This window comes from Pyxicephalus adspersus, chromosome 6 (genome assembly GCF_032062135.1).
Source record: "Pyxicephalus adspersus chromosome 6, UCB_Pads_2.0, whole genome shotgun sequence".
NCBI lineage: Eukaryota > Metazoa > Chordata > Amphibia > Anura > Pyxicephalidae > Pyxicephalus > Pyxicephalus adspersus.
The window spans coordinates 35,209,608-35,281,696 of NC_092863.1; the positions used below are offsets into that span (position 1 = coordinate 35,209,608).

General features: G+C 35.8%; 7 protein-coding genes across 7 annotated transcripts; 5 read left to right on the forward strand and 2 right to left on the reverse strand.

Annotated features, from left to right (window-relative positions):
• The first annotated feature begins 1,526 nt into the window (after positions 1–1,526).
• On the forward strand, positions 1,527–2,456 carry LOC140332702 (olfactory receptor 6B9-like). The gene has a single exon (XM_072413894.1). It carries the CDS (start codon positions 1,527–1,529, stop codon positions 2,454–2,456), a length of 930 nt encoding a protein of 309 aa, XP_072269995.1.
• A 5,195-nt stretch (positions 2,457–7,651) lies between these two features.
• Positions 7,652–8,581, forward strand: LOC140332703 (olfactory receptor 226-like). The gene has a single exon (XM_072413895.1). It carries the CDS (start codon positions 7,652–7,654, stop codon positions 8,579–8,581), a length of 930 nt encoding a protein of 309 aa, XP_072269996.1.
• Positions 8,582–14,982: 6,401 nt separating this feature from the next.
• On the forward strand, positions 14,983–15,918 carry LOC140332704 (olfactory receptor 6B1-like). Its single transcript, XM_072413897.1, has one exon. The coding sequence runs from the start codon at positions 14,983–14,985 to the stop codon at positions 15,916–15,918; it is 936 nt and encodes a 311-aa protein (XP_072269998.1).
• A 3,507-nt stretch (positions 15,919–19,425) lies between these two features.
• Positions 19,426–20,355, reverse strand: LOC140332705 (olfactory receptor 10A7-like). Its single transcript, XM_072413898.1, has one exon. It carries the CDS (start codon positions 20,353–20,355, stop codon positions 19,426–19,428), a length of 930 nt encoding a protein of 309 aa, XP_072269999.1.
• Positions 20,356–27,903: 7,548 nt separating this feature from the next.
• LOC140332706 (olfactory receptor 10A7-like) lies at positions 27,904–30,754 on the reverse strand. Its single transcript, XM_072413899.1, has 2 exons — positions 30,744–30,754; positions 27,904–28,864 (listed from the first exon to the last, which is right to left on the reverse strand). Exons 1-2 carry the CDS (start codon positions 30,752–30,754, stop codon positions 27,904–27,906), a joined length of 972 nt encoding a protein of 323 aa, XP_072270000.1.
• An 11,040-nt stretch (positions 30,755–41,794) lies between these two features.
• Positions 41,795–42,718, forward strand: LOC140332707 (olfactory receptor 13G1-like). The gene has a single exon (XM_072413900.1). The coding sequence runs from the start codon at positions 41,795–41,797 to the stop codon at positions 42,716–42,718; it is 924 nt and encodes a 307-aa protein (XP_072270001.1).
• Positions 42,719–68,975: 26,257 nt separating this feature from the next.
• Positions 68,976–69,902, forward strand: LOC140332708 (olfactory receptor 13G1-like). The gene has a single exon (XM_072413901.1). It carries the CDS (start codon positions 68,976–68,978, stop codon positions 69,900–69,902), a length of 927 nt encoding a protein of 308 aa, XP_072270002.1.
• Positions 69,903–72,089: the final 2,187 nt, after the last annotated feature.

Consider the following 72,089-nt stretch of genomic DNA (forward strand, 5'->3'; position numbering starts at 1 on the left):
GCTTGATCATTGTTGTATTACTGATAACAAGAAATGTTAGTAAATAGGCAAAACATTAACTTTTTCTTTGTATTGTTTGTAAATCAGAAAGGCCATGGCCCAATTTATATTTATTTGGATTGAATCTAGATTTAGAACAAAACCTTAATGGAGCTCAAAGTGGTTACATTACAAATAATATTCCACGTGAATCAGTTGGACATATGATATATAAACAGAAAGACAAACCCTTTTTTGATCCACTGCTATATGCAATGCTTTTCATTCTTGTCGTTATGTGTAAGAAAATTTCTGAAATTCTAAAAGCCCTCCTATCAGCAGTCTGCATGGATGAATTTAGCCAAATCAATATTGTTTTTATCAAGGTGCATCAGTACTTTGAGTGCTAAATTGTATACCCATTTGATGTCTGTATTTGTATTAAATGCTCCCTAGGACAGTCACTGCATGTAAGTTTATTGTAAGATCTTAAAAAGAAAATCAGCACCCAATTTGGGTTCATATGTTCAAATGCTCTGTGATAATTACTTTCATGTGTGGCAGTAATCAAAGGGAGGAGATGACAAAATTGTATACAGCGGTAAGACAAATAATGCACATAATGTACAGTAATTGCAATTGTTAACAATCAACAATCATACATAGACATAATATTGTGCATTATTATTATTTTATCACAAACTTTTTTTTAAATTACACAATCTCATGATCAATAAGGTTTACCAAACATTTCTGTATGTATTTTATAATTATAAACATATCTTAAAAAGTTATTAAACTATTGTACATTATATTGTACTTGGATAGGGTCATATTTATTGATTACTGTTAGATAGTGCTTTCTAACTGCATTACTACTCCTCTCTCCCTAATGTAAAATCTGAAGCTAATGCTCCCTAAATAAAATTACTTACCTAACCCAAAATGAAAAAAAAAAACTTGCTACTAGTTAACAGTATTTTAAATAGTAGCACTCAACAGCTACAAGTAGCACTCAACAGCTACAAAAACAACTTGGGATATACATAAAGAAATTCAATCATTAAATGGAAGACTACTATTTCTGCTTTACTTCCAAGATCAGATCAGTATAAGATTAGTATATTATAAAAGCATACCTAAATTCAGAGATTAGACAACCTTTTGAAAGGTTTAGGGCAGTTTTTCTGCCGATATATTTATTGCAGTTTGTTTCATTTGTCCATGGCCATTAAGCTATTGAAATAATAACTTTGGCTACCAGACCAATATCTCTGGAAAAAGTGAGATTTTTAGTTTTTGTTTTCCTGTAAAAATAAACATAATACCACTGCATATGGTTTTAGTAATGTTAGTAATAATACTTTCTATTTATAAATAATTATTAGTAGCACATATTACTTTCCTTTTTCTACTCTAAAAAATTAAATACTATTCAATGTAATGTTGAATAATAATTATAATGCAGATTGATACTTATTTTATCGGTTTATGTGTTGCCTTCTTTATTGCTTGTTGTACTTTTTACAATTACAGATTACAGCAGAATGAAACCTCATCAGGTTAATAACGTCAGTGAATTCTTTCTTGTTGGATTTCCAACACGTCCAGAGATGCAGTTTTTTCTATTTACTATACTTCTACTAATTTATCTTTTAACTGTGACAGAAAACTTGGTGATTATTTTAACTGTCAAACTCAACATAAAGCTCCACAAGCCAATGTACTATTTTCTATGCAGTCTTTCTTTCCTGGAAATCTGGTATGTCACTGTCACAGTGCCCATTCTTCTTGGCCACTTCCTGACCCAACACAAAATGATAGCGTTTGCCTCTTGCATGACACAATTGTATATCTTTATATCGTTGGCCTGCACTGAATGTGTGCTTTTAGCAGTTATGGCTTTTGACAGATTTGTAGCAATATGTATTCCCCTGCGTTACACAGTCATCATGAACAACAATTGTTGCATTTTGCTGGCAGCAGGTTCTTGGGTGTTGGGATTTTCCATTGCTATGCTTAAAGCTACTTTTATTTTCAGGTTAACATTCTGTGGCCCCAATACAATCAATCATTTTTTCTGTGACATTTCCCCAGTCCTTAATTTGGCTTGCACAGATGTATCACTTGCTGAACTGGTGGATTTTGTCCTGGGCATGATAGTTAGTCTTGGGCCTCTTTCTTTGATCATCTTTACATATATCTCTATCATACGGACCATTATAAGGATTCCAAACACCCAGGGGCAGAGGAAGGCTTTTTCTACTTGTGCTTCACATTTCACAGTTGTTGCAATTTTTTACTCAACAACATTTTTTATTTACGCAAGACCCAAAAAGATCAGCACATTTGACAAAACTAAATATATCTCCATTTTCTATTCAATTGTAACACCTGTTTTGAATCCAATTATCTATTGCCTTAGGAATGCAGAAGTAAAAGAAGCATTGAAAAAGACGCTCCAATTAAGTAACTGATAAATCAGATATTTTTTCCACCCATTATAGAGATTTTGTAGTAAATTTATTTGTAAAGTTTATTTTATGGTACCTACCTGTGACATTCTTGCTTGTCTATTTAGCAATAAAGGGATTTATTATAGCCAGAAACAAATGCTTTTTACAACACATACTTGTGAAAAAATGCTTTTAACAAATAAACAGTATATAGAACATTAACCACTATATACTTCAGTGTTGTCATGATCAAGGGTTCTGAGTTCTTCCAGTCTAATGAGCTTGTTGACCCAAGCAACCCAGATGAAAAAGGGAGGAGGGCAGGTCTGCTGCCATTAAAGCTGCCAGGGACCCAAGGAGTAGTGATAATAGTGCAATCTTAGGAGAGGGGGTTAAATGCTGATCATATAATTCTGAGCATACAGAGAAGATCTCATTCCAATAGGGCTCAATAACTAGGCAGGACCACCAAATGTGCAGGTTTATCATGTGTTTAACCATGCATTACTGATGATCTGGTTTTAGAAACCCCATCAATAGCCAACTCTCAATTTGGCAATTATCTGGTCTCACAAAAGTTCAAGATACTTTATTTTTTAAAGTCTATTTTTAAAGAGTCTTTGACCCTGATTTAATAAACTCTCCAATGATCCAATGATACAATTTCATCAGTGAAGATGAAAGATCCAGCAAACCTGGAATGGATCTGGTCTAGAATTGTAAACATTTGCTAACAAATACCAAATGACTTTTAGGAAATCAATTTTAGGTTTGCTGGATCACCCAGCTTCACTAATGAAAGTATATCCTCATGGGCTCTCCATGATACTTTTTATTAATATTACACTTTATTGCATAACAGGAATAAGATCCAAGTTCATACTTACCATAAATGACAATTTAGGTGTTAGCTTATCCCTAGATCCTTAAGCTTTTATTGAATTTCACTAGGACTAACTTAATTTGACCATCAAACTAGACTATATTCACCAATACCAGTTTACCTGCACTGTGGTTCAACAGCTTGAAATCTTGGATAAAACTCAAGGCTGAATTTGACAGAGAGTTTTGACAACACAAGATTTTATGTGCTCTCATTCACAGTGAAGAAAATGCGCGGGGGGGGGGGGGGGGAGCATAGTATTGTTTACCTATTACCAGAAATAGATTGTATATTACAATTCCTAAACAATGGTCGTAACTATTACAAAAAAAATGGTTTGGCAAAGTATTACTATAGCTTTTGCAATGAGGGAGTAAGAGGGGAAGAAAGAGAAACATGAAGAAAGAGAAAAGGAAAAAGGGGAAGTTGGCCCACACAAGGGAGGCATGGTTGGTAGGAAGAGGCAAGGGGGGAAGGGGAGGATTAGGGTAGATCCAAGGGTAGATTGAACAAGAAGGGAGGTATACGTTAGTAAAGGAGTGAGGCAGGGGTCTCACTAAATGGAGAGAGACTTAGTTAAAAGATGACACAAGAAAGTTATTGGGATACTGCCATAATACACCAACACACATATACAGTATATATTGCACTAAGTTGTGAACCTAGTCATGTGCATATCCACCTGAGCGTTACACTGATTTCTAGATTTCTGTTCCAAAAGCGTCACAGGTTTTCATGAAATTTTTTTTTTTAAATTGTAGACCTGTAACTTACAGAAATATGTCCGAATAGGGTTCTAGTAGATATCATGAATATAAAAAATGTTTGAAACACACAATCATGTAAAAAAAAAAAAAAACTTTTAATAAAATTAAAGGAAAAACACAAAAATCAGCTTAAACAAGAACACATAAATTGATGAAAAATACTGAAAATGCGATAATTCGGTATAATGTATAGTAATATATTTTTCTAAAACACCTCCCTAGTGTCCGTCACATACCTATAGACAAAACCACATAAATATATTTTCTATTATTTTGTATTGGATTGGATGCAGGACTTTGTATTAAATCCAATACAAAAAATTTGAATTTTCCGCTACGACCCTCATCGACGGGCGCACGCACGTGCATCATCAGGAATCGCCGAGGGACGCGTACGCAAATGCCGGGTATTCTAATTCTTTCCAAACTTCCATGCAAAAAGTGTTACATTTTTTGCATGGAAATTTATTTTGGATTGTAGGCTCTAATTCACCGAATTACCGCATAACTCACCAAAATATGTCCAAAATTTTATAAATTTAATAATTAAATTTTTTTTTTATAAAACATAAAAAAAACATAAAAAAAAAAAATCTTTAAAAAAAACTAAAAAAAGTTAAAAAAAAAAAAAAGTGTAAAATGTAATGTACAGTAGCTTATATAATATATATATATAATACAATTATATATATATTATATAAGGATTTCTTTGTATTGAACTCAATACAGCTTTTTTGTATTGAGTTCAATACAAAGGAACTCAATGCAAAATTTTGAATTTGCCGCCCCGCCTCCCTCCCGCGCCGACGCACGCAGCGACGTCACCGGGAAACCCCGGTGATCGTCTCTGCACTCGCCGGCTGAACACAGAAGACACAAGACGTGTCCGGAGGAGCGGAGGAAGAAGGTGAGTATTTTTTTTTTTTTTGTCCAGCGATCGACGCTGGACAGGGAGAGGCACAGGGATAGGGACAGGGAGAGGGAGAGGAGGGAGAGGAAGCCGGCTGGCTTAGAAAAGAAAGCCAGCGGGCTTTCTCCTCTAAGCCGGCCGGCTTTTTCTTTTAAGGAGAGGGACACCGAACGCTGGAGGACGACGCTGGAACATGGACCCGACGCTGGAACACGGAACCGACGCTGGATTAGCACAGCGGGACCAGGTAAGTGGGGATTTTAGTGTAGGCGAAAAAATACGGGCTTAACCAAAACAGCAAAAATATTTAGTGCGAGAAATTACGGGCTTAGCGGTTAGGGGGATATTCATGCTACATGATTGTTTCCCACATGAATGTTCATGGAAAATCACAGAATAGTCACAAGGAGGTCAGTGTAAGGCTCAGAGTGAGAACTGTAAGGTAATCTTATATATTGCTGACCTGGTTTGTCTTCTGAACATGGTTTGTTCCTGTTCAATTGTTGCTGACTTACCTACTGATACACCTGCTTTGCTTTTCATTGAGTCGATTTTTGGACTACATCACTTGTCCAAAACTGTTGACACCCAACTCAGCACCCAACATCCTCTGTCCCCTCTCCAGGGACATGCAGGCATGAGGTGCAAGGGAGACTATCTAGATAGGGATGTATATTGAGGTAGGTATATCTTGATAAATGTGTATCTTGGCTTCTTTGATAAAAATACATTTATAACAGATAAAAATGTAATAACGTTTTCTAGGGGGAGGGAAAAGAAGAGGGTAAAGGGAGGGGTCATAAATATATATGAAAAAATATGTTTGCCTAGCCTGGATTGTAAATATTGTAAATATTGAAAGAAGAAGGGAGGGGGCCTGTATCTTCCCATACCCCCTCCCTTCTTCTTTCAATAGATAAAAATATATATTTTTTAACAAATATTATATACTGAATTTTAAAATGTTATCTTTTCAAATGCAGACAGCAGGAGGATCTTTTAGTCACTTTTAACAATTTAGGTCTTGTTTACAAAGCCCAGTATTTCAAGGCCAAATCACCTTTCCTGTCCCCTCTCTCCTTTTATTGATGGGAAAATATATATATTTATATAGAGTTTAGAGTATGTTATAACACATGAAAAGTAGGCAAAGCTTTCTTGGCATCCTTTAAACAGAAAAAGGGTCCCTTGTGTCTAGAAGAAAAAACTCAAGAACCTTTTTCTCTCTGGATAAAACTTTAAACTGTTTATAAAAAAGAATCACTTTCAATTGTCTAATATTATTGTAAAGGTTTAATAACCTAACATATACTTGACATGCTGAAGAACTTTTTTGACATCCCTTCATATAGCAGAAATGTATTTTATTACTCTACTTCAGACATTTTCCTTTCCTCAATTTGTACTTACTGTAGACTGAGTTATTTCAAAACAGTGTAAGTTTGGAGTTTTTTATTAAACTAATTACACAGCATTTTTATGGTATGTAGTAATCAAATAAATGACAGCCCCACCTGTTCAAATGGTTATTGTATGAAATAGAAAGTTTATGAAATGTTTTTCTGTTTAATCACTATGGCTTCAGCTAAAATTTGTGTTTATTTTATGCTTATATTATTATAATAATTTGTCTTTAATCATGAATTAATTTTTAATAAAGACAGTGCTTACGTTTTCCAGCAACAGTTATATAATGTTTTAGAATATGAAGACAGTATGACAATGTGAACTAAGGGCTCATTCACACCTGAGCTTTTTCTTGTTAAAAAAAGACACTGCAGATCACAATGGGAAAGGTTTATGCAACAAAGGCAGTCTGCAGCAGTGGAATTTGTGATGCTGTGAAATTGTCATACTTACAGAAATGTGTCTGATTGACTTAAGACAAAAACCTATTGTATCTACAAGCACTGGTGGGCTAATGAATACCATTCTGGTGCTAATTAACCCCTTGGTTGCTATATAAATATGTTTTGTCTCCTGCATCTAATTTTTTTTTTTCACTTGAGAAATTCTTCCATAGATCCCCTATACCTACTCCCACCACTTTTGATGACAATGTTGTGATTAGGGGCTTTGCAATAGCCTTAAAAATGGCTATTTTTACCTAGACATAATATTATTAATACCTAATACCTAGACATAATATATTATTATTATTATTGTAATATTTAGAAACATTACATGCTTTTTGATTTATTTTGCAATTTAGCCATATGAATCCCCCAGATATCCCCAACAATTTTGCTGACAATAGTATGTTCAAGTGCTTTGCAGGCTGCAGGCGATAGCCAGCATTTATAAAAAAGCTATTGACATCTATATTATAACAATTATATTTTACAAAATCTAATGTAATTCAGCCTAAAGTGGTTAATTACACCTAGTACTTAACCCAATTATTGCACTTGGCCCAAAAATCTAATCAAATTTTAGGCAAATTGTATTTAGGGTGAATATTCATTGAGCCTAATTTAGTAATTCAACCAAAGGATTTAGGAAAAGAGGACTGGAGTTAAAATGTAATGTCTCATGTACCTGCTACAATTCCAGGTTATATCATGATGAAAACACATCAAGTGAATAAATTCTACCTTGACAATACAGCTTATAGGATGTCCTTTGCTCTTTAAAAGTAGTTTTAGGCTGTGCAGGGATGAAACTGCATCAAGTTAATAACATTAGCGAATTTTTCCCTGTTGGATTTCCAGCACGTACACATGTCCAGTTTTTTCTCTTTTTTGTCTTTTTAACAATATATGTTTTAACTGTGACAGAAAACTTGGTGATTATTTTAACTATTAAACTAAACATAAAGCTCCACAAGCCAATGTACTTCTTTCTTTGTAGTCTTTCTTTTCTGGAAATCTGGTATGTCACTGTCACAATGCCAGTTCTTCTTGGCTACTTCCTGACTCAACACAAAATTTTGCATTTTGCCTCTTGCATGGCTCAATTGTATATCTTTATATCGCTGGCCTGCACTGAAAGTGTGCTTTTAGCAGTTATGGCTTTTGACAGATATATAGCAATATGCATCCCTCTGCGTTACACAGTCATCATTAATAACACTTGTTGCGTTCTGATGGTAGTGGGCTCTTGGGTTTTGGGATTTTCCATCGCTATGCTTAAAGCTACTTTCATTGTCAGGTTAACATTCTGTGGCTCCAATACAATCAACCATTTTTTCTGTGACATTTCCCCAGTCCTTAATTTGGCTTGCACAGATATATCACTTGCTGAACTGGTGGATTTCATCTTGAGTATATTAATTAGCCTTGCACCACTATCCATAATCATCTTCACATATATCTCTATCATATGGACCATCATAAGAATTCCAAAAACCCTGAGGAAGGGGAAGGCTTTTTCTACATGTGCATCACACCTCACAGTGGTTTCTATTTTTTATTCAACAACATATTTTATTTATGCAAGACCAAAAAAGATCAGTTCATTTGACAGAGCTAAATATGTGTCTGTTTTCTATTCTATTGTAACACCGCTTTTGAATCCAATGGTTTATTGCCTTAGAAATGCAGAAGTAAAAGAAGCATTGAGAAAAACACTCCAACTTTGTTTTTAACAAATAAGATGTTTGTGCCAACATATTTTGGTATTTTCCTTTTTTTTATGTAAAATGTTTTACATTTATATTATTACCCAAATTTTAGGATATATTTTTTTGTGATTCCCTCTACTTACTTCAAAAACTTCTTTCAAGTGACAGCGATCTTTGAGCTTCTCTTTTTAATCCAGCTTCTCCTTATGGGCAAAGCATATTATCTGGTAACAATAGCTTTCAAAGTCAAGTTGTTGATGGATGAATAGTGTTTTTTTCCTTGATAACACTATTCGGCCTACTGTGAAATTCTTCTTATTTTGCACTGCACTTAGGCTAAGTCATTTTAATATATTTGCAGTCAGATAGTCATTATACTAATCCATTTTTCTGTTGCAGTAGTTGTTTATGGGTTCTAGATATGAATGTGTTATCAAATGAGCACAAGGAGTTTGATCTAGTGCACTATTTGTTCCCTCTGATATAAGCTGGTGTGAGAATGTGTGTGCTCATCACTGGGCCATGGCTGTATAAAGCACCAAAGAGTTGGAATAGCAGGCATTAGAACTTAGAGAGTGAAAAAAGTTTTTTTTTTTACTATAATATAGTACAGGAATCCCTAAAGAAGATGGCAACTCAATGCAACCCTCTGCACATACTAATTACAATATACAGTCAGAAGAAAAATAAAGTACAAGACATTTCATTTCAAACATTTTGTGTTTTGGAACTTAAGGGAAAGAAAATCATCCAATCCTTCACAGGTAAATACAACCTCATGTCAACAACAAAATATGATATATGACATGCCAACTGAACACTCAGCATCCCAAACCCAGAGTGCCTGTGGTACAGCCTCTGTCCTACAAGCATAGAGAAGCCAGATCCTTCAAAAAACTTTGTGAAGTGTGCTAAACCAAACTGCATACCAAGATATCAAGCTTCCATTTTTTTTTCAAACTCCGTAACAAAGTCTACACCTGAAGCAGTGCTACTGGCAAGGAAAGTACATGTCCTTCATGGCCCAGTGGGTGAATTTCTTGTGCAGCACTGACCTGTCCACACACAGTGGGATTACCCAGTAGGGTGGTCAGGAGAGTTAGCTCTATGGCTGGCTTCTCTTTTAATTGTTCTTTTACTTTTTTTTTTACAAAACTACCACTCTCCACTGACAGCATCGTGGCAAAGATGTTCCATTCCTCAATAGGCATGTGTAAACTCGAAAGCCATTCAATCGTCCAACTAGTTCATGTGCATGAGAGTTGCTTTCTTCTACGTAAAAACAAATTGTGAACCAGCTTTTTCCCTGCTACCTCCAAATAAGCAATGTGGTAGCTAAGAATGGTAAAGATATTGTGACTGCACTGCTCCGAATATGGTGGTAAAAACATTTCTGAAGAACCACCCTTGCATTAAAAAAGTCCCGGCCACAGCTAGAAAGGTCTGTACCTAATTTAGCAAATCATGAAGTGCAAAAAATGAACTTTTGACTTTGCAGTGACAGAATGGTATACCATTCAACAAAATTATTTTTGACCTACCCACTAAGTGGGATTTATTACATATGCTGTGCAAGCTTAGAAAAAGAGGCTGTGAAATTTTCCAGTGGTAACAAATATGTAAACCAGCTCATTTTCATGATGAATTTGATAAAGCAGGATGAAGGATCATTTTTTGCCTTGCAACAGTGGAAGTGTTAGTGGGAAGTGAAACTATTATAAGAAGCATCCACTACACCTTGTGGAGAGAGGAAGCCAACATAAGGAGAAGATCTAGCAGACATCTATGAAGTTTCTTTGATGATAAAGACCTACAGTGGCAGGCAGAGCAAGTAGATTACCAACCTCACCTTGGCTTGTTTTCTCATTGATATGTTACTGGATAGCCACACTCTTAGACCCTCATTATGACAGCAGATTTGGGGATTTTTTTTTCAAGCCTTTTGTAAGGGAAACAAAGCTGCACTATTATGAATAAACATTGTGCAGCCACAGAATATTTTTTGTAAGGGCTATACTAGTGCCTCAATGTATCAGCAGGCATCTCTCCATTCTCCATTGGTACATAAGTCATCAGCCCCCTTTGGCTTAGCCAGCCAACCCAGATTCAGCAGCAACAGTCCAAATATACCCAACTACAGCCTTTTGGACATGATAGCCAACTAATTGCAGCTATACTGGTAGCATGAGGGTGGTGAGTTAGAAAATAAGGTAGTCAGAATGGTTGAATTGTATCTGGCATGTCTTGAAGTGCCTGTTTACTTAACTCAGCACCCTATGGATTACTGGGCCAAGAAAGTGGACATTTGGCCTGAATTGTCAAAGGATTCCATCTAGTTGTTATCTTGACCTTGTGTCGTGTCTGAGTTTCCATTATGGCAAGTTGCTTCCAAACCAACTATGCTATCTACCACTAATGTGGAGTGCGGCTCAAAAAAAAAATGAACCAATCCTTGATTGGAGGCATGTTTTAGCTGTTTTGTATGTAGAATTAGAGGTGAACAGATCAGAAAATGGATTTTGCCCCATACTCCCTTAGATTTCAAAAATTGGTTAAATGAACCATTTATGATTTTTTCCCCAAAATAAACAAAACTTTGAACATAAAAAACTGCATTGTGACTTGGATATTTTTAACATAGGAACTGGACAAGCAGGATCACGTGACCTGATTTAAGAAAATATGTTATAGTACATATAGGGCTTTGATCAGTTATATTTATATATTGGTGTCATAACCCATTTTAAGACATTTATAAAAGTCTAATCAAATTTGATAAAGCTGTAAATGCTATTCATATTCAATCTGTTTCTTGTAAAGTCAGTTGCATAATGGTAAAAATACCTGTTTAATATTGCTGTTTAAAATACCAAGTCCTTACTACCTGTATGCTCAGTTCTCTTTGCTGGTCCACAGATTACCTCTAAATTTCTTTTTCATTTCCTGGCATATTGGTAAATTGCTCTTTAATCCGCAGCAGAGACATTAGGAAGGATTCAAAAAAATACTTGGATTTCTATGAAAGTCTTGCAGGATCAACAAGTATTTTTCACTGCTTGGTGTCTGTTTAAAGAGACATGTAGACCTGTATTGCAGACATATACTTCATTTTCCCCCTGGCATAAAAAAAAAGGGAGAAAGTAAAAAACTAAAGTTTTTATCTGGCAACTTTAAAGTTATTTAAAAACTGTTTAACGAGAAATGGGGCAATATGTTTGTATTGCAGATAAATACTTCATATTTTTCCCCAAAATACACTCTAACTAAAAAGAGGAGAATTCAAACATTGAAGTTTTTATCTGGCAACTTTAAAGTTAATACACAGTGATATCCCATGTGATGAGAAGGAAATCTCAAGAAATTTGTTCTCTCTTGATAAAATGCTATGTTTATAAAAAAAAGAATCAACAGCAAAGGTTTCTTATCAGTCTGCAGATTTTACATCTCAAAAGAGACCTGACATGCTAAAGAATACACATGGCATCTTCACAAATAGCAGCAATGTGTTTTATTGTTGTTCTTCTAATATATTTTTTCCTCAATTTTGTATATACTGTAGACTGACAGAACTGCAATTGTGAGTATTCTTGCAGTGTCTTATTTTATGAAAAAAGAAATGATGATGAATTTCATGTTTTGTGGGTTTATAAAAATAAAATAATGTGTTATTTGCAAAGAGTTTTGTTCATAAAGAAGTTGCAAATTAATAAAAAAAGAATAATAAGTTTTGTTTGTGGATTGCACTGATGCTAAAATGTATCTACTCTGCAGGCAAACCATAAAATTGCCACTAAACTTTTTTTGCTAAATTTTCATTTGATGTGAGTACAACATCATGAATGTTTTAAGGGCATCAAACCTATATGAAGCCTATATACGTTACTAATATATCAGGCTCTTCACATTCAAGAAACAAGGCATTTTTGTAAAGTGTATATTAAAAATTGTTATGATATGTTCACTAAATCATGCCCTAAAGAGATTTTAAAATAACAGGCTGAATAGCTTCTTCCTTTTCACAAAGGTTTTCACCAACTATTTATGTTAGGTAAGTTGAGTTTTTTTTTTTGTAGTGAATTTGAATGATCAAAGCCTAAAACACCTATAGATGGGATAAAACATTTTCTTACAGTTTTAATGTGGGAGGCAGAATACTGCTTAAAGGTAAACGTAGAGCAGGAGAGTTACAATTTAATTATTGACTTTTAACTATGTTGACAGAGAGGTAAAGACAGAGGTCTGCTTATATTTGTGCCTGCAGCCCAATACTTTTAATATACCCACAACCCAAGATCTCTCAATTTACTTGTAACAGCATACTGATCAAGCTCACAAAGTTTATACCTTCAGTACTACTTAAAGATCTCTTTCACCATTGCCATAGCATAAGAAAGTTGCCTAAACATACTGTAAAAACACTAAAAACTGGTAAAAAAAAACTTACAAGAAACTATTGCAGGCTTCTATTTCTAAATTTTGTAAGAAGCAGTTGCAAACCTACATGTGAGGAGAGGAGAGACTGTTAAGCACTACAAGTTTAATAGTAAACACTATATACAAAACATTTAGACAATATGGGTTGGCATGCAATGCCAATTAAAACAACTGTATAGATCTATTTCCTTTATCTGTATCACTATAAAATATGCATCTTCATTAGTGGTGAGGTTCAGGTGAGGCTCTGCTACCCTAGTTTTACAGCAACTCCTTGAATTTCACAGTTTGAAAACAATGCAGGATTGACACAGCAAATATTAACTAAACTGGAGTGTATATCCTTTGCCCTAGGGTGGTTTGATGATGATAAGTAGAGCTGACAAATCTGTCTAGGCAGAGTTAGTTTTTTTTAACTATATATTTATTTAAATGTAACAATTCAACCAATACAATGTCGGGCTTCCTATGCCTTTGCTACAATAGTACACATTTATTTATCTAACATATTCCCTGCTTATACTGATGCACTTGGTACAGCGTAGTTCAGCTTTTCTAGACCGTTCAAATAAAAGTCCTTTGGTTGGGCCACAAACCAGCTCTCAGCAGCATCTTTGACGTCAGAAATGTCCTCAAAACGTTGCCCCTTCAGGTGTTTCTTCAAATTCGGGAACAGATAATAGTCTGAAGGGGCCATATCACTATACCCATATAACTCAGGGTGTTTAATTTGGCAGCCACAACATTGAACGTGTGCACAGATGCATTGTCCTGCAAAAAAAGGATCCCTTTGGTCAACTTTCTGCGGCGTTTCTTCTTAATTGTGTCCTTCAGCTGTTCCAGGAGGTTTGTATAGTACTGTCCGGTGATACTAGAGCCCTGAGGTAGGTAGTCCACCAACAGAATACCGTCTTTGTCACAGAAAACGGAGGCCATTACTTTTTTGGCCGATTTCTGGGTTCAGAACTTCTTCGGCTGTGGGGACCTGCTGTGGCGCCATCCCTTTGACTGTTCCTTGGTTTCAGGATCATAGATGTGGAGCAAGGTTTCATCTTCAATCATTAACCTAGCCAAAAAGTCCTGTGCAGCTTCAAAATGGGCCAAAACGGCTTTGAATGTTTCAACTCGTTCCTTCTTCTGATCACTATTTAAAAATTTCGGCACCCACTTGGCTGAAAGCTTGGGCATGTCTTGGATAGTGGTGGTAACAAAACCCAACACGCTTCTGTGAGATGTCAAGTATCTGGGCTATCTTTTTTGCAGATATGCGCCGGTCCTCAATAATCAGCTCATGGACAGCATCGCAGGTTGCCGGGTCAGTTGAGGTTGGGGGGCGCCCACTGCGGGGCTCATCTTCAATAGTGAAATGCCCAGTCTTGAAACAAGATATCCAGGTTTTGACAGTGCTATAGGAAGGACACTTCTCCCCCAGTGTTTGTGACATCTCAGTGTGAATGTCTTTTGCTGACTTTCCCTGGAGAAACAAAAACTTCATGACGGCCCGTAACTCCAACGACGTGAAACTTGCATGTGCCTCTCCTATCACAGCTTCTCACTGAAAGAAAAAAAGTTTTAAGAATCACAAAGACCTGATATTTGCACAGTTACATACTAAGATATTAGGTTGTCATATGCCCCCATACTCATTTTTGTATTTCACCTGGAAGGGGGCAAAGACAGGAACTTCTCAGCACTCCTTCGTAATTTAAAAGATTCTCGCCCCATAGTCTTCAAAGAGGTTTGCCACAACATTTGCAAGTTATGAGCTGTTTATGATCCAAACCAAGGCAGATTCAGTTATCCCTAATGATATCCTTTTAGCATTTTTAGAGAGTTTTAATCAGTTATAAATGCTACAGAAGGTGACAGTTTGGAATCACACTAACACTAACATTTATAAAAAGTATGTGCTTTTACATTCTGTGACATTGATCTGTTTTTTTACTTTTTTCTTTATCCCAGGTTCTGTGTAGTGTCTATGTGATCAAAAAATGGAAATGATTCGTGGTAATAATATAACAGTTTTCATGCTCATTGGATTTCCAACTCATCCAAAGCTTCAGCCTGTACTGTTTACAGTGTTCCTTATAATTTATATTTTAACTATAGCAGAAAATGTTATTGTTATTCTAACAGTGAAGTTTAACATTAAGCTCCACAAACCAATGTACTACCTTATGTGTAGTTTATCTTTCTTGGAAATATGGTATGTCACAGTTACTGTTCCCAATCTACTAAACAACTTCCTTACACAAAATAAAAAAATCTCTTTTATAGGTTGTATGACACAACTGTATATATTTATATCTTTAGCCTGCACTGAATGTGTTCTATTAGCAGTCATGGCCTTTGATAGATGTGTTGCTATATGTTTACCCCTACGCTATACAGTTATCATGAACCACACATTTTGCATTCAGTTGGCTGTTGGGTCTTGGGTGCTGGGCTTTTCAGTTGCACTTGTTAAAGCAACTCTTATTTTTAGGCTTCATTTCTGCGGTCCAAATGTGATCAACCATTTCTTCTGTGACATTTCTCCAGTATTGAATTTAGCTTGTGTGGACATGTCTTTTACTGAGCTGATGGATTTCATTTTAGCTATGGTGATCATTATGATTCCTCTGATAGTGATCATTTTTATATATGTTTGTATTCTTTGGACAGTGCTAAGAATACCAAACAATGTAGGACGTCAGAAGGCTTTCTCCACATGTGCTTCTCATCTTACCATTGTCATAATATTTTACACAACTACCTTGTTTATTTATGCAAGACCAAAAAAGGCTAATCCATTTGATAGGAATAAATTGGTAACCATTCTGTATTCAGTTTTGACCCCCTTGATAAATCCAATCATTTACTGCCTAAGGAATAGAGAAGTACAAGAAGCATTAAGAAAATCAATTACTAAAGGTATTGTTTATTAAATAAATAGGAAGTGTATGTTAACATTGAATCTATCTATCTATCTATCTATCTATCTATCTATCTATCTATCTACATATATATATATATATATATATATATATATATATATATATATAATAAATAGATTTAAGGATTCAGAGTGAGTCCTCACCATGGTGCATTTACAACTTACAAACAAAGATCTACCCTAGTGGGGTTATTTCAGAATAACACAAAAAAGAAAGATTTTATAGTCTCTCAAGTTTAAGCTTTCTTGATAGTCTCAGCCTCAGAACCTTAAGATGTGAGGATCTAGTGTATGTACAGTGGTTCCTGACTGCTGTCAGTACCTACAGGGAGGATGCTTCAGAGAGGCTTTTTCTAATATTGCTTTGTTATTCAAATTGCAGGTTTGGTGGATATATTAAAATGGTATGTGGAGGATGGAACAGGGAAATCTTTACAGAGATTGTCAAATAAATTGAGCCTGATTTATCAAAGCTCTCTGAGACTGGAGAAGATAGACTATCATGGGTAAATCTAGGCAACCTGCAATGGATTTCCTAAAATCATTTTCTATTATTTGACAAATATTTTCAATCCTGGATCTAGTCCAGGGTTTGATTATTCACACCTTTTGTATTCTTCCTGTATACATTTGACTGTGGAGTTCAATTTTTTTTTCAATGTATCTTTTATGCATAGCAACACTGATTAATTTTAGAATCAAAAATCCTTGTTTTACAGACAGTTTTATCAGCAACACATATGTTACAAAGGACAACAGCATCCTCCAGCTGCTCACCAGAAGTATAATGCCTAGCTTTTCTTAAGGTTAAAAAGACCTCTAGAAGCAAATCTGCTGCTTTTTTCCTTCTGAGCTTTCTCCACTATTGCCAGTTGGCATCTGGCCATATTGGATCATATGTAGAATTCAAGGCTTCCCTAAAGCTGGCCATTCACTGGCTGATTTTTCGAATCGATTAGGCATTAGATTTGATAATAAATAATTAAATCTAACAGAACATAGAGCATTACTAATCAATATTTTAACAATATATCCATTAAACATTGATTAGGAATGCCTGATTTTTTCCCACTCATACCACAAATAATGTAACTCAGGAGGAGGAGCTCTCTCCACTATAAATGGGCAGGAGCTGAATCAACCAGGGAAAAATGTAACTAGTTGATAGGTGTATGGTGATCACCAGGTAAATAATCAATATCTGGGATATATAGATTATTCTTGTGGTCATCTACCAACTGGTATATTGCCAGCATAAACTGTGTCAACATAGCACACTACTTTTCACTGTTTCCGCTGCCAACAGTTTCCTTGTGATCAGCAGTTTCATGTTTTTAATTTTCTTAATGGACCCATGGGACATGCTAACAGTTGTTACATTTCAGTTGGATCAGGAACATTACCCATTTACAGTCATCTAAGAGGGGTTTTCATTATGCATTAGGTGGCCATTACAGGCCCCTTGTACATTGTTACTTCTTTAGCTATGTCCTCTCTACAAAAAATCAAATTTACCTGCTCTTTCAAAATCTTCTGTTGAAGCTCAGCTCAGTGTACGATCCTGGTATAGCTGAGTGCTAGGAATTTACAGTTTTATACATATGTCATTCAAGCCTGACCTATCAAGATGGCCAAAGACCTGAACCTGGAAGAAGAGTAGTTGAAGATGTTGGCATCGGTAATATAGCACCCAATTGATAGATTTTTTTTCCACATACTTTATAACACAATATAACTTTGCACCTTTTAGTAAAATACACAGAAATGAAAATGTATTCCAAGTAGTAATCGAATTTTCCTGTTTGGGTGATTTAAATCTATGTGCTGCAGTTTAGCATGTTTTTTAGCAAAAAATATATGAACCAATTCACACTTACTTTTCATGTATTATATCATAAGCTGCAACGTGTGTGAATGGTCCCTTATTCAAAAAGTACTGTATGTTGATGAGCAATGAGCAAACAATTAACATCCCCTGTGTTTTGTGGAAAGATGAGTACAGCAGGAATACAAATTCTATCTTATTAAATAAATCTAGAAAATAAAACTGCACCAAATTCACTCCTAATGATGCCACAATCTAATTTTACATGAAATGCACATCCTAGTCACTGGCATATAAATCCACAGCCTTTTTATATACTTAGGCAATATTATGTTTCCTGCTTTAATCAGAATCCTGTATTAAATTACTTCATAACAATATATTGTTAACCAGATGGTCTACCTCAGAAAATACAGAAAGCTTGAGAAAATTAGTAGACATCATCTGATGTGGCAGACAGAGCAGCTACAGAAGTACATAGTGAATTCCTAACCTAGAACAGGTGATTAAATAGAAAATAATATCTTGTAGTAGGTGTGGAAAGGGCTCCGTAATCTTGGCTGAATATTTAAAAGGCTCAATGCTAAAAATGTTATAAGAAAGGATATATTCTGCAGTATGGGTAAAAAATACAGTTACATACATTAAACTACATAGTGCTGGCTGTTAATTTTGTCATATATACAACAGAGCTTGTCATGATTGATGTCACTGAATGTTTTAAATTGAAGTATTTAAACAATGGGTAATAGGCATTGTGTGTTTTTTCTTAAAAATTAAAAATAATAGTAAAATAAACTTGAACTTGTTCAAAGTTTGTATGTGAAAAATTGGATAAAGGTCTGGTATTTATTTTTTGTTAGGCTGAGCTGTATTAGAATGTTTGGGGGCCCAGGGCAAAGTTACATTGGGTGGACTCCCATGCCCCCCTAGTCTCAATCATGCCCTTCCCCCCGCCATATCTATTACCACCCCCCAACCACATCTCAAACACATCATTATCAGTGTATGCTACCATTCCCTATTAGACAAAACCATAAGGGCCTGGAGTTGTGATCTTGAGATTGTTCTGAATTTTTAAAAAATTACAGCGATTTATACTGATATTAACGCTCATTTCTACACTTAAATTTGACCCCCCCCCCCCCCCATACACATGCTTATAAAATAAAACTTCAAAGACTACCAATTGATGAAATATGCTTCTGCAACAGCCTTTTATAATAAAAGTAAAATTCCCAACAATTTCACCTTCCCATTGATTTCAATACATTTTACTGAAAGTTTTGTGAGGAAAATATGTCATTTTTACAAAAAAATTCACTGGTTGTAGCAAAGGGGGGACATGCCTGATATCTTCATTGTAAGCCCATGTAGCAAGGAGACAAAAATGCAATAGAACACACTGACACTGTCACTGCATAATAAAACATTTAGGAACATTAACATTCACTAAAGAACATTCTTTTCATGAAAGCTGCAAAATTCAAAAGAATTAAACATGAATTTTACATTACATTAACATGTCAAGTATTATTTGAAATGTAAGTCACTGGGTAGTGTTTTATGTACCTTTTCAACATTTAGAGATACTTTAGCACAACCCCTTCATTGGTTTAGTTTCCTTTAAAATATTTAGAAAATATGGGTATACATATATAGGTATAAATCACTTTATGAACCCTTTTTATATTTTATTAGTCTTTTCATGGCACTTTTAATTATAGAATTTCTTAAGCTATATATTAGAGGATTGAGCATTGGAATAAATACAATATAGAGAAGTGAAATCATTTTGGAACCTCCATATGTTTTGGTAGATTTCGTCTTGAGATAAGTTATTGTAGCAGTACCATAAAATAAAGTTACAGATGTTAGGTGAGACCCACATGTTGAAAATACTTTCTTTCTTCCGACACCTGAAGGCATTCTTAATATAGACATAATAATATGTATATAGGACACCAAAATGAGCAGGAATGGCAGAGGTATGACTAGCGAGCTGTATATTAAAATTGCTATCTCATTTGCAAAAGTCTCACCACATGCTAGTTTCACCACTGGAAGAATATCACAGAAAAAATGGTCAATGATATTTGAGGCACAAAAAGGAAGGCTAAAAACATAGGAAATCTGGATAAATGACAATATAATCCCAGAAAACCATGAGCTGAGTGAAAACTCTAAACATCTAGCTTTGGTCATTATGGTCATGTAATGAAGAGGATGACAAATTGCCACATATCGATCATATGCCATAACTGCAAGCAGAAAGCACTCTGTGGTACCAAGAAAACAGAAAAAGTAAAGCTGGGCAGCACAACCCCAAAAAGATATTGTTTTATTTAAATTTAAGAAGTCTCTGAGCATTCGAGGGACTGTCACTGATATGTAGAAAATTTCAGTAAGAGATAAATTCTTCAGGAAAAAATACATAGGAGAGTGAAGCTGAGCATCGATAGCCACTGTCACAATGACCATTGTATTGCCAATCAAAGTTAAAAGGTAAATTAGCAGAAATATTCCGAAAAGCAATGGTTGGCGATGTGATGACAATCCCAAAAGAATGAATTCATTTAGCTGTGTTTCATTTCCTTCACCCATAATGCAAAAACTATGAAAAAGAAATTGTGTTTGATAGGAATATAATAAGAAAATACATTTATTTTATTATGTTTTAAAGCTCAACTCCTGACACATATAAAAAAGCCATTATTTAACCTCCCTAGCGGTACATTTCTTTCTAGATTTATATGTCTAAAAGCGGTACATTGTTTTTCATTAAAAATTTTTTTTACAGTATAATATAATAGTATGAGTATAATAAAGTTTGAAACACAAAATCATGTAATAAGTATAAATTAAATAAATTAAATAAAAGATATATATATATATATATATATATATATATTATTATTTTTTAAATTTTTTAAAATGTGTTTAAAAAAATAAATAATATACTCATAGTATTATATTATATTATAAAATAAATGTTCAAGAAAACAATGTACTGCTTTTACACATATAAATCCATTGTGTTGCATTCAATACAGTTATTTTGTGTTGAATGCAACAGCGGCAACGTACACACGCACCAACTTCACTGGGAACTCCCAGGTGACTCATCGTGTGCAGAAGACGTTGGAGGAAGAAGACAGGTATCACCGCGATGGACGACGCAGGATGCCGGTGGATCAGGTTAGGCTGTATTTACTATTACTTCTCAAAGGTTTACCTACCCTGAATGTGACTCGGGGTTACCGCTAGGGAGGTAAACCCAGCAAACCTATTAATATATATATATATATATATATATATATATATATATATATATATATGTATATATAATATCATTATTACTGTGATTACAAATGTAGCCTTACAGTAAAAGATGAATTGATCTTCTTAGATTTTACTCTTTACACTATTTAGTAACTAAACTTCATGTACACTAACCGAAAATATTTTTTAACGATTATTTTAGATTTTTTTATATATATACACATACTTAAACGTATGAATATAAGTAATAAAATGGCAAAGGGCTCACTGCTATTCCCACAGTTTCCTTGTGATTTGATATTTAACCTCCCTAGCGGTTCATTTCTTTCCGGTTTTATATGTCTAAAAGCGGTACATTGTTTTTCATGAAAATTTGATTTACAGTATAATATAATAGTATGAGTATAATAAAGTTTGAAACACAAATGTAAAAACAATAAATTGAATAAATTAAAAAAATCCATATATTTAAAAAAAATATACTCATACTATTATATATACTGTAAAATAAATGTTCTTGAAAACAATGTACTGCTTTTGCACATAATAATCCAATGTATTGCATTCAATAGTTATTTTGTATTGAATGCAATACAAATGGATTTTGAATTTCCCGCCCCACCTGGCCGGGACGTACACACGCACTGACTTCACCGGGAACTCCCCCGGTGACTCATCGGATGCAGAAGCAGGAAGAAGAAAGAAGACAGAGATCGCGGCGCTGAACAGCGCGGGACCCCAGGTAAACGCTCAATTTACTAACCTTCCATAGGTGTTTCAACCCCGAGTGTGACTGGGGGTTACCACTTTTAGCAACTTTTTTCTACCCCGAGTCACGCTCTGGGTTACCGCTAGGGAGGTTAAGCAAGTTGTGTTGAAGCAGCAAAAAAAAGTCTTTCTAATAAAATGCTGGGGAATGCATTTTTTGTTGAGTTAGATCTTACACTTGTTTTTTAATAATTTTTGGGTGGTGAATCCAGAAATGATCCCAGTTTTTACGATACAGGGTACCCTCCATTTTTGTAAAAATACATACACATTTTTCCAACAATGAAAAAATAATGAAATAATAACTTAAATGTACTGTTTATTTAAATTTCTTTTGTTCATACGAAGGATTTATTTTTACTCTATGACATTTTTTTACAGTAAAAATTTGAAAATGAATCGGGTGAGCCGGTAAAACATAAAAATTTATGCTTATAGCTTTCCTGGAGTGTTCAGTGCTAGGACAATCCCATTGGATGCTCCAACAATAGTCAGCCATTATAGGTACATCCCATCTACCCTGATACCTGATACTTTTCGACTTCTGACATTGTCCTGATTAAATGCTCATCTTTGATGAGCTGCTGAATCAGTGGACCTTCAAACACATCAGCCTTTATTTTTTTCAAATGACAGTCTAGGAAATGCCAAAACTAGGTACTTGAAACAGTCTCCTTTAGTTGGCAAAGCTGGAACGAACTGCTTCATCAGACCCAGTTTTATGTGCAGAGGCGGAAATATAATATTCTTTCTATCAACAAGTGGCTCATGTAGAATGTTTGGATCACCTGGTTTTAGGGCAGATCTTGGTGGCCAATGTTTTCCACCCAATCCCTCTCACAAGCTCTGCTGTCCCACATGCACAGATAACAGGGATAGTTGGTGTATCCAAGTTGCTGACCAAGAAAGAAGCATACCATTTTAAGGTCAACACAGATGACCCAATTGTCTTGGTGATATTGCAACAACTCAATGTCTGCATATTCTTCACAAAGAGAAACTGAATGGCCAATTGGGACTGACCCAAATATTTTGCCATTGTGAAGGAGGACACACTTTAAGCTCCACTTTGAGCTATTATTATTATTATTATTATTATTAATAATAATAATAAACAGGATTTATATAGCGCCAACATATTACGCAGCGCTGTACATTAAATAGGGATTGCAAATGACAGACTATCGATGAATAGTCACCATTCAGTTATAGAATGAAATTCCCAATTCCTCCAAAAAAACAGGTATGTTATGGCAATACACAAAGCCAATGTCAGTTCCCTGGTTTGAAAGTACCATACCTCTCTCGCCAAACCATAGGTAGACCAAATAGCATCTTATTACATCTTTATTCACATCTGTAAACCCTACACACACTGTTTGCATACCTTATGAGGGGCCCAAGACTTATCTTGATCACCAAGCTTAACTTTGAAATATGCCAAATAGGCTTGGTCTACAAATGTTCTGATGTTCACTCTATGACTGGGAATGGTGAAACTGCCACAGATATAACAAAATTAATCAGGATTGTTTAGCCACTTACGATGAGAAACAGCAGAGCCAGACATGATCTGAAAGAAAGGAAATATGTGTGTAAGTAGAAAAATTTTTTTTCTTATTTACCACGTCGAGCAGCGCACAACCTCTGACCACACTGTCTTGCTTGTAAATCAATAACCTATACAAATCCATGCTGCAGTAATTGCATTATTATAAGCGGCAGAGAAAAAAACTGACGTGATAGAAGATAACTATCTTTTAGAATCAGCATACCTATTTAAGTGTGAATAAGCTTAAAAATTTAAGTCAACAAAAAATGTGTTCAAAATTGTTCCCCGGTGTAATTAGTACAATGTCTATTTTTATGTTTATGTATGGTAAGAAATAGCTACATGCACCCTAACCCTGTAGCCTTCCATTTTAAGAATACCAACCAGAAGCAGACAATGTGCAATCACATGCATATTAAGCAAAACATTAGAGGTTAATCGCTCATGTCAGAAAGTTGCATTTATAATATGTTGTGTCAGTATTATTACAAGGTTTATCATGACTTTACAATCAGGCAAAAGAATTGATGTTCATCGCCAACGTGCAAAGAAATCATTTCAATTTAAAACGGACAGTAACCATGTTAATTATAAATCACTTTTTTCTCCATATATGAATTAGCAAAGATTTCAATAAATACATAATAGAAACAGTATATTCAACATTGGTTAGAAGAATGTTGTTTTTTGAAAAAATGCTCACTAAAGAAACATTTAAAATTACCACTATGATAGATAACAGCATTCTTGTTCATAATCTCTCCCTTTTATAATTAAATATCTTCTGCCAGGAGAATCCAGTTTATATATAGAAAGAATACCAACGAGATTTTGGCTGATAGCTCAGGGAATGTAGCTGGAGTTCAAGAAGTTGAAAATAACATTGTTAGATAAATTAAAAGTAAGATTTAGTTTTATTGTTCAAGTTTTAACAAATATTACAAGAGTTTTGGGAGACATTTCTAGTGAAAAGTGAAACTGAAGAAACTTATATAAGTCCTTTATTTTTGTAGGTTTTTCAGGTCAAGGATCAGAAGTATGTAATAAATGCCACACTTTTATAAACTTTGCAGATCAGACACTCTTGACCCTTTTACCTCGGAGGAACCCCTGAAATGTTATATTAGGTCTTAGAGAATCCCTGCTGGGATTACTATATCCACATCTCACAGTTCATTAGTGTGGTGGTCAATTGGAAGAATGTCACACTTACAGAGAGACAAAAAGTTCAAATGACCTGAGAGTTAAAAATTGCTCATTGCTGGCAACCTCTGGAGAAACCTTAGGGTTTCACAGAACCCTGGTCAAAAAACACTGCCGTGGATAACAAAAATAACAAATGATATGGACAGAATTTTTTTTTTGTAAATAATAGATTACACTGACAGTAGAGAATGCAAATGGCAACAATACAGCCATAAACAATCTAAAAATTTGACAATAGTAGTACAATACAAAAACTGACTTAGTGCAATTAAAATAAGCAAAATGTGTATGCTTGCAAATTAATTGTTGCTAACAAAAGCATACATTTCTACCCCAAGCCAGTCCTCACAAACACCATAAATACAGGTTGTCTCCGAGTTAAGGACAACCGACATACAAATGAGTCCTAGATACGAACAGGGCTTTCCTGCTCGCTCGTGTGCAGGACGAAGGCTTAATGGGCGGAGGAGGGTGTTTTGCATGACTTGCAGAAGAAACCTTTTGCTAAACACAGCTAAGGTTGTGGGTGATCATAAGGACTGAGCTCTTCTGCAACCTTTTGTAACCCTTTAATGATGAAGTCAAACTCTGCAGTTGTTTCTTTTATCAATGCAAAGCTTGCTCCAGAAGCTAATAAATGTTTAGGCTCCATAAAGTTTTTATTTTTTTGCTTTGTTTGTGATTAATTCACAGTGAGGATTTTATACAATAACTGACAGCACACTGTGCATGCACAGTAAAGTGAAAATAAATAATATGTTTAGACAAACATCTGTCCTAATTGCATTTATTAAAATAATGTACCTGTTCCAACTTACATACAAATTTAACTTAAGAACAAACCTACATTCCCTATCTCGTATGTATCCCAGGGACTACCAGTAAATATTACGAACTCTGTAGCTTGACTGTCTCTAAAAAAAAAATAAAATAAACAAAATACTGTTTCAAGTGCAACTTAGCAGTCTGGGCAGTTCAGGAAGGTTATGAGAAAAACACGTAACCAATTTCTAGTTCTTCAACTACAATGAAGCCTCTAAGTTAATATTTACTTTAAGCTACAGTTCTCTATTTAATGAAATGATTGCCCTCTAGAAACAGGTCATTGATTACAACTTGTTTATTTGAAAGAAACCAGGGAGAATTAACCTCCCAACCGCTAACCCCGTACTTTTTCGTCCAAAAAATTTTTGCTACTTTCGATAACCCCGTACTTTTTCGTCTATAATAAAATCTCACTTACCTGGTCCCGCTGTGCTCATCCAGCGTCGGGTCCGTGTTCCAGCGTCGGGTCCATGTTCCAGCGTCGGGTGTCCTCTCCTTAGAAGAAAAAGCCGGCCGGCTTTCTCTTCTAAGCCAGCTGGCTTCCTCTCCCTCCGTTCTGTCCAGTGGGACAGATCACTGGACAGAAAAAAAAAAATACTCACCTTCTCCCTCCGCTCCTCCGGACACGTCCTTCCTCTTCTGTGTTCAGCCGGCGAGTGCAGTGACGATCACCGGGGTTTCCCGGTGACGTCTCTGCATGCGTCGGCGCGGGAGGGAGGCGGGGCGGGAAATTCAAAATTTTGTATTGAGTTCCTTTGTATTGAACTCAATACAAAAAAGCTGTATTGAGTCCAATACAAAGAAATCCTTATATAATATATATATAATTGTAATATACATATATTATATAAGCTACTGTACATTACATTACATTATACACTATTTTTTTTTTTTAAACTTTTTTTAGTTTTTTTTAAAGATTTTTTTTTAAAGGTTTTTTTTATGTTTTATAAAAAAAAATTTATTAATAAATTTATAAAATTTTGGACATATTTCGGTAAATTATGCGGTAATTCGGTGAATTAGAGCCTACAATCCAAAATAAATTTCCATGCAAAAAATGTAACACTTTTTGCATGGAAGTTTGGAAAGAATTAGAATACCCGGCATTTGCGTACGCGTCCCTCGGCGATTCCTGATGATGTCCGTGCATGCGCCTGTCGATGGGGGTCGTAGCAGAATATTCAAATATTTTGTATTGGATTCAATACGAAGTCCTGTATCCAATACAAAATAATACAAAATATATTTATGTGGTTTTGTCTATAGGTATGTGACGTTGGACACTAGGGAGGTGTTTTAGAAAAATATATTATTATACAGTATACCGAATTATCGCATTTTCAGTACTTTTCATTTATTTATGTATTCTTGTTTAAGCTGATTTTTGTGTATTTTAATTTTATTAAAAGTATTTTTTTTTTTACATGATTGTGTGTTTCAAACATTTTTTATATTCATGATATCTACTAGAACCCTGTTCGAACATATTTCTGTAAGTTACAGGTCTACAATTTAAAAAAAAAAATTCATTAAAACCTGTGACGCTTTTGGTACAGAAATTTAGACATCAGTGTAACGCCCAGGTGGTTAAAATACGTATTTATTTATTTATTATTTTATTTATTTATCATACATATTATTAGTTTCATAAGCTGTTTGATATTTACAACTAGAACTATTAAATATAGTATGGTATATGAATATATATGTCTATAATTATATTATACAAACTGACACACATAGTTAGTTAGAGATTAAATAAATTAAGCTACACACTAATTGTTTCAACTGCCAGGTCTTTAAAGACCAATTTTAGGTTATATAATTCACTTTGTCCACTTTAGGAAAATTTACATTTCCTATTTTGGTGGCAGTGTCAAAAACATATGCTATCATCTATGATGGAGATGGGCAATAAATGAACAGATACAATATTTAACAGTATGCAAAGGTTTCCATAGGTTTCCATTGCTTTGTGTGTCTTCCAATTCTGGTGACACTTAGGGCCTGATTTATTAAAGCTCTCCAAGATGGGAGAAGATACACTGGAGACCTAACATGCTAATGACACCTGACATGTTAAAGAATTCGCATGGCATCTTCACAGATAGCAGCAATTTGTTTTATCGTTCTACTACTAATATATTTATCCCTCAATTTTGTACTTACTGTAGACTGACAGAACTGCAATTGTGAGATTGCCATCTGAATTGTCAGATGCCGGGCGATCAGAAGTACTTAATCAATTCTACACTTTTATAAACATCGCTGGAGGACGCCGTGGACTTGCTGTGGTCACGTCAGGACCAGGTAAATCCTTTACAATGCCACCCCAAACGTGGCTCGAGGGTACCGCTTTTGGTACTGACAATAAACCCTGAGCAATACTCAGAAATACCACCAGGAAGGATAATAAATCAGGCACTTATTGCTTTCTTCCATGTCGTGGTTTTCCTACGGCATAAAGCAAGGGGAAATCTCCCCACTAGGAACTGCAATAAATCATATTACAATCATTATGTCCTATTCTTTGAAGAGTTTCTTCTTTTAAAAGAAGAAAAGTAGGTTATTGCGTTAATAATAATTTTTTTCATGGCATTCTTAATCATTGTGTTCCGTAAACTGTATATTAAAGGATTTAGCATAGGAATAAATACAATGTAAAGAAGAGCTATTCTTTTTGTCCCTACATATGTGTGAGCAGACTTTGTTTTTAGGTAAACTATTGTGGCTGTTCCATAGAATAAAGTTACAGATGTCAGATGTGACCCACATGTTGAAAATGCCTTCATTCTTCCAATAGCTGACGGTATTTTTACTATAGTGGCAATAATATGTATGTATGAGACCAAAATAAGGAGGAAAGGTAAAAGTATAACCAAGGAGCCATACATTAAAATTGCAATTTCATTGGCAAAGGTATCGGCACAAGCTAACTTTACCACTGGAAGAATATCACAGAAGACATGGTCAATGATGTTTGAGGAACAAAAAGGCAAACTAAAAACATATGAAATTTGGATAATTGATAACAAAATGCCAGAAAGCCATGATCCAAGTGACAATTCTAAACACTTAGCTTTGGTCATTACAGTCATATAGTGAAGAGGGTGACATATAGCTACAAATCTATCATATGCCATGCATGCAAGCAGAAAGCACTCTGTGGTACCAAGAAAACAGAAGAAGTAAAGCTGGGTAGCACAACCAATGAAAGATATTCCTTTAGCTAGCAGAAGAAAGTCTTTAAGCATACGTGGGACTGTTACAGATATGTAAAATATCTCTGTAAGAGATAGGCTTCTTAGGAAAAGATACATAGGAGAGTGAAGCTGAGCTTCCAAAGTTATTGTCAAAATTATAATCAGATTGCCCATCAAAGTAAAAATATAAATGATTAAAAACAGTATAAAAAGCAATGGTTGGCGATTTGAAGACAATCCCAAAAGAATAAATTCAGTCAATTGTGAGTCATTTCTTTTTCCCATAACCTGAAAAGAAAATGTACAGTATGTTTGTATCCAGAGCATATGACAAAGAAAAGTGATATATTGACAATATGTTTAAATAGCTGTTGCAAATATACACCTTCTTTTCCTAATATGATCAAGTTCATTTTCGTTAAATGAAGTGCTTCTTATTTTCCAGTATTACTTTTTATGCATAGCAAATTTGTAAGTGAATAGCCAAGTCTGTAATCTTTCTTATTACCTCTTGGACACTGAATTATTCAGAATGGAAGATGTATTTACCAGCATCCTCTGACTGAAAGTCTAGATTTTTTGTTCTGTCTGAGTGGCAAGATAGTAGTAAAAAGTTGGGTCCAAGGAGGTAGGTCAGAGAAGATTTTGTTTACTGTAAATTTACTTTTAGTAAAATCACTTTGTGTTATACATAAATATTCAAAAACTAATTAACTTGAATGAACAAAATCCAATAGATTACTAATCACATGACTTATTATTTTACATTAATATATAATTACAGGAAATAATATTATAATACATAAAGTGCAATAAATCTAGTAAACCAAACATGCACCATTTTACATGAAGAGGAAATGTAACTTCATGTATAACTAGCATGTAAAAGTAATTTTTTATTAAATTTTAAAGAGAATACAACTAATTCCACTATTCCTTTAATAGGGTGTGTACATTGTATGTAGGATACAAGATCAATGTAAGATGTTTCCAGATCTTGCAGGGAAATGATTAATACGATTTTTCTAAATATGCTTAAAATACAGCTGTATATATTTTTTTCCTAAAGTATTTTTTTAATTACCTTTTTTTTAGTGTTTTCAAAGCAGACATTTATCTTTTCTGTTACTAGCAAGCACTAATAAAGCCAGAAAAGGATGCGTAGAATCTTTAAAGTGTCTGGCCTATAACAAATTATTAGCAAATTGCAAGATTCCAGAAGATGATGTATTTAAAAATCTACTTTCAGCAAACTTAAAAAAATTGTAATGGGTTATTGCAGGACTCCCAGGATGCAGAATAAGCATTTTGAAGGCTGTCATTTAGGCTAACATTCAAACAACAGAAATTAGTTTAATATGTTCCCTATTACCACAATAAAAGTTTAAATTATCCATATATTAATATCCAAATATTCATGATGCATTTATGATGCTCGGCCTGGAAAATAATGTTACGTTTCTCGGCAAACTCAGTTTTATAAACAGAAAGTCTCTCTAGGCTGAAGGTTTTGGGAATTCAAAGGCACTGTGAAATATGCAAAAGTTTTCTTTGGTTTATACACAAAGTTTTCTTTGTTTTTTTTTTCTTTGCATATCTTAAAGTTATAAAAAAAGATGATACCAGATTTCAAAATATTTTAAGAAGCCTTATAAGAGAACAAAATGGAATCATTGACCATAGTAACCAACCAGTTTTCACCTTTAATTCTCTGGAAACAAAGAAACTGATTGATCACTATAAGAAACACTTATTTTCAATTGTTTTGATCTTTATATTTACTGATTCATACTTTGGGAAATCTCACCAATGTACCAATTTGACAATTTAATACAAAAAAAAAACAGTTTTGAGTATTTTATGCAGCCTGTTATTTTTCTGCAAAATTACATGAGTTACATGAATCACAAAGCTGTGCAGCCATATATCAGTGACAGGGTTTGTGCATAAAAATCTAACAATTCCAACAAAATTCATCATTTTACGTATTACTTTATGTTGCTTTAAAGCAAATATATTATCAGATTCCAGGTGTCAAATGCATGTAGCAGTGCATCCAGATGCAAAATGTAGTGGTAGTTACATAGGTTGAAAAAAAGACATAAGTCCATCAAGTTCACCTACTAGGGAAATAAACATATCCCAAATAATACCCTATAGACATAGTTTATCCAGAGTAAAGGGAAGGCAAAAAAACTTCTATTAAAGTAGAAAGGTGAAACCCTGTTTTTATACATGTATGTTTATGTGTCTTCTCTATATTGTATGTATAAGTAACCATAGTGCCTTGCTGCAGTACTGCTACGTTATCTTTTTTTCATAAAACATCATAAAACATTTTTCATTCAACATTGTAGAATAAAATTCTATATATCAGAAATATCAAAAATAAGGGTCTTCTGAGGGGGAAAGATGGGCAGAGGGATAGGTTCTAAGAGGGACAGTTCCTGCAAATTAGGAATAGTTGAGACCTACGATACTTTGGCCACATGTATAGAAATTAGAGTGCAACAGTATAGTTTGTTACAGATTACACTCAAGTGACATAAAATATACACAACAACAATTTATTAAAAAAAACAGATGAAACACACATGGAAATGAAAAAAAAAAGTTAAATTAACTATTTGACATTAGTAAAACTATAAGTAAGCAACATCCTGAAAACTAGGTGAATGAGGATCTGGTAAGTATACAAGGTAACAGGGAGGAACAATAAAGACATGGTGAATGATGTTTGAGGAACAAAAAGGCAAACTAAAAACATATGAAATTTGGATTATTGATAGTAAAATGCCAGTAAGCCATGATCCAAGTGACAATTCTAAACACTTAGCTTTTGTCATTACAGTCATATAGTGAAGTGGGTGACATATAGCTACAAATCTATCATATGCCATGCATGCAAGCAGAAAGCACTCTGTGGTACCAAGAAAATAAAAGAAGTAAAGCTGGGTAGCACAACCAATGAAAGATTTTCTTTAGCTAGCAGAAGAAAGTCTTCAAGCATACGTGGGACTGTTACAGATATGTAAAATATCTCTGTAAGAGACAAGTGTAGCAGGAAAATATACATAGGGGAGGGATATACACAAAAAATAATATTTTTTTAACATTGGTTGAATTAGCTTCAGCTGGAATAATGTAGATACTTATGAGTGTGCCATAGTAAATAGTAGCCAATAAAAGATGAGAACTGCAGACTGAGAAGGAAATCTGTCTTCATTTTAATCCAATTCTACATCATAGACCCGGGGATGATTGCCTAATGAATGCATGTGTAGAATACAAAAATCAGAATAAATGGAAAGAGGGTTACCATTACAGAATCTTAACCTTTCCAATGAAATGGACCTTTTAACATGAAAGATATGAACAAACAGGCAATGACTAAACAAAGAAAAAAACAGCTTTTATGGTGGCAGCGTATCTGATTAATGGTAATGGTTTATAAATGGCAACATATCTATCATACAACATCAATACAAAGACAAAGCACTCCACAACTCCTATTGTTCTATATACTGTAAGTTTAGCTGTGCAATGTATCCAAAGATAATAATGGTTCCTCTGTATGATGTCATGACTCCTCCTTGGGAACAATGTTTGTAAAATAGAATTTCTCAAAAGAACAACAGGCTTATTAGGACATCCTTAGATATTTAAACACCAGTGCTAGTAACTACCAATATGACAATAAGTGTATTTTCTAAGTATATCACAAAGTAAGTCAAAAACCAACAAACAGACAAAAAGAATTGGCAATTCAGAATGTGAAATCTTGCAATTACTAAGTCATTAACAGCTATACAGTTGTTATTATTAGCCAGTGATTATATAGCACCAACGTATTAGGCAGCACTTGTTGTCCTTTAAAGGGGTTTACAATCTCATAGTCATATGTTATCATTGTAGTCTAAAGTTAGTATTGTAGTCTACAATTTTTTTTTTGGGATGTGGGAGAAAACTGAAAGAAACCCAGGCAGACATAGGGACAACATATAAACCCTTTGTAGATAGAGTCCTGGCAAGGATTTGAATCTGTCACCTAGTGCTGCAAAGAACAGAGTGCTAACCTCTGAGCCAACTGTGCTGTCCTGCAGTCCCTGGTTTGTGTGATATATAAAATAATGTTTAAAAATGATAAGGTATCTACTATACATATAAAAAAATTACAAATGTTCTTTTACAAGATTGAAATAAACTTTGGATGTAGTCCCAAAATGGGATGAAGATTTTTTGGGGGTTATTCATGGAAACCCAATAGATTTGTATGTTGCATCCTTACTCTCACTTGTATCAGGCAAATATTTTGTATTTTAATGCTATATATGTGGAAATTCAGGGTAATATATACTCTAATTGTTTCCTTTACATGTTATTTTTTTTATCTCAATTGAGTAGGTGAGTTGGGTGGGGGCCCAGCCAGCAAAGCAGACATTTCATGTTAGTGGAAGGACCATTTGAATTTGTAGTATACCTAAAGTACATTTGACTTATTTCTGCTTAATATTTTTTGAGTGTGTTTACCCATATCTAATTAATGTCTTTTCAGTAAGTTCACTCATCTCCATTTAATACTTTTAAGTACATTTTCTTATCTCCAATGAATATCTTTTAAGTACTAGACATCACAGTGGCTCAGTGGTTAGCACTGAAGTAAATTGGTTTCCTCCAAAAAATTGACCTTAGACTGTATTGAAAGACATTTGACTATGGTAGGGACATTAGATTGTGAGCTCCTATGAAGGACAGCTAGTGATATGGTTATGCACCTTGTACAGCACTGTGTAATATGTTGGTGCTTTAAAAATACTGTGTAGTAGTGCTCATAGTATAGGTATAATGGGAAGAGGGGGAAAGAAAGAGGTTTCAGTCTCAGGAGGTTTTTGTGCAAAAAAAAATCAAGTGTGTATTTTTCAAGTTACAATTAGTACATACATCAAAGGTACATATTATTTATTTTAAGCTTAATATCCAAATGCCTGTTATTGTCACAGGGTTTGGATACTTTAATCTTGACATAAGACTCCTTCCAATGTCATACAAAGTACATATGAAGATTGAAAACAAGGTAAGAAGGGGAACTGTTACGGTCGTATGATTCCCAACGCGTTTCGCCTATTATATGCTTCTTCTTCTACATACCCTTTCCTGGTAGTATGGACTAACTACAAGTCTTAGCACAATAGCAGCCCTCTTTGCTGCATAAGATAAGATATATTTATTCTTCTCTTCTCTTCCCTCCCCATTCTCTTTAGGATAAATAGATCTATACCTACTTGGTAAGTAGGGAGCTAACTACTTTGATTTGAATCTAAAATCTCCTCTTTAACAATGATTATTATTATTTTTTGAAACCTCTAACCTTAAAACTGGACCTAATCTACTAGGACAACATTTAAACAATCTTTTTGCTTTGGGCTTAGACATATCAAACTGGTAGGTACCCTAAATAGTATTTGTAACATCCATACTTTTATCTATATTTTCATTAATTTTTATTTTAGTTTCGTGGTTTCTATATTTCATTACTTACCCTACATTATATACCTTTATTTTTTTTTCACTAGCATGCAGCTTGAATACTGCTTCTTTTACCCCCCTACCCACACTCCAACGTGAGTAAACTATTGCCCTTGTTATTAATTTGATTAAAATGACATTAATGTGTTGTTTTTTAAACATTAGGTATGAAAGTTTAAAATTAGATGTTGATTGTTCACCGTTTACTGTGGCTAACTGTGGAATTATTATGTTCTAGACATCCACATAAAAGAAGGATTATTATGTTTTATTACAAACTAGATCTTTAACATAACTATATTATTCAATAATCTTTGACAATCTATATGCTATATGTTTATATCTTGTATTTGTACATTATAAAAATCATACAACCTCTGCACATTTATACCCCTGAAGAAGCCTATAACAGGCGAAACACGTTGGGAATCATGTGACCATAACAGGTTCCCTTCTTACCTTGTTTTCAATCTTTATATGTACTTTGTATGACATTGGAAGGAGTCATATGTCTAGATTAAAGTATTCAAACCCTGTGACAATAACAGGCATTTGGATATTGATCTTAAAAAAAAATAATATGTACCTTTGATGTATGTACTAATTGTAACTTGAAAACACACTTGATTTATTTTTGCACAAAAACCTCCTAAACCTGAAACCTCTTTCTTTCCCCCTCTTCCCTTTATACCTATGCTATGAGCTCTAAATAATCAACAAAGAGGTTGGCTCAACACAACCCATATGAAACAAAGACAAGAACCAACACCAAAAACAAATTTACTGTGTAGTAGTAGTAGTACTGTGTCCCCTCTAGTTAATATCTTTACTAAACCCACCAAAAAATTGTTTGTGTGTTCTGGACACTATATGCATACATTTTGCTCCTGGTGTTCACATGAGGCTCCTGTGGGCACTCTTGTCTTTCTGCTACATTTTAGTCCTCTTTTCCAGTTCTGAGCCTGTGCAGCAGCTTAATACAGAGCCTCAGAGATGTGCAGCCTGAGTCTCCTGCCCCTGTGAATCAGCTGGACCTGGATTTATCTTCACCTGGATCTTTGGTAGAATACGTTTGTGCTCTTCCCTTTAAAAATGACCTGGCCTCCATATTTGCGGACATGAAGGATTATTTCAAAACAGAAGTATCCTCTTTGCGTACTGACCTAACTCACACCCTAGCTAGAGTGGAAGAGGTGGAAAATAGGCCGGATTTACAAGAACAAGCCATAAACCATCTTCAAGACGCTCAGCAAAGGTCAGTAAAGGTTCAGCGTACTATATTTTACCAGTTAGAAGACGTTGAAAATTGGGGCAGGAGGAATAACTTCAGGGTAAGAGGTTTACCTGAAGCTACAGGGCTCAGATTATTCAGATTATGTGCTTTTCACGTACTGCTCCTCTTCGGTTTGATAGAATACACAGAGTGCCTAGAGCAAAAAAGCTGCTGCACCTGATTTATGCTGGGACATTATTTTCCGTTTACACTATTTCTTGGATAAAGGAGCCATACAAGAGGAGCTTAAACTATCTTCTACCTTAGAATTTGATGGAGCATCCATTACTATCTATCCAGATTTGGCCAAAGCTAGGCTTGATAGGCACAGGTTGTTACGCCCCCTCTTGTCTGCACTTTGTGAGGCTGGTATACAATACAAATGGGGTTTCCCTGCTTGCTTGATCTCTAAAATAGATGGCCATTCCGCTTTCCAGAGGACCTTGATTCTTTTTGTGATAATTTGGGAATAAAAAAGCCCTACCTTTCAAGATGGCAGGAAGATGACTGTAAGGGCTATAGCATTTTACAAAATGCATCCTGGCGAAGGAATCAACGCCTCTGTCAGTCCTCAGCGTCAATTACTGCTGCTCCTTCGTAAAGGTTCTGAGGATTTTTTAGAGATGATAGCTGCATTGTATTTCTCTGTTTTTTTTATCTTTCTATATGAAATGTTATTTATGGGTTGGAATATTTTCCCATATAATATGGGTTTTATATGTTTGGTGCTTATTTTGGGGATGGAGAGGGATGTATATTGTAGTACTCTTTGTTTGCTGTTGTTGATAGTGGACAAATGTCTCAACTAAATGTACCATTAGATGACTAAGTGTTTAGTCATGTCTCCCCAAGCTCCATTGCTGAGGGCCTTTTTTAGGCTTTACTTAGTTTTGCAGGATATCCTGCTATTGGAGCACTACCCGCAGTATAAAATTAATTGCGGTTTTGTTTTTTTTTAGGAAAAATGAAAAATTAAGTTTTTTATGTATATTTTTGTAGCATCACAGAATATATCTTAATTATGTAATATTCATATAATCCACAAGATGGCGTACCTACAATTTAAATGTGTACACTGGCTGCGGTTTTATTTTTTTATATATCTTCAACCTATGATAGATCAATGAGAAAATAATATTGGTAATGGTTTTGCTTTAAAGTTTAAAGTAATGATTAAATATGATATTATTAATCAAGTATAAAGATCATCTTGATTGGTCAAACTATAGGCCTATATTACTAATAAATATAGATTTTAAAATTCTAGCTAAAGTTCTTGCACTTAGACGGTATGTGTTTTTACCTGCTCTGATCCATAAAGATCAAGTTGGTTTTGAACCAGGACGTCAAGCCTCAGGCAACATTTGCCGCACTTTACTACTCAATTACTTACCCAGGAAGTCTAGTCAACAGCCTATGCTATTATCCCTTGATATGAACAAAGCTTTTGATTCTTTATCCTGAAAGTATTTATTTTCTGTTTTACACAAGTGGAATTTAGGAACAGATTTTATATTGTGGATAACTGGTATTTATTCTAACCCTACTGCGTCTGTTAAATACTGTGAGTATATGTCTAAATCCTTTCCCTTTGCTGCCAGGGGTGCCCAATATCTCCACTGCTTTTTGTGTTAGCATTGGAACCTCTGGCAGTGCTCAACAGGCAGAGTAGGGCAATTTTGGGAATTAAGATATACTTCTCAATATACTCACAAGATATCTTTATTTGCTGACGATATCTTGTTGTATGCCACTTCACTCCATGTTATGTTACCATCTCTTTTTAAAGAACTGCCTTACTTAGGAGTTCGTATAGTGGCAGATTATGGTGTGTAATACAAGGCAAACTATGTTCCTTTAATCAGATCTCTGTGGTCTTTTGAAATCTTGGCATATACCATTACTTTCATGGTTTGGGCGTATGCATACCATTAAAATGACATTTCTACTGAAAATTCAATATTTTATGAGGGTTCTCCCTATATGTTTTTCATATGGAATTTGCAAAACGCTTCAGAAAAAAGTATTGAATTTTTTTTGGAGAGGTGGATTTCCTCGCATTAGCAAGCAAATATTATTCCACCCTAAATTTGTGGGAGGTCTTGGAGTTCCACACTTATATTCTTACTACAAGGCTTCCCAAATGGCCCAATTTACCTCTCTATATAATGCAGATTGCCCAGGGTGGGCATTGATAGAAGCAAACCTTCTTTCACCTGTTTCAGTGACTAGTTTACTTTGGGGACCTGTTCCCAATAGGTCTAAATCTATGAGCCCATTTCTGCGATATATGCTGCTATACCAATGGTCTGTTGGTTGGTGTTTATTAGTGTTAATGTTCGAATTCGGGTTGTCCTTATATTCAACCAGAATATGGTTGTTCAAATTCGGATAGATCCGACCCGAAAAACACGGTATTCGACAGCAAAAATTCGGGAAAAAAAGTTTTAAAAAAAATAAAAATAATCCTAAATAAATTTAATTTGTATGTGTTTTATTTTAACTTGTTTTTTTTTTTAATTTTTTACAGGTTATCCGACCAAGACATTACGAATCATAATGTCATTGTGGGATTCCCGGGAACTTTGCGGTTACAGTTAATTGGAAGCAGGTGCCTTCAATTAGCTGTAACCGCAAGCAATACCAGGGCAATAGAGGTTGAATGGAGATACGTATCTCCATTCATCACCTCTACCGCTCTGTGATTGGCTGGGAAATAGGAAACCCTGATGACAGCTCAAGCATCTTCAGGATTTCCCTTTCCTCAGCCAATCAGGGAGCAGAGCAATCAGCTGAGCTTTACTATGCTGACAGCTCTGCTCCCCTGATTACTCCCGCAGCCCTAGAGGAGCTGTGACATGTATTACATATACAGAACATGTCACAGCTCCTCTAGGGCTGCAGGAGTGATCAGGGGAGCAAAGCTGTCAGCATAGTAAAGCTCCGCTGATTGCTCTGCTCCTGGGGAAAGGGAAAGCCTGATGACAGCAAAGGCATCATCAGGATTTCCCTTTCCTCAGCCAATCAGGGAGCAGAGCAGTCAGCGGTTGGTGCAATCATGGTGGGTGCAATTTCGTATCTGTCTGAAACTATTGCTACTATGTGGTTTATTAATTCTTTGTTTTACCTGTCTGCATGGGAAAAAGAACTTGCAATTGTATTTTCAGGGGATGATACTCTGAATTTTTGGCAAGCTATACCTAAAATTTTCAGGAATGTGCTTGCCTTAGAAGATTCTTATAAGGTCCTAATGAGATGGTATCTCACTCCTGCTAGAATTGAACGCTCCTTCAGTATCTCTAAACTGTTTCAGGGGCTGTGCTGAAAAAGGTACTATGGGTCACATATGGTGGCTTTGCCTGAAAGTCTTGAGATTATGGATTAGAGTATACCATATGATCTATTCAGTATTGGGTTTTAACTTGCCCAAGGACCCTTGTTATGCAATGTTTCATGTCCCCTTCCCTAATGTTGATAAAAACTCTCGTATTTTTATTTCTCATATTTTTTTGGTGACTAAACTGACCATTGCACATGCATGGAAAACTCCTGCTCCAAATTTTATGGAAATTAAAAATCGGGTTCATGGTATTATGGTTAATAAAAAAATCACAGCCATTATCGATGATAAGTATGATAAGTTTTTGGTTATATGGCAACCTTGGCTAGATTATTATTTGCCTTCTTCTAGGACTATTTCTCTTTTATTTATATGATGTTTAGTATTTTATTTTTACATATTGTGACAAGATGTTCCCTTTGTTGTTGATTTCTTTTTCTTTTTTTTTTCATCTCTCTTTTTTGTTTTTAAGAATGACCGGGTGTACATACTTTTTCTTTTTTTCTCTTTCGCATTATATACACATATATCTTGTTATTTTTTATTTTGTTTTTTGTTAAAATGTAGCTGTGCAGAAACAGCTACCTGTTTTCTTATTTCTTTTGTTATTCATTATTCCTCTTATATTCTATATTTTTCATTATTTGATTGTTATTGTATGACTACTGCTGTTCTCTGTATTTTCATCCAATATTTTTCCAGTTCATTAAAAGGACCTTAAATAGATTGTTAACATAATTGCTAGGATGGGATGGGGGGGTCAGGGGCACCCATTTCACCTTAGAATCAAATTCAAGCTCCTGTGCTATGATTATAATCTCCCCACAGTTCTTGTCCTACTTACCTTCCTGACCTGATAGAAAAATACTCCCCCAGCCATTCTCTTCTCTCTTCCTAAAACCTACTGACTTCCTCACTCATAACTTCATCACATGCACGACTCCAAGACTTTTCTAGAGCTGCCTTGACTCTCTGAAATGTTCTTTCTCATCCTATTTAGCTTGTTATTACTTTCTGCACTCAAAAAAATAAATTTTTCAAACTTGCCTACCCCAATTTTTCTGTCTCTTCCATCACTACTTCTCACTTTCCATATCTCCTCTCCTATTGTGTGATACTTCCCAAACTTCTTAGATTGTAAGCTTATCTGGACAGGGATCTCTCCACCTCTGTCTGTATCTTTCTGTCAGTTGCAACCCCTAATTTTTGTACAGCTCCGCATAATAGGTTAGCATTATTTAAATACTGTTTAAATAATATTATTAAACACATACTTATCAATCTTTATGTATCTAAATGATTAATTTTGTCCAGCAATGTATATCCATCATCAACCATGAAAAGTAAGGCATTTGTAGAATTTGTAATGCAAACTGTCATTAACAATAGGATTTTTTAATTCAAATTATGGAATGAAAACTTAGGAAAAAAAGTGTGAACACTTAGAGGGGCAGTAACCTTTGACTTAATTGCATGGTAAGATAAAAGCACTGAGGTATTAATTAGCTAAATTTTGATGTAAAGATACAAACATATTGTCAGTGTAAAAACATAACCTAAAAAAACCCTAAATTTAAATGTTTACCCTTATAACCTGTTCCCAAAGGTGCCTCTGACCTCCTTGGCAACTTTGGCGACAATACCATTTTTTGGGTCTGTGTAGTTAGGTCACAAATTTAACACTCGGCATTAAATGAATTTCCCCCACCATACTTTGGTATACTGAAAAAAACATAAAAAAATGTAATACATGTGCTCCCACATGTTTCCTCGAACATCTTCTTTACCCTAACAATTTTGGGGCAAAGCCACATTCAGAGGATTTGCAATAAACTTGAAAAGTTGACTGCCACAGACTTACATGCAAAAACGCAAAATCAAGTAGTTGGTATTATCAAGTTAATGCTCAAACGTAATAATCTTATTTACAGTAAATCAAATTTCGCCTTTGTTGAATTTAGCCACTTATCCCTAATTGCAGAAATTGTCCTAATTATTTGTTGTTCTCAGACCTCAGATAAAATACTGTAGCTAAGAGCCTTTGATCCCTTAGGACATAATCTAGGTTATTTCATTATAAAAATGCTGTGATTTAGACTAGTCCACTCTACAAGAAAATAAGCACATCTTTTAATAGTATGCTAGTGAATGTTCAAGGTAGAGCCTCTGTCTGGGTTGACGCATGATCCATAAACCCAGGATTGCACAGGTCACTCCGGCTAAAAGCCAGTCCTTGATGGAGTAACTGATGGCAGGGTAGAAGGTGTCAGATAGGTATCGACAGGACTGGCAACTTCTCTGTCATAGGTCAGGAATGATGTACATTCACACAGAACACATACCTTAGAAGCTGACCCTGTTGAATATATGACCTCATAAAACACTGGGAAAAAGATTTATTGGCAGAAATGTTTCCCTAAATCATTCTATTTATTATTAGCCAGTATTTATATTGCTCTGACATATTACACGGCACTTTACAAAGTCTATTGTCATATCACTAACTGTCCCTCAAGGGGGCTCACAATCTAATGTCCCCCCCATAGTTATATGCCATCAATGCAGTCTAAGGACAATTTTTGAGGGAAAGCTGATTAACCACACTGATTTTTTTTGGGGGGATGTAGGAAGAAACCCATGAAGACACAGGGAGAACACACAAACTCCTTGTAGATAGTGTCCTAGCCAGGACTCGAACCTGTGACCTAGCGCTGCATTACTGCTTACTTGGTATTTGTCTCTTTAAGGTTTTTTTTTTCACAACAGTGTAAGGCAAAATTAAAATATGTTATTAGTGAAGCAAACATTTCATGTCTATAGCAGTGTGAAAAATCTAAAATTATTTATATTTGTAAGACTTGCCACAATTTTTTTTTGTCGTTGTTGTGTATTTTTTTATTTCACTTGCCCCTAGAGCCCATGGAATTAGGGGCTCTTCACTGTTAGAAGCATGGTTGGTACACTGTGTTCCTACCATCATTGTTCAATATATATTGTGATCCGTTCTTCCTGTATTCTGTTGAATAATCTTTACTTTCTTGTTGCCTCTTAATAAGCAAAACAGGATGAATACTAATGGTTCTTTAGTTACTGAATTTATTCTCTTGGGCTTGTTCACGCATCCAGAACTAGAAACACTTATGTTTATCCTGTGTCTGGTTACTTATACTGTGGCCTTGACTGGCAATGTAACCATCCTACTCCTGTCCATTAAAGATCCCGGTCTTAACACACCTATGTATTTTTTCCTGGGACTCTTGTCATTTCTTGATATTTGGTGCACCACTGTTACTATACCTAAGATGCTTGCAAGCTACATAACACAATCTAAAGTGATTTCCTATTATGGATGTGCTTTGCAGATGTTCTTTTTGACCTGGCCCTTGGGCGTTGAGCTTCTCCTGCTTACAGTAATGGCATATGACCGACTTGTAGCAATTGGAAATCCACTTCGCTATGCTTCAATAATTAATCATAAAGCATGTGTTAGGACTGCAATTACCATCTTAGTTACTGGCCTGATTAATTCTTTTATTCACACATGTTGCACTTTCAGACTCCCATACTGTGATGACAATAAGATTAATCACTTTTTCTGTGAGATAATGCCTTTGTTGAAACTGGCATGTGCAGATATCTCTTTTAATGAGATTGTCGTCTATACATCTGATTTTCTGTTAGGTGTTTGTTGTTTCTTTCTAATATGTGTTTCCTACATCCTTATACTTAACACTATACTAAAGATAAATTCTGCTAGTGGTAAGCGTAAAGCCTTTTCTACTTGTGCCTCGCATATTGTAATTGTTTCTATGTTTTATGGAGCTGTAATTTCCACCTATATACAACCAAAAAACAGTCCTTTAGATAGAAGCAAAACAGTATCTGCCATATATGCTGTCATCACACCTTCTCTAAATCCTATCATATACAGTTTACGGAATAAAGAAGTGAAAGAGGCACTTAGAAGATCTTTTAGGAGACTATTCTAAATTAAAATCTGAATATAAACCTATTTACGAAGCATAATTGACCAATGACATACTAATAATATTGAGCAAGCAGTACATCTTTTAAGAAATTAAAGAAATTATCGACTTCACCTCATTAATCTCAAGTGGAATTGCAGTCTGAAATAACAAACAATAAATTAGGAGTGGCTCAATGGGAGTGTAATAGGATTTAGGAAGTATGCACTTTATCTTTTTCTTAGTGCTATTACACTCAACATTTGAACAGGAAACATGGGCATTAAGAATGCCTAATACTAAGATTTTTTGTTTCAATTTGTTTATTAAAAGTTTACATAAAATAACAACACATCAAAAGAGCAGGGCACAATGCGTTACAGTACAAGCAACAAAAGTATGTATTAAATACATGATTAAAGAACATATAAGAACAGCACAGCTGCCAACTAAGTACTAAGGTATATATCAATGAGCCCTATGAACAGCATTTCTCACTCATGCTACAAAACCCATGATTCGGTAATGTAAGAAGGTGCATTGGCAGGGGTCTGCATCCAAAGGAGCAGGGGCCAACATGGGGTGAGGGGGGACTGGGAGACTTTTCACAGCCACCAAATTCTAATCACCTATGCCAAATTATCTCAGATAAGTTTGAAACCAAGGAGACAACCGAAAGACTGTCCATGCTAGCCATGTGAGTAACTTATTTGTCTATCTGGCCATTGTCTGCTGCCACTAGTAATTCCATGCATTGTATCAAATCTCACTCTAGCCATTCATAGGTTAAAGGAGGTGTAATTAAAATGAACATCAAAATGTGAATGCAGAAATTCTTGATTTGTCATCTCTTTTATTTGGTGCATGTACATTACAGTAACTAGAAACATTTCAATGTAATTCATTTTAAATTAAAACTACTCTAGTTTTAAACATATATCTTTAATGTTTGTTTGCATTGTGGCCCACAAGTTTTATCCCAATGTTAACAGCGGCCACAAGATTAAAAAAGGTTGGGCACCACTGGTTTAAAGAAATGTGAGGAAGGCCTGCTGATATTAGTTAATACCTTGTGAGCTATCAGAGAATAGCCTGAACACCAAATAAGGTTGGGGAGCACACCTTGCACCTTGAGGATAGTAGGAGGTAAAGGTATTTGGACTGTTTGGAACAGGTACAAAGACTTTGGAAGGATCTCTAAGGGGCAAACCAGAATAAATAAAGTTTGTCAAAACTGAAGGGATCATGAATGATTTTTTTTTAAGTAAAGGTGGATAATAGATAAGATAATAAAATCTACTCAGTATATCAAGGAGGTCGACCATCAGATACTTGAGCACCTCCTTTGCACATACAGAGGTTGGTAAAGGTACTGAAAAGCTCTGATAATGTAAAGAAGGGAATAGAGGGGGAAATTATGTAAAGAAAGATATCATAGGCAAAGATTGATAGTTTATAATGGTAACCCCCTCCCCCAACAAGCACTCTATGGATGTCTGGACTGGATGGCAGTGCCACATCCAGATTCTCTGTGACTGTGGAATAGAATAGGGGTGAGAGAGGAAAGCCCTCTCTTGTTCTATTAGATATCTCAAATACTCCTGATAATGCATCTAAACTCTAGCTGTAGGGTAATGTGTAAGGCAAATGGGGTGTAATGTCAGCCACTCATCAATGAAATGCAAATCAGAAAAAAACATTTAAAAGAAACCAGGGATAGTAGACGGGGGATTTACCATAAGAGGTATTCACCCTAGGATCAAGATTCAGAATGAATTCTCCACTCCTTCCCACCACCACTAGAGTGCAGTCAGCAAAATCCCTTAACACAGAAAAGAAATAAGAGGCCACAAGGGTAGGGTATAATTAGGAGAATAAAGAGACAATATGGTGTGGGGGCTGATTTATAACTAAAGAATTGTACAAGCCTGTTTTTAGTTGTGTTGCTAGTACATTAACCAACATCTTGAGGTCAAAGATAACAAAAGACATTGGCATACATTTGGACCTGTTGACATGTTTTATTTATTAGATGAATTTAAGAATCACATTATTGACGTTTTTAAAGTTTCAACATTAATTTTTAATAAAAAACTTTTACTGTAAATTAAAAGTATTTTGTTCATTCTATAATTTGGCTCTTAAATCAGGACCTAAAGGGTATTTATAATACAAAGATATTTTCAAATGAAATAAGGTGTTTTTTTTTTCTTCAATGCTTTTTATTCAATAAACCAACCAGCAGGAAAAAAATTGATAATAGAAGAAGGTGTGCGATAAGTTTATCAGGGCTGAAATGTATTTATTAAAGGTTATTAGGAGGTTTAACGGAAATTCATTTTCCTTAAAATTGCTTTTTTTTGCTTTCAAGGTTTCTTCAAATTTGGCCACATTTGAATATCTAACTATTCGTTTCGGCAGCTATACGAATAGTGAGAAATTGTCCGGGTGATCGAATGCCAAATTCGAACATCATTAAAGTCAATGGTGCGAAAAGTCTGATTTTTTTAGGGTCTTTTAAGGGCTGCAAGAGCAATCAGATTGCTCTTGCAGCCCTTTACTAGTTGTATGTGTTCTTGGATAGTGCAATTGCTGTTGCCGCACTGTGCTACTACTATGTGTTTTTAGATAGAGTTACTCTATCGTAGTGGAACTGCAGAGGTAATCTGCAGTTTAGTTTCCCACGTGACGTCACAATGGAACTGAACTGCAGATTACCTCGGCAGTTCCGCTACGATCTCTGGGCACTATAGGTGATGAATGGGGACAATTGCTGTTGCAACGCTGTACTATGTGTTGTTGGATAGAGATTCTCTATCCAAGAACACAGGGCACTATAGGTGATGAATGGGGACAAGTCTACATGTAAGTCCTGGTCAGTACCAGTATTCCCCAGATACCAGTCCCCCAAACTAACGCCGCAGTCTTCACATATAGCAGCCCCTGCTCAACCTCGGGAGATTGGTTGCATGTCCCAGCACTCGGTTGGCCCCAAGGACTTGGTGCGCAAGGGATGTTGTCTGGGGATAGGCCGGCAGACACAGAGTACAAATCAGGAAATCCAGAAACAAGCCGAAGTCAAAACACAGGAAATCAGTCCACCAAGTGAGGTACAAAGGGAAGGGCACAAACAGAGTCGGGGTCACAAGCAAAGGTCGGTCCGGGCTAGGTTCAAACGAAATGTCAGGAACAAGCCAAGGTTAGTAACAGAGAAACACTCAAAATCACTCCAGCACAGGTAAGCCCAGCAGACGCTATACCAGGCACTGGTGACTGAGAGCAGAGAGGCTTGAGAGAGGCAGTGGAGGACTGAGTCAGGTGCTAATTGGCTCTGAATCCCATTCAGCTGTGCACAATCTGTGATACCCTAAATAAGCTTGGTAAAGCTGTAGCTGGTTGAGGAGCCAATTCTACTCATTTCTTAATACACACGTTTTTAGCACCATTACCCTGTCCTTTTACTTTGCTTCCTTCCATCCCCAGTAATATTACGTCTTTTAAAACAACACAATAGGCCTGATTTATTAAAACTCTCCAAGGCTCTCATCAGTGAAGCTGGGTAATCCAGCAAACCATGATCTGGTCCAGGATAAAAAACATTTGCTAGCAAATAGGTAATTACTTTTATGAAATCCATTCCAGGTTTGCTGGATCCCCCAGCTTCACTAATGAAATTGTATCCTCTCCAGCGTTGAAGAGGTTTAGTAAATCAAGCTCAATGACAAATATAGTAGTTGACAGAGCAGCTAGAAAAGACTGTCAGCATAACAACTGGTATTCACTGTTTCCATATTTTACATACTGCCCAATTTACCCAAAGTATTTTATTGTTTAAAAGCTTTAAAAAAAATGTTACATTTACATCTCCCTCATTGATTATTTTTCAGGAAAACATTTTTGGGGGAATTTGGGAAATTCTGTCCAGTCGATCATCTCATGCAAAAAAATAAAAAGGAAGGAGATAAAATGCACAGACTCTGTTCCTGGATCTATCATTGAGAGATTTTAGATTGTTAAAATATTTAGGTATGCTTTATAAACCCCACTAAAATCTCTGATGAAAACACTCTATTTGTAATTACTGAAATTTAAAAATTAAATGTACTAGTATATAACAACACCCCCCTCAAAAAAAAACATACAGTTAATTTGCTCTCCCTAAAAAAATTTCCTTAGGTTGTGTTAATCACATATGACTATGGTAGGGACATTAGAGTGTGAGTCTCCTTGGAGGACAGTTAGTGATATGACAATTGACTTTGTAAATGCTGCATATTATGTTGGTGTTATATGAATACTAGAGATTAGCGAGAAGGCCTCCAACAGTCTCGTGAAAATTTCCTTAAAACTTCCGGTGTGTTTGGGAAATTTCAGCAAATCAGCTTCGCGAATAAAGTCAATGGGCCGATTTTAAACTTTATTAGCAAAGCCCCTATGCATGTTAGAACCACCAAATTTGCTAGGTAAGTTTAGAGAAACAGCGACAACAAGGAAAAAATACAAAAGTTCCAAAAGACTTTGTGATTTTCTAGAAAATAGCATAAACATTAGGACATAGAGAAAGGGTGAACTCAACCCACTAGCAACAGTCTCTGCCGTCAAAACAGCAGGACAACGCGTTGCTATTTAATGTATGTACCCCAATTGAATTTATATAGCTGCATAATGTGTTTACACTATATAAAAATTGTTCATTAATAATATTAATTGCTAGCTGGCATCATGACCTGGATGACATGTGATAGGAATGACACCCATAAAGTTGTGGACAAGTAGTGCGGTGACATTAGGCAAAAGGATGGAGGACCAGAGATGGAGCGTGGGTCAGCGAGAGCAGTAGCAATGTGTGGCCTCTGGTCAGCTATCGCCAGGGAGACCGCATTGGTAAGAGTCATGAGAGCTGGGTGTAGTGCATCGTCATTGCCACCCAGAAGTGTACAATTTTAGTGAATGGAGTACTGACAGGGGGCAGCAGCAACAGCAGGAAGAGGAGACAGTGGGCCCTGAGACGGAGTGGGGACGGCATTGGTAACTCGTGCTGGGTGTAGTGCATTGTCAATGCCACCTAAAAGTGTGTAATACAATTTTTGTGAATGGAGTACTGGATGGGCAGCAACAGCAGGAGGAGGAAGCGGTGGGTCCTGAGACGGAGCGTGGACCGCATTGGTATCTGGCATTTAGAGCTGGGTGTAGTGCATCATCAATAACACCCAGAAGTGTGTAATACAATTTTTGTGAATGGAGTACTGGACAGGCGGCAGCAGCAACAGCAGGAGGAGGAGGACGGTGGCCCTTGAGACGGAGCATGGACAGCAATGGTAACTGGCATCTAGAGCTGGGTGTAGTGCATCGTCAATGCCACCCCAAAGTGTGTAATGCAAATATATGAAATTTGTGATTAAATGTAAAAGGGCCAAACCAAGATGTTTTGTGCGCCAGCACTGTTGCTGTGGTCTGTGGTGTCGGAAGCGGTAGGAAGGTAAGCAATATTGCTAGTTGCATCATGAAGTGGATGACATGAATGCCAGCGGAGAATCGAAAAATGCTGACTGAGTTGGTGCAACAACTGGCAGTACAGGATTGGGAGGAAAAATTTTGTGTGCCTACCCTGGAGCAAACAAATACTGTTAATGATCAAGAGAAAATTGCCAGTCTTGTTTCAGATGCAGCTTTTGATACATCAGGTGAAGATTTACAAAATTCTGTTGAGGTCAAAGTGGTTGAAGAAACTTTAGACAGTGGTGGGACAAAGTAGTAGAAGAAAATACTGTGGTATCTACTTCGGTTTCTCTTGTGGCAGAGGAATCTAAAGTTGATGTCCAAAATAACAGTGGAATCTGGTTGAGATACATGCTGAAATAAGTGTCCCTGTTTCATGTGAAGTTCAGACTGCTAAAAGTATTACTGTGGAGGATGCTTTAGTGCTGCTGAGGTGCAGGCTGATGCATGTGTTCCTGTGTGGACTGGGGAAAAGTTTCCGCTTACTGAAGTCCAAGCTAAAGGATGGGATCCTGTTTCAGTTGAGTCTGAAGATGCAAAGAATTAAGGGACAAAAGACAAAGAGGTTAAGGCCATCACCTATGTCGACAGTGTAAAAGCTGTAGCTATTGGAAACATAGGTGAATAAGAAGAGGTTACTATTGATGTATGTGAAGAGGCTGAGGCTTTCCCTCACATGGGACAGTGTAGGGGCCATAGCTATTAATGTGAATGTGAAGCGGTTAAGGCCATCACTTATGTGGCCAGTGGGGAGCCTGTAGCTGTTGGTGACATTAGTGAAGGGGAAGAAGCTGAAACTGTCCCCTACATGGGAAATGTAGAGACTGCCACAGTTTATGACTTCGGTGAAAACGAATAGTCTGGGGTAAATATTGCTACAGCTATAGAACATGTGGCTGCACCTAGCAAAGTCTTTGAGAGACCTGAAGAAGTTATAATCAATGACAGTTCACACAATTTACAATTAGAAGATGGTGCTGCTGAGAAAGTTTTTGTGGAAGTGAAGGCTGAAAGAGGGATGGAAAACCTGAAGCCTCCAAATCCAACCAAAAAAAAAAAGAGAAATGTGTAAAGAAGACTTTCCAATATAAGCTGTGCAGCCATACTTGTCCCAGACGCTCAAATCTTGATTGTCACATGCAGAGGCACATAAGAACTCATTCTGGGGGGAAGGTGTATGAATGCTACATTTGTCATGTTCGGTTTACACAGGGTGGATTGAAGATTATGGCGACAGCAACCATGTCCTTCCTGAAGGCGCCTATCAAAAGGTTCAAAAAGATTGTTGATTGTGCTCCTGCTCCAGGATCGTATGATGTAAAGATGGCTGATGATCTCAAGGGACCTGTGTTGTTTGAAAAATCTCAAAGGTTCAGAGGAAAAGAAAAAGGTTCTAATGGTGAAGGTCAAGCAGACACTGAAAGAGAGGAACCAACATCTCCTGTGCGGCTGCGCAAACATGCTTTGCATCGATCCATGCCAAACCTGAGACAGAAACCGTAAAAAGATAAAGAATTCCAAAGGGAAAAAAATAAACTGGATGCAAAAGACAAGGAGATCATCCGACTTCAAGCCAGCTTTCAAGAACAAATTGAAACACTGCAGAAAAGTTAAGCTACATCAAAATCAGCTTTTAAAACCCTTAAAGAAAAGAATCCTCTCTTGAAGAAAATCATAAAGAGGTGGCCACTCAAAATGAAAATTTGGCAGAGGAAATAAACCAAACCCAAGTTGTAGTTCAGGAACTCAAAGGAGAAAATAAAAACCTGGAGAATTATCTATCAAATTTCCAAGAGCAAATACGGGACCTCAGACTGGAACTAACCAGCAAAAAACAGGAATATGAGCATAAACGGGGAACTGCAGCATCTCAGATAAATGAGCTGAGCTAGACTTCCCATTCCCTGCATCAGGAATTGCCGAGTAGCCTGTTGGAGGAGGAGCCGAAGGGAACACTAGATGATCTTGATAAATTACAACAACAGGAGGTGGTCGCAGAGAAACTTATCATGGAACTAGAGCAAGAACATCAGAAGAGGGCAGAATAGATTGTACAGCTAGAGAAAACTCTTCAAAGCAAAAATGCAGAGCTTGAAAGTGCAAAGGGAGAAACCTGGACGAAAGCAGAAAGTGCGGTCCAAGCAAGAAGGTAAACCAAGTGTTAAAGATACCAGAAACAACTTGATCCAGAGCACCTGGTCCCAAAAAAAAGAAACTGTTTTGTGTGTTTGTTTGTTGGCCTAGAAAAAGAAATACAAATAGGTCTTCAATGGCAGCCTACAGAAAGGATAGAGCAAGAAAATGCAGGGGAGTGCACACGCCCTATTCTGGGTAATTGTATTGGAATATTTTGTCTAACCCCACACACAGAACTGCTGCTAGCCCTTACACACACGAGTGGTTCCCAGGTGACATCACCATCATCGTCATTCTCATTTTCATCTAAGCCAGCAAATGGAGCCACTGATGCAGAACCCTCGCCCAGCAAGTGCTGACCATACTCTCCAAGAGTCTTAAAGTCTGCCTCCTGCTCTGAAATTAGCAATGACAGATCCTCAGGCTGTTCGTCAAACATCAAGGGAGACTCCTATCTTTGCTCCTGTCACGGCTGTGCTGCTTGCTGCTGCTGCTGTAGAAGAAGAGTCTGCTGCAACTTGAGGCCCCTGAGACCCAGTCCACAATACTCTCCACATAACATGGCTGTATGATTGTAGTACGCCCTCTCAATAAATCTACGAGCGTACTGCACACATCTCAGACCTGTTTGACAACTTGTGCTGCTGCCTTCAACAGTTTGCTGCTGTTCTACAGTGGCGGACTCTTGGGCCACTCGAGTATGCCCCCTAACAGATGTGGCAGGTCACCCAACGCCACGCCTTCCCCTGCGTCTACCGCTCATCCTTTACTTATTCGGGCAAAAAGGAACAGAATGAATTATCTGTATTTTTTTTAGAGAGAAAAACTGATTGTTTCTGGGTTTTTTTAATAGCAAGTTGGATCAGAATGAAATATCTGTATTTTTTGAGAGAAATACAAACTTTTTTTGGCTTTTTTGATAGATAGCAAGTGGGATCAGAATAAAATATCTGTATTTTTTGAGAGTAATACAGACATTTTTCTGTTTTTTTTATAGATAGCAAGTGCTATCAGAATGCAATATCTTCATTTTTTTTGAGAGTAATACAGAATTTTTTCTGGCTTTTTTGATAGATAGCAAGTGCTATCAGAATAAAATATCTGTATTTCTTTGAGAGAAATACAGAATTTTTTCTGGCTTTTTTGATAGATAGCAAGTGCTATCAGAATGAAATATCTGGATTTTTTGGGAGTAAAACGGGCATTTTTCTGGCTTTTTTGATAGATAGCAAGTGGTATCAGAAGGAAATATCTGTAGTTTTGAGAGAAATAAAGAAATTTTCTGTCTTTTTCGATAGATAGCAAGTGGGATCAGAATGAAATATGTAAATTTTTTTAGAGTAATACTGACTTTTTTTGGCTTTTTTGATACATAGCAAGTGGGATTAGAATAAAATATCTGTATTTTTTTTAGAGAAATACAGACGTTTTCTGGCTTTTTTGATAGCAAGTGGCATCAGAATGCAATATCTGTATTTTTTTTAGAGTAATAAACATTTTCTGGCTTTTTTGATAGATAGCAAGTGGGATCAGAATAAAATATCTGTATATTTTTGAGAAAAATACAGACATTTTTCTAGATTTTGATAGATAGCAAGTGGGATCAGAATAAAATATCTGTATTTTTTTGAGAGTAGGACAGAAATGTTTCTGCCCTTTTTGCTAGATTGCAAGAGGTAGCATAAAAACTGCAAAATCTGTATATTTCCAGATATACAGATGGCTCCTAACCTGTCCCTGTCACAATGCACTTCTCTTCCTGCTTCTTTTCTTCACGCAGAACACAAGATAGAGTGACTAACCCCTCCCTCCTTCCCTGTATATATGCCTGTGCTCAGATCTCTCCTGATTGCGCTTTTTAGCCTTGCTGTGCATCCTGGGAGCAAATGATTCGCTCCCAGCGGTGCCATACCTGCCGGAAATAGTCGCCGTTCCCGCCCCCTGCGTTTTCCCTTGTTTGTTCGGCGAGAACATGACCTGGTGGCGAATCATAAGGCTGTTCTCACTTACTGAACATTTAAAAGGCCCAATTCGCCACGAGATCGAACGTACAAATCTTGTTCACTCATCCCTAATGAATACTAGTTATTACTAAAAACAAATCTTGTTTAAATCATTGTGCTTAGAATAGGCAGTATAGCAGTGGAGAACATTTTAGGTTAAATTTAGGCTTAGCAATCGTGATCAATTTCATTGTTTTTCTAATCACCCAAATAAAGTATAATTGCTAAATTACATAATTTGTTTACACGTTAAAGCATCATGTATTCTAGCTAAGAGCCTCTGATCCCCCAAGATACAAAGCATGCTACATTATAAAAACCATGTGGTTTAGATTAATTGACTGTACATCATGTACAACATAGCAATGATGGCATGGATTTACAAGATACGTTGAAAAATTCACATTGGTAATGATGTTTGCATTGCTAAAATTGTGAAACACCTGATTTTATATATGAGCTATTTGAGGGGTAAGATGGTTTCTCAGAACAGATATACTATTTATATATTATTAACTTTCTTTACATCCGTATTCCTCTCCAAGTTTAGTTGTCAACAACCTGTTTCTTCTGGTATATTTTAAGACAAAGGCACAGGACATGAATAAGGATAGTTCTTTGTTCATCACCCATGGATTAAACTTTTGACATTTGAAGATATTTGTTAGAATGATCGGTTTACATTATACATCACATATAGAAAAACTATATATGTCAGTGTAGAGTAGTGTAAAAGGAGAATTCTTTTTATCATTATTTCTATAACTGTATAATTAGCAAGGTTTTTATTCAGGTCAAATTGAAAAAGTATGGGTTTCTTATCAGAAATAACCATGAACATTTATTTTGCCAAAAATAATTTCTGTTTTAATAGTCTTTAAAAAAAGTTAATTAATGTTTTATATTGTTATAAACTATTATTAGCAAGTCTACCGCTCCTATACTATATGTCTAGTGGAATATGGGTGTAGAAGTCATCATCCAAGGAGTGTAGCAGACAGGGGGGTGGCAAAAGTATTTTTGTATAGATTTTTCCCCAGACAACATTGGTATATTATATATTATTTAAGGTGAAATTTGGTATACATTGTGTGTGTTTTATATTATCTATAAACTGCTGATTTTTTTTTCTATTGACTCACTGAAATTTTGCATTTGCTTTTCCTAAAGAAGTAGGGTGGACAACAAAGCCTGTTAAAATATCTCAAAATCCTTGTACGTATAATGTGATTATAATGACATTAACACTGGTATAATAAGGCATTATAGTTTAAGCAAATGAACAAATAAACTATGATAGCAAACAGTTTTTTACAATGATTTTATGTGTTATATTAAAATTGATTTTAAAAATTGTGGATTTTATTCAGACAAAAAGATATCCTGAAAAGTATTTTCATATTCTAGTAATAAAGACTTTGATCTCAGTGTTTGGATGCCGATACCAGAAATATACCCTAACACATACAGGGTTTTTTTTCCCTTTTTGTTTTTAATTTCTTTACTTTTACTAGTATCGATTATTTCCCTTTCACATTTTAGAATACTTTCTTTTTTGCTGTCCCTTAAAAAAAAAAAAGATATGAAAACCAACATGTCATTAGCATCTGAATTTATTCTCCTGGGCTTGTCCACTCATCCAGAACTGGAAACAATTATTTTTATTATATTTTTGGTGACATATACAGTGGCTTTAATTGGCAATGTAATGATCCTTTACCTGTCCATTACAGACCCTGGTCTTAACACACCTATGTATTTCTTTCTGGGACTCTTGTCATTTCTTGATATATGTTCTACTTCTGCTACAATACCTAAGATGCTTTCAAGCTATGTAACACAGTCTAGGGTTATTTCTTTTTATGGATGTGCTGCCCAGACATTTTTTTTTTCATGGATTTTAGTTGTTGAGCTTCTTCTTCTTACAGTGATGGCTTATGACAGATATATTGCAATCGGAATTCCACTTCGTTATGCAGCAATAATGAATCACTGGCTTTGTATTAAAATAGCAATCACTTTCACACTCATTGGCCTAATTGATTCATTCATTCAGACATCTTTCACTTTCCAGCTTCCATACTGTAATAATATTAAGATAAATCACTTCTTCTGCGAAGTAATGCCTTTGCTGAAACTTGCCTGTGCAGATATTCATATCAATGAGATTTTAGTTTTTACATCTGATTATGTATTTGCAATTTGTACATTCTTCCTAATTTGTGTTTCCTATATGTTTATACTTAACACTATATTAAAGATTCGTTCCGCTAAAGGCAAGCGTAAAGCCTTCTGTACATGTGCCTCTCATGTTATAATAGTGTCATTGTATTTTGGAGCTGTCATTGCCACTTATATTCAACCAAAGCAAAGTTCATCCTTAGAGACAAACAAAACAGTGTCCGCTCTATATGCTGTTATTGCACCTGCCTTAAATCCGATCATCTACAGTCTACGAAATAAAGAAGTTAAAGAAGCATTCAAAAGAGCTATTAAAAAAAATGTTTTCAAAGAGTTGAAAAATGCATTTTTTTGTCAGGAATTGTTATCTAAAGAAAGTGCGTTGAAAAACACAAAATAACAGACTTCTGCGTCCGTTTTTTTTTATTTTACTAATTATTCTGTTGGATTTTCTTTTATATGTTTAACTTAAATTTACACAAATTTGCTTTGTCACATTGTGTCTTCTTAAATGACTGTTTTTATATGAACTTGAAATACTGTGACATTGTCTGAATGTATGTACATGTTTTAATGTATGTGTAAAAGCAAAAACAAGGCACATAGCAAGTTTTGCTTTTGTTTCCGCTATCTAAATGTCATAAAGGAAATTAAATAAAAATGAGGATGTTGTTCTTTGTTGACTTTTTTGAATACTCATTTTTGGCATCTAGTATAAGAAATCAAAAGAAAAAACTGGCTAACATCAATACAGGGGTATGCAAATTAAGTTAATGCAATGAGGCTGGATTCACATTTGTGTGGTACTGCACAAAACAATATTGAGAGTAACATAGGTTAGTGCACTATGTAACATTTCCAAATAGAAATAAAATGGACCAGCATGGTACCACATGTATTGTGTTTTTAAATTATGTAATGTGTCATCACATGTAATGTCATGCCACTTCCACCTCATACAAAGACTGATACCTAAGAGCTGGTCATACCCAACTCTTCCTATGGCAACAAATCACTCCTATACTTATGAACAACTGTCTGATTGCAGAAATAGATCACTACAAGAATTGATCTGTGTACAGCAAAACTGACCAGATCTCATTATAATACAACACTGCAAGCCAACTTCCAAGTACTGTACATACGTACGTTTGTTAAAAAAAAGAGCAAAACCATTTCAAACCAATATAAATAAAGGAAATAAATGTCATTCGCACCCATATTGACGTGTGCCCATAGTTAAGGTCTGGGTTCTGAAGTGGGCAGATGGCATTATCAAGAAAGTATATGTATTAGGATTTTCACTCAATTTAAACAACAAATAAGATAGTAAATAAAATACAAAAGTAATTAGATACTATTTGATGTGTGATAAACCTATGTCTGCAACAAACTATGTGCTGTTAAAATAGCTGTGATGATGAAGATTTCTATTATGCACCATACATAACTATAAGCTAGAATTACTATGTTAGTTCACAGATTATTAACTTAACACTAAATGTTAACACTAACAATGTTAACACTAACCTTTCAGTTACCTTTGTACAAACAAAAATCATGCTAGTTTTAAATTTTCTTGCACTTGATTGGGTATTACATAACAAACTTTGCAAGGTGATCATTCTGTTAGCTAAGTGAACAGCCTTTTTTTTATAAATAAATGTTGGGTGGATATCATGATGACCACTAGTCAAGCTGAAAAGGAGGAAATGTGGGTATAGGAAGGGTTAATTTGTTTAGGTTTAAAATAATTGGACAAAGGGGATGGGGTGATGGTGGTCCTATGGGGGGTCAAAGGGCAGTTATAAAGGGGGGCCAGCTGAGGGGAGAGGTCAGTTGGCAGAAGAAACGTCAGTGAAGAAAATTGAAAATTGGACCACTGGAGTGATCTGGCCATAAAAGATATAGATCTTTAGCTTGGGCGCCTGAGAAATGAGGCTGTTGTGCATAGAGTAAGGGACAGCATGCTCCTCTGCACACTTGGCAGTCCCGGCCGCCGGACCGCTACAGTAAAAGCATTACTTGATGCTAGCAAAAGTTTTGAATCCTACACCAGATCCATTCCAGGTTTGCTGGATGACTTGATTTCACTTATAAAAGTGTATCCTATCCAGCCTTAGGGGAGCCTAAAAAATCAGGGACATTGTTTGCTTCATAAAATCTTATACTCAATTCCAGAAAACTACAATATGTGGACAACTCCACAAATAGTGCGTTAGCAAAGCATGCATCACTCCACATTTCAGACATACCGTATTTTTTGCCATATAAGACGCACTTTTTCTTCCCCAAAACTGGGGGGGAAAAGTTAGTGCGCCCTAAACGACAAATGTGTTCTAAAATAATTAAAATAATATACTCACCCGATACCCGATCCTGCGTGTGTGTGTCTGACTGCATGCAGCGTCTGTCTCTTCTCTCCTCTGCCAGCATCGTGTCTTCTCCTGTCTGTAAAGCAGAGCGAAAGAAGCCGGCACAGCGCCACCTGCTGTTCCCTGTCCTAACTGCCGTACAGTGGAAAAAAAGCACAGAGTGATCAGAAGGGGAATTTGAATGACACAGAGTGATCAGAAGGGAATTTTGAATGACACAGAGTGATCAGAAAGAGAATTTGAAAGGCACAGAGTGATCAGAAAGGGAATTTGAATGGCACATGAGTGATTAGAAGGGTAATACCGGTATGAATGGCACATGAGTGATCAGAAGGGGAATAATCTTTCAGAATCTTTTTTTTCCAGATTTTCCTCCTTTAAAATTGGGTGCGTCTTATATTCCAGAGCGTCTTATACGGTGAAAAATATGGTAATAACCTGGGTCCCTCCAACTTTGTGGAGCTTTGCTCCCGGAAGACTTTGTATGCTCTATGTATCAGCTTAAATTGAGTTTCTCTCCAAACATCATTGACCAAAATTTTGTGCACTGTAAGGTAACCCTGCAGATTTGTATCTACCAGATTTTCCATTGGGTAGTTTTTCTGCCAATTGGTATCCAAGGGAGATTTAAAGAATGCATTTTGATAAAATCAGTATATCAAAGAAATAGAGGGAGGGGAAATTGTCAGAAACAGTCTAAATCAAACAAATATTTCAATAACATAACCTTTTTGTCTTACACATACAAAAAACCGGACTTGATTGGTGCCAAAGAATGAAAGGACAGTAGTCATTTCCACATACTCAGTTCTCTAAGTATCTTGGTGGATAATTTAGATAATAAATAGAGGAGGGATGATTACTTATTTTGTTTACCCTTTTTTATTAGGTAATAGATATCCTTGCTATAGTAAAGGAAGTGGTTGATAACTATGAGCCTGTACCTTCATTTGTCAATGCGAGTATCTCACTTTTTTCTTATTTTTAGCTGGGTTATATAGATGAATGTCAGAAATAATGTCCAATATTGGTAGATGGCTGGGCAGTGAATAACAAAATAATGTTTGCAAAATGTCGCACAAACCTCCTGCTTCCCTACAGTGACTCTATGAAATTCAGAAGAGGTAGCCATAGTACAAACTAGTGGTCCCAAGGCTAAACTGAATAAAAGATGGAACAACAGGCACCCCTTTCTAGTGCCTGTTGTAAATTAATAGGTTGTGATATAAATCCTGGAGTATGTACCTGAGCCGTAGGAGAGTTTTACATATTTTATTTATATTTTACATATTTTGTAGCAGATAGCAATATGCTTCTCTCATTCAAATATGTTTTTTTTTTAACTTATTTTTATTGAATTATACCAGAAATCAGAAATACAATAGTAACAAAATAACATACATGACTTTACACAGAATAAATAATCTAACTAGATATGCAAATCCATACAAGTTATACATAAATGCATAACTTGTATGGATTCTGGTATTTTTGAAATACCCATAAGTATAAGGTTTGAAAAACCCCTAAAGTTAGGGAGTCGGGGGCATATATGTTATATATGGACAGTTTTTTTCATCAAAAACTCTATTATCTATTAAAAAAAAAAAATTCTGCCCTCCTGGTCAGCTGAGCAGGAAAATACCTTGCCCAGTGACTGTTTATGGAGGAGTACTAGAACTCCAGGCTTCCCATCTACAGCCGGGGATCCTCAGACCTCCCAACCCACATTTTCCTCATCCTGTGGAAATCCGACATGTCAAGATGAGTTTCCTGCAACAGCGCAATAAGTTTTTAAGGTTTTTAATTTTTTCATTTTAAAATGGCCATTCTTTTATGGGGGACCTCAACCCTCTAAGATGCCAAGAAACTATTCTTATTAGTACATTTAAAAAGGCTACAACTTGTTATACATTCTGCAATTGTCATAGTGTATGAGGTCCTAACCTGTGTATTCCACCAAAATATGACCAGTACTATGTCTCTGGGGATGAAGAGCCATGCATCCAGAGGGCTATGTCTTATCAACTGAGGAAGGAATCTGAGCGTTGTCTTCCAAGGACATGACCACCCACCCTCCAATGAGAACTTCTTAAAAACATTATGTCTAACATGTTGTATCAAAGAACACATATTGGGCAAGAACAAACAACACAGAGAAAAATAATCTACACATTATTAAAACTTATACTTAGATCATAATTGTGTTATAATTAATATGTTATAAATCCTTTAGCGGCTCACACCCAAAGGTAGATGAAAGGAGACCTATGTAGGATCCTCTAAATCATTAGGGTTAACGCACCTACTGAATCATAAAACAACACAACTATAACTATAAAGTACTAATAGCTTCAGATTAGATTCAAATCCAAAAACAAATCTGATAGTATCCAATATTGAGGAGCTTTGTATTTCACGTGACCATAGCAAGGAGTTCTATAGTAGGCACTGGAATTATTTATCCTTCATCTTTAATATTTCTGGTCCTACTGTCGTTCAACTGTTGGATTTGTCTTTGGTCTTCTTAACTTTGGGTGCTGGTGCAGTGGATTGTTGTGTCTTTTGTTTTAAAGGTATCACCTCTTGGGATTCTGTAACTGGCATATCCGATAACTCCTGTCTTAGGACCTGCAAAAGGATTCAGACTTCTTTGCTGTGGTAAACATGTGATTGGTACCCTGAGGATCCCTGATGTGTAGATTTGCCAGATAGGCCAAAGTAAAACAGATTTTACTGTGGAATAATTCCGAGCAGACAGATTTAAAGCTCTTTCGCTTGTGGGACACTTCTATGGAATAATCTGCAAAAAGCAGACGTGAGTGACCAGAATGGAGTATCACTAAATGAAATTTATTAGATCAGGGATGATATTGGCACATACTTCTGTGAGTTGGGATGTTTTCACACTTTCCAATATCTCTATAATGCTAAGATTATTCCTTCTGACTTTATTGTCTAGATCAGCCAACGTTTTTACAATTACTTGTTTCATCTCCAAAATGGCTAATTTGGTGTAAGCGATTTTAAGATTATCCTCCAGTGTGGAAATACAGGATTCTCCTGAGGTAACCTGGGTGGCTTAAGCTTTCAGCTAATGCCTCATAGACTGGATGCCTTTGCCTATGCAGTGTCCTGCAGTGTGAGCGTTATTAGACCTGCCACTGCATCCACGATCTTAGAGCAGTCTTGTATGTTATGAGACATTTCCTCATCTGAAGCTGGTGGGGATTGACTGCTAACAGGCTTGGTCTCCCTCCTGGCAGCCATCTTGATTTCACTCACCCTCTGATCTTCCTGGCGGCTTATGTGAGCTGCAGAGTGTTGGACCTGCACCCGACCAAGGAATTTGTTCATCAGTGGCCAGCAAAGTGTACCATGGAAGGAAAGCTGTCGCCCATGATCGCAGAGTGGTAATTAAATGATCAATATGGATTGAATTTGCTTTTTCAAATATACAGTTTCACACAGATGGCATTATATTTGGCTCCAATAATTTGGTATATGAAGGAATTCATGGTTATTCATCACTGTAAGATTCCCGGGTTCTGTGGCTGCAAAACAAGCCCAGTTCATTACGCCTCCAGCACCCTGTTTTATTCTTTGGCTCTTGGGCTTTTTGCAATTTATCTGAGCATTGCACAGTCTGGCCTTAGAGTGAATTCACTAGGATGCCTTATTTCTTTCTTATTGTAGAATGATGGACTTCAAATTGTTGCCTGTTGATGGGCAGTAACAAATGCTTACCTACGATCATTGCTTATCCCTGGTAATTGACCCCTGGCATGTGACCTGACCCCTCTTGCTTGCTGCCTGCCTCGAGTCCGGCCTTCCTTGACTATCCTTCTGCTTTGTGATTTGGTACCATGTTCAATATTGCTCACCCGATGTGCCCAAGGACCGCAACCTGGCAGAAACCAGCGGCGCAACATCCTCACCATCAGAGGCTCTGGGGAAGACCTGGTTACTGCTTAGACTCTGCGCCTTGGCCCTTCTCAGGGCTCACCCCACTTCTGTCCATGCTGTAGTGCCCCCTAGTGGCTTTGTCTCCTTTGGGGTAACAGGAGACTTATATTGACACAAATTAACTAGGACTTAAGATTTGTAGGAAGCCATTGTATAGCAAATAATTGAAACCTTCATTGTACAAATACAATTGTTTCACATGTTCACATGCTTTTATGTATTTGTAATAAATTGTTATTAGATTTTATTTTTGTGCATTAGTATGAATAAGGATAAATTACCAAAAAATCCCCTTATACAAAAACTGATGTATTTGTCATCCAAAGCATTAAATTGCCACAATGATTGCTTTTGAGTTCCGACTGCTCTATTCACTTGGAAAATGATGAAAACTAAAATTTAGTTGTAATTACTCAAATGTGATAACCTATAAGAATAAAACTTGTGATCTGGATCAGTTCACTGTGTTTAGCATAGCAATAAAAGTATAGAAGTAGTTTGGATATTAGGTTTAAATTTGGCTCAGCAATTTTGATAAATTTGACTGCTTCTAATCACCCCGATAGGATATATTTGCTAAAATACATAATTTGTTTCTAGTTTCAAAGATAACGTAACCTGAGCCTTCTATCCCCTAAGACACAAAGCATGCTACAATATAAAAACCAAGTGATTTGGATCAGTTCACTGTACATTATGTACAGCATAGCATTGATGGCATTATTGTACAAGGTAAGCTGAAAATGCACTCACATAGTTAATCATAAAAAATCATAACATAATATGATGTATGAATTTAAAATAGGTTTCCAAAACAGAGATAGTATTACCTTTCTTCACATCCCCATTACTTACCAAATTTAGTTTTCAACAACCTGTTTCTTTTAGTATTTATTTAGGAGAAAAGCAAAGGTCATGAATGAAGTTATTCTGCAGCTGTTCATGTCCAACAGACTAAACTTTTGGCATGATGAGATATTTTTAGAATGATTATTTTATGTTACACATCATATTTAGACAAATATGCTACAATGTTTTTAGAACTGGAAAAAAAGCAAAAAATACTAAAAAGTAGCATTTGAATTCAGTTTGCAGGTAAAAGTCATGATGGGACATTATGGTGATAGAAATGCATTGAAATAATTCAATGCATATACAGGTATCTTAATTGTCTTCCTAAACAATAGCTTATTAGTGTTTTATATATTATCCATTTTAAACATCTTCAAAATAATACTTTTTTCTTGCTGCCGTATGGTTATGTTATAAAATACTTAAGGTATTTTACCTGTCTTTCATTGAATAATATGCTGATATTTATGATATGACACAAAATATTTCTTTGCATGCTATGATAATGATGACATTAAAAACTGATAAAAACAAGTGTTATAGTTTGAAAATATCAATAATTAATCCATTATATTATACAATTTTATTCAACAATTTTCTTATCTTTTAAATTAAAATGATTTTTATTTATACAGAAAGGTATCGTGAAAAGTAAATAAGTACTTTTGTAATATAAACTTTGATGTTTGTGTTTGGATGTTGATACCAGAAATATACCCTTATAAATACAAAGTCTTCTTCTATTTGTGTTTATATTTTACCTTATTATATTATCAGCTGTTTGGCCTACCTTCTATACGATACTCATTTACTTGATGCACCTTAAACAGAATAACATTATGAAAACAAATATTACAATAGTATCTGAATTTATTCTCCTTGGTTTGTCTACTCATCCAGAACTTGAATCAGTTATATTTATAATATTTTTTCTGACATATACAGTGGCTTTAATTGGCAATGTAATGATCCTTTACCTGTCCATTACAGACCCTGGTCTTAACACGCCTATGTATTTCTTTCTGGGACTCTTGTCATTGCTTGATATCTGGTGTACCTCTGCTACAATACCAAAGATGCTGTCAAGCTATATAACACAGTCTAAGGTTATTTCTTTTTATGGATGTGCTGCCCAGATGTTCTTCTTTTCCTGGCCTTTGGTTGTTGAGCTTCTTCTACTTACAGTTATGGCTTATGACAGATATGTTGCCATTGGCCATCCACTTCGCTATGCATCAATAATAAATCACTTGGTGTGTTTTAAAACAGCAATCACTATCATAATCATTGGCCTGAATAATTCCTTCATTCAGACATCTTGCACTTTCCAACTTCCATACTGTGATAACAATAAGATAAATCACTTCTTCTGCGAAGTAATGCCTTTGCTGAAACTTGCCTGTGCAGATATTTATATCAATGAGATTGTAGTTTATACATCTGATTTTTTATTTGCAGTCTGTACATTCTTCCTAATTTGTGTTTCCTATATGTTTATACTTAATACTATATTAAAGATTCGTTCTGCTAAAGGCAAGCGTAAAGCATTCTCTACATGTGCCTCTCATGTTATAATAGTGTCATTGTATTTTGGAGCTGTTATTGCCACTTATATTCAACCAAAGCAAAGTTCATCCTTAGAGATTAATAAAATAGTGTCCGCTCTATATGCTGTTATTACACCTTCCCTAAATCCAATAATTTACAGTCTACGAAATAATGAAGTTAAAGAAGCATTTAAAAGAGCTATTAAAAGAAATGTTTTGAAAGAGTTAAAGGATTCAGTTATTTGTGAGTGCTTGTTATCTTCTAAAGGAAGTAGGTTGCAAATCACAATATAGCAAGTCATGCCATTTCCTTTCACAAATTATTATATTGCATTTTTATGATATATCTAGCTATGTTTTACTGATTCGTTGTGTGTATCTCCATAAACCACATGGCTTAGGCATATTTTACATTTAGTTTTAGAGTACTGTAATGTCTAATGTGTATGTAAATGTTTTCATTCACCTATGTAAATACCTTTACTTATTGTAAAAATAAGGCTCATAAAGTTTTGCTTCTGTTTCAGCAAAAATGCCATAAGACAAAAGAAATAAAAATGTAGAGGCTGTTATGTGTTATAGCATTGGGGAACCTTTTGAAAAATGTTTCAGTGCAAATTACACAACTATATTTGTTTTGTTTCAATAATTTTTATTGATTTTTCACATTTTTTAAATAACCAGTACAAAAATACAAAACAATAAGATACATAAAACATACGTAACAGTACAGGGGTATGACAAATGATAAGTCATGTCCAGACTCCAAACAGTCCAAGTCCTTATGCATGTTACAATATTTAGGTACAGCACCCAGGAGACCCATATGAACCTCTTTCTTAAGATTCGCAGAACTTGGAAAAACACAATAAAGGTTGCCCTAAAAGCGGGCTTTGTCTCTGCCTTGTTCCAGGTGCCGACATGACTGAGAAGACAACGAGAAAGCAGGGGAGATGTCAGGTTGGTAAAAAAGGGGAGGGGGGTTGACCAGAGTCCAGGTGAACGCAACACATCCGGGGTTCTCTGTCACCTACCAGAAAAAAAAACCTGTTTTTAAATAGTGAGAAGCGTGACATCAAACCTTTTTGGCTAGATAGTATGACACCCATGGATCCCATATCTTCCAAAAATGTTTCTTTTTGTCGTGTAACCTGAACACCATGTTTTCTTGTACAAAAACCCACTGTAATCTTATTTTTTAACTGTGCCAACTTAGGCGTACCTGATCACCATGCCCAAGCCTACATTTGTTTAGAAGCTGTAAAGATGTAGGTCAGCATTACACTACTATATTTTATAATTATTCATTGCTGTATTAGATCTGTTAAAACAGTAAATACTTAATATGGTGAGAAAACACAATTTCCAGGGAAGACTATAGGTTTAAGAGGGGATGACAAAGGTTTTCTGTAATCTCCACGATATGGAAGGCCACTTTCGAATCTTGACCAGGACAATATCTGTATGAAGTTTGTATGTACTCCCTGTCTTTTCGATGTTTTTTTCCAAGCACTTTTGTTTTCTACCACATCCCAAAATTTTACTTGTAGCCTGACTCCCCACTCCAAAAAGGAGCACATTACTCTCTGAAAGATTGTAGGTGGCAATATTTTTCAGTCTGTACAGTAGTGAGTAATATGTTAGTGCTATATATACAACATAATAATATTAATGTGTTAAGTAATAGCAGAACTAAAACATATCATCTCTGATTATACATACATTTGGCTAAACACATCTCAAAGTTTGAGTTTGGACCAGATATGAACATGGGGAGAAAATCCTTGTGGCTTTTTAAGTTATTAAGAATAACTACAGCAGCTAAATGCATCAAATGGTATTGAAAAACCATCTAATGTTATAGGAACTGTGTATTAAAGAAAACAAAAATAAGATGTAAAATCAGTACGGTGATGGGAGGAGACCATTAATGTGGCTTTGAGGGTAACATGGAAAGGGCTGTGTACATGGAATACAACATCATTGTATGTACAGCACTTGTTTGTTTACCTGTGAAATGATCATGAAACATAATTTCCAGTAACAGAAATCCATAGTCACTCTGTACTTTGGCAACCAGTTTTTGCTTACACAATTACTGCAATAAATAACAAAACAGTGCTACAGAATATTGATGTGCTAAACTAAAATAACCAATATAATCAACCATCAGTCCTATGTCACTCCATGCAGTGCAATATTTAAACTGTGCAGACTCTGCGTAGCCTCCTCACAAACAGCAAACATACCCATTTTTCCGCCATCCTTTGAGGTCTGCTAACCGCAGACTTGCTTACAGGAAGTATTAGACCCCTTATTACAGGAAGGTCAGAATGTACATTTTGTACACCCACTCAGTGGGCATGATTTATGAAAGCTCTCCAATGCTGGAGAGGATACATTTTCATCGGTGAAGCTGGGTGATGCAGCAAAACCTGAAATGGATCTGGTCCAGAATGAAAAACATCTGCTAAAAAATAGCAAATACCTTTTAACCCCCTAACCGCTAAGCCCGTAATTTCTCGCACTAAATATTTTTGCTCTTTTGGTTAACCCAGTATTTTTTTGCCTACACTAAAATCCCCACTTACCTGGTCCCGCTGTGCTAATCCAGCGTCGGTTCCGTGTTCCAGCGTCGGGTCCATGTTCCAGCGTCGTCCTCCAGCGTCGGGTGTCCCTCTCCTTAAAAGAAAAAGCCGGCCGGCTTAGAGGAGAAAGCCAGCTGGCTTTCTTTTCTAAGCCAGCCGGCTTCCTCTCCCTCCTCTCCCTGTCCCTGTCCCTATCCCTGTGCCTATCACTGTCCAGCGTCGATCGCTGGACAAAAAAAAAAAAAAAATACTCACCTTCTCCCTCCGCTCCTCCGGACACGTCTTGTGTCTTCTGTGTTCAGCCAGCGAGTGCAGAGACGATCACCGGGGTTTCCCGGTGACGTCGCTGCGTGCGTCGGCGCGGGAGGGAGGCGAGGCGGCAAATTCAAAATTTTGCATTGAGTTCCTTTGTATTGAACTCAATACAAAAAAGCTGTATTGAGTTCAATACAAAGAAATCCTTATATAATATATATATAATTGTATTATATATATATTATATAAGCTACTGTACATTACATTTTACACTTTTTTTTTTTAACTTTTTTTAGTTTTTTTTAAAGATTTTTTTTTTTTTATGTTTTATAAAAAAAAATTTAATTATTAAATTTATAAAATTTTGGACATATTTTGGTGAGTTATGCGGTAATTCGGTGAATTAGAGCCTACAATCCAAAATAAATTTCCATGCAAAAAATGTAACACTTTTTGCATGGAAGTTTGGAAAGAATTAGAATACCCGGCATTTGCGTACGCGTCCCTCGGCGAATCCTGATGATGCGCGTGCGTGCGCCCGTCGATGAGGGTCGTAGCGGAAAATTCAAATATTTTGTATTGGATTGAATACAAAGTCCTGTATCCAATCCAATACAAAATAATAGAAAATATATTTATGTGGTTTTGTCTATAGGTATGTGACGGACACTAGGGAGGCGTTTTAGAAAAATATATTACTATACATTATACCGAATTATCGCATTTTCAGTATTTTTCATTTATTTATGTGTTCTTGTTTAAGCTGATTTTTGTGTTTTTCCTTTAATTTTATTAAAAGTTTTTTTTTTTTTTTTTTTTTTTACATGATTGTGTGTTTCAAACATTTTTTATATTCATGATATCTACTAGAACCCTATTCGGACATATTTCTGTAAGTTACAGGTCTACAATTTAAAAAAAAAAATTTCATGAAAACCTGTGACGCTTTTGGAACAGAAATCTAGAAATCAGTGTAACGCTCAGGTGGTTAAAGATTCAAATTGACCTGTAATGGACCGTAGATGCGCACAGAACAGAGAGCAGGTGTGCGCTAATTAATTGCTATGACCTCACCATTGACAGAGCTTAACAGATCCTCCTTAATCGCACAGCTGCAAAATAATTGCTTTAATTGGCAGATTCTCGACCCCTATAGCTCATTTCTGAAGGCAGGAATCCGGCTGTGAAGGCGAGTACTAGCACTCGGCTCCCGGCTCCGGCTCGCGGAAAAACACCTCGACGCATATATTTGCACGCCAAGGTTCTGCGTACTTGCTTGTTAAATCAGGCCCGAATTGTTTAGGGGGTTCATCTAACCACTGTGACAGAAATTCTTGAATAATATTACCCATTTACAGTTACAAGGTTTGCTTGCGATTCACACCCGACCACGGCTAGTCCCAGAGCAGATTCCAATACAGAGAGCAGTACTTACTAAGTCCTGAAGACAGCAGTGGTGACCTGCCAAGCAGACAAAGTGGACTGTCATCCCCTATATTCATACAAGACATCTCTCTCTCTGTCTGTTAGTTCCTACATCCATACAAATCATCTCTCTCACCCATTCAGTCCCAATACAAGTTTCAGGCATCACAGCAATGATAACAGCAGCCCTACCAGCCGGTGTGAGCTCCCTAATAGCAGTAATTTGAGCACCGTCTAACAAAAAAAGATCACACACTTTTACAGTGTCCAGAGCTTGCCTTTTTTAGAGTCTGAGTGTTGCAAACACCATCTGATTTAGGACAACTACCACACCACCAGTATCAAAAATGGTTTCCAAAATCCCTGCTCCTCCCAAGCCACTCATTGGTGCATTATGGTCTGACCCAATATCTTTTGACAAAGTATGAATGTTGTTTGGGTAGCTGATCCAATCTAAATGTGTAATGTAATGTATACCAGTAAAACTAATACAAAAGTTTGGCTTGGAAATTTTCATGTTTGATTATCCCTTTTGATCACCCTAATGAGGTATGATTATGAAATTACATAATTTCTTTCAAATCTCCAACAAACTAGCTAAGAACCTTTGATCCCTTAAGGTACAAAAAGTGGTGATCCCCTAAGACACAAATTGTGCTGCATGATACAAAATGTTTAGGTTTATATCAGTTCACTCTACAGCAAATAGAGCAGATCAACAATCATATTACAATGAATTAACACGGTAAACTTAACAATGGAATATTAGTAAAACCTGTTTTGTTTGTTAGAACTCGAAATGGTCTTTGTATACATTTCAAGAAGTGATTTCCTAAACTGAGATACTTTTCTCTGTGTTTTACAACCTCATCAGGTCTAGTTCGCTAGTTTGTTTAGGAAAGGCACACGCAATGTATAAAGTTAGAGGTATTCCACTGTGTATAAACATATATATATATATATATATATATATATATAATTGCTACAAACTCGTGTTATACATAAAGATTAGACAACTGGATTGAAGAGAGATTACATTTTCATCAAGTGTATGTGGAGTGTGTAAAGATGAGTTTTCTGTGTGTATGACTTTTTTGGGCTAAGCAAACAAGGACTCAGCTATTTAAAATAGAAGGTATGACAGTATTTATGGGTACTGACTGTCATAGTCTGTGGATAGTTCTGTTGCAAAAATAACAGACAATTCTTAGGGCAAAATTGTGTCATTTATATTATACACATTCACAGGAAATGCATCTTTAGGAGTGATGGTAAAAAACATCAAGAAACTGATTTATGCACTTACAACTAACAAAGCATAAAGGTAAATTTTATGTCAGTTAACAGGCTTCGTAATAAAACTGTTTATGAATGTTTTATGGATTATCATTCATTCTGTTTATGTTTTAAATAAGGATTTTTATTTTATAGCTGACATCAAGAAAATAAACAGGATGAAAACCAATAATTCTCTAGTTTCTGAATTTATTCTCCTAGGTTTGTCTTCCCTTTCAGAGCTGGAAACACTTTTGTTTATTCTTTGTTTGTTCACTTATACTTTGGCCTTGACAGGAAATGTAACTATCCTTTTTTTGTCAATTAAAGATCCTGGCCTTAACACACCTATGTACTTCTTTCTGGCACAGCTGTCATTTCTTGATATCTGTGGCACCACGGCTATAATACCTAAGATGCTTTCAAGTTATATAACACAGTCTAAGATAATTTCTTTTTATGGATGTGCTGCACAGATGTTGTTCTTTTCATGGTCTTTGGTTGTTGAACTTCTTCTTCTTACAGTTATGTCTTATGACAGATATATTGCCATTGGACATCCACTCCGCTATGCATCAATAATGAATCGCTGGGTATGTATCAAAACAGCGTTTGCTATTTCAGTTATTGGTCTAATTAATTCCTGTATTCACACATTTAGCACTTTCCAACTTCCATACTGTGATGACAACAAGATTAATCATTTCTTTTGTGAAGTAATGCCTTTGCTAAAACTGGCATGTGCAGACATTTACATCAATGAGATTATGATTTACACAGCTGATTGCTTATTTGGAATTTGTTGTTTCCTCCTAATTTGTGTTTCCTATGTATTTATAGTTAACACAATACTCAACATACCTTCTGCAAAAGGCAAGAGTAAAGCATTTTCCACATGTGCATCGCATATTGTAGTTGTATCAATGTATTTTGGAGCTGTTATAGCTACTTATATACAACCAAAGCACAGTCACTCTGTAGAGACAAATAAAACAGTATCTGCTCTTTATGCTGTTATTACACCTTCGCTGAATCCTATCATATACAGTCTACGGAATAAAGAAGTTAAGCAGGCTTTCAGAAGAACAGTCAAGAGATCACTGTAAAATAATTGTACAAGTTAGTCCCTAAAGCAGGAGAGGAATTAGGACAATCGAACAATGGAGGCAAGTACAATCAAGTTGCCTTTGCAGAATATGGAAAGGGAGTACAGTGAGTATGGCTAAAAATAGGCAGGGCCTACAGAAAGTTTAGGTGTTTTGTGTAATGTGATTTTTCAGTGCCATCCATACTATTTTCCATCTTTCTAATTCCTAACATATTGATCCCAACAGAGACCCCAAAGTATGTTTCAGCGTTATTGTGCCCCTTAAATGTGTCTTAGCTTCAGAATCTCCCACATTGTGTCCCACATTTTATATCCTCACCTCATATTGAGCCCCAGTTGAGTGAATCTCTCCAAGACTGGAGAAGATACACTTTCTGGGTGAACCTGGGTGATCTAGTAAACCTGGTATTGATTTCCTAAGGATTTAGATTTTGGATAATAGTGTTCCTATTTTTTTCAGCAATTTTGGGTAATGGATTTCCTATTTTTTAGCAAGTTTTTTCAATCCCAGACCATATCTATTTCAGGTTTAAAGGATCACCCAGGTTCACTGATGAAAGTGTATGTTGTCCAGTCTTGGAGAGCTTCAATAAATCAGTCCTATTGTATGCAGATAAGTAAAAGCCAGCAAGTTTATGCATTCTCGTTCATCCCTAGTAGAGAGAAGGGGTGAGAACAAGGTGGGAAGGGGGGGGATCAGCATAGATAGTCAGAGGATTGGACAGGAAGGAGAGGGAAAGGCGTTCAGCAAGGATGACAATACAAGGCATAATGTAAGTGGTAGCAGTGCCCTGACCTCCCAATGCGCTGGCCTTTACTGCCATAGAACAAACAGACAGCCCATGGGGGTCTTCTTGACACCCAGCCAGCAAGTCTGCTTTTACTTTGCAGTCAAAACCACATGTTAAATCAAATGTGGTTTTTAGCTTTAAATACAGTTGGGAATGATTAGTACAACTTGGTTTAAATGCTATGTGGGGTTCCAAGAATGTTTGTTTTTCCAGACAGTAAAAAAACAGTAACCAAACAACAACACATGCAGAAATAGACATGATTCTTTATTTCTGTGTCCCAGTGTTTCAGATTTTTCTTCACATCCTGCATGTTAAAACTGTTGTCACTAGGATTAACAGTGATATAAAAATTTCTCTAGCAGAAACTAACTTGATTTTCCCTTAAAGGAAGCAGACTTCATTTTACAACATAACACACTTTTTCTTATCATTTTTTCATAATATTATCTACAATTTTTTATATATTTCTTTTTCTAATTTATAATTTTGTTCTAATTTTATTTTTAATTCTCTGGTTGACATTTTTAATGCAGCCTTTTTCACTGCCTAAAAAAGTTATATCTGTACATATATATCTTCATATGATTTAATTTACAATATGTGTATATTTATGTCCCTTGAAAACATGTAAATTTATAATTTTGTGTTTGTTAATATTGAAAGCATAGCACATTGAGTCTTGCTTCTGTTGCAGCCTAAAGTGTCAAGAAGTAAAAACTCATGTATAATATAGGAATAAATGCAACATAAAGAGGTTGTTGCTATGTGGTGTTGACTTTTTGAAGTTTGTTTTCACATATACTGTAAGTAGTTTTTCAGGAATCAATATAAAGAAGTATATACAAATTGTTAAAAGTACAAGTATTAGAGTGGTGTTAGGGAATACAGCAAGCTACACAAACAAAAAGGTAAAATACTTGGTAGTAGACAACTTTAAGATACTGCATAATAGTATAGCGGTCAATTCTGCGGTCAGGTTTAGTGGATAATCCAGCTTCACTGATAAAAGTGTATCCTCTCTACCCTTAGAGAGCTTTAATAAATCAGGCCCTTGGAGGCCCAGGATTAGAGTAGCAGAGTGCCATATTAACAGCAGTTCACATCCAAAAGCAATCCATACACTCAGGCTGACCATAAGCTTCCTATCTGAACTCCTAAATCTATGGCAAATGGTAGAAAAAGCATTCATCTTCTGGAGGAAGTTTCTATTGTAAATAACAGTCAGAAAATTCAGCACCAATGGGATCCTGCCTTAGAGTTTCTATCTTCTGGGTCCCTTCTTTTTTGACTTCTCCTACTAAAGCTAAGTCTATGAGCACTGACTACCAGACTTTTTCTCCCAGGAGCCACGGGACCGACCTGCCCTGACTATTTTAACTTCTTCTAGTAAT

Bases quoted from the DNA above. Each gene is read 5' to 3' on its own strand.
- LOC140332702 (XM_072413894.1), top strand. From the start codon at position 1,527: ATGAAACCTCATCAGGTTAATAACGTCAGTGAATTCTTTCTTGTTGGA.
- LOC140332703 (XM_072413895.1), top strand. From the start codon at position 7,652: ATGAAACTGCATCAAGTTAATAACATTAGCGAATTTTTCCCTGTTGGA.
- LOC140332704 (XM_072413897.1), top strand. From the start codon at position 14,983: ATGGAAATGATTCGTGGTAATAATATAACAGTTTTCATGCTCATTGGA.
- LOC140332705 (XM_072413898.1), bottom strand. From the start codon at position 20,355: ATGGGTGAAGGAAATGAAACACAGCTAAATGAATTCATTCTTTTGGGA.
- LOC140332707 (XM_072413900.1), top strand. From the start codon at position 41,795: ATGAATACTAATGGTTCTTTAGTTACTGAATTTATTCTCTTGGGCTTG.
- LOC140332708 (XM_072413901.1), top strand. From the start codon at position 68,976: ATGAAAACCAATAATTCTCTAGTTTCTGAATTTATTCTCCTAGGTTTG.